The sequence below is a fragment of the Nothobranchius furzeri genome, chromosome 9 (genome assembly GCF_043380555.1).
Source record: "Nothobranchius furzeri strain GRZ-AD chromosome 9, NfurGRZ-RIMD1, whole genome shotgun sequence".
NCBI lineage: Eukaryota > Metazoa > Chordata > Actinopteri > Cyprinodontiformes > Nothobranchiidae > Nothobranchius > Nothobranchius furzeri.
Genome location: NC_091749.1, coordinates 32,094,747 through 32,154,342, shown reverse-complemented (window position 1 = coordinate 32,154,342; position 59,596 = coordinate 32,094,747). Strand labels below are relative to the sequence as shown.

Below are 59,596 nucleotides of genomic sequence, written 5' to 3'. Positions count from 1 at the left end.
TGGAGAAGGCCCTTATGGGCTCTCTCTGCAAAGATCCTGCAACTCTCTAGCATATCTTGGTCAGCTGCAAGACCAGCTTAACACAACAGAGTTACATCTGGTGACACAACGTCTGGTAGCTGAGGACAAGAGGGTATCAATCCCCCAATGGTGTTGCGGCAACCCAAGAACCTACTCGCACATCTCCTGAGTTTGGCTCAGTAAAAGGTGCCACAGGCTGGGAGACGCAGGTAGATGTATAGGACAAATTCAACAACCAAAGCAGAAGACGGAGGCTGGATTGTGAAGTTGCGCTCAGCCGAGGTAGGGTGCAGGGGTCATGTAGCTAGCTCATCAGTGAAGTTACTTTGGGAAATTGGAGTCGAGGAAAATCTCACAGGAAAACAATAAAAGACCAGGGGTCTCATTTATCAAACATTGAGTAGAATCCTTACTAAAACCGTACTTATGCTCAGCAAAAAAAATGTACTTACGCCAAGTAGGTTTGTGATCTATCAAACATGGAGTACGCACAGATGCACGCAATCTCCGCTTCATGAATTAGAGACTAACGAGAAAGGTTCTCAGCTGATTTTTAGTCACATCCCGCCCTCACCACGCCCACTTACTGCCATAAATAGTCGATACAAAGTGCCTTGTGGACCTCATGCATATACATAAGCTGGCTTGGTGCAGCAGTTTGATCACGACCGCAGATCAAGGAAGCGCTATTTCACAAGCAGAAGTTGAGGTACTTGTGGGTGAGGTGGAGAAATGAAAGGAAGTGCTTTTGCAAAACAAATAAGAGAAAATCCACGGAGTGGCACAGCGTTGCTGAAGCCGTCAATGCTGAGTTCTTCAGAGAAATCTGTGGCGGATATGAAAATGATCTCATCAGGACTTGATCCCCAGAGGCGAAAGGCACGTGTGCTAACCAGTCAGCCAAATGGAGATCTCCCTTGTCCAAGTAGCCAGGGCACATGATCAATGTGGTCACAGTGACAGGACACACACTGTCACAGACGCATGACATTCTGTCTCAATCTGTCCCCTGCTGATATTCTGCGTTCCGTATTCTGCGCTTCAGGCTGTGTTTGTGTGTGAGTGTGCGTGCATGTGTGTGTGTGTGTGTGTGTGTGTGTGTGTGTGTGTGTGTGTGTGCGTGCGTGCGTGCGTGTTTGTGTGTGAGTGTGGGGGTCTTGTTCTGTGTGAAAACAAAGCAGTACAAGTGATAATGCTGCAGGATTTCATAATTTTGTCCTTCTCAGCAGCAGCACTGCAGGTGCTCTCCATGTCGACCATGTGTGTAAGCCAGGTCCTTAGTCATCTTAAAGTTGCGCACATTTTTCCGCAAAGTTTTCTTTCAGAAATCCCAAAGTTTGTGTGGAAAGTTACTAATGCAGTTTTCCGACCTCGTTTTGTGCGTAAGCAAGCTTGATACATGAGGCCCCTGGCTGAGACTTTAGACAGGAGCAGCCACTGGCTGTGGCTGAACAGAAAAGAAAAGACGATATCTGGGTAGCCAAAACGCCAAGCTAATCACAGAACACCTCCAATGGCTTCGCTCCTACCTTCATGACAGGCCCTTTAGTGTTCAGATGGGTGAGGTGATGTCACCCTGTGTGAGACTTCGTTGGGGTGTGCCACAGGGCTCTGTCCTTGGTCCTCTCCTATTTGCAGTGTATTTGCTTCCTCTTGGAGTCCTCCCTCGTTAGCGTAATGTGAAATTTCATTTTTTTGCTGATGACTGTCAGGTCTATCTCCCTCTTCGATGTGGGGAGGATAGATCTGTTTCTCCTTTACTGGACTGTTTGAAGGACATAAAATGTTGGTGGCTTCTAATTTTTTGCATCTAAATGAGAGCAAAACGGAAGTCATAATACTTAGTCCTGGCAGAAGAAATGGCTCAGGTGCTGATATTGACCTTGGCCCATTGACCCCCTATGAAAAGATAATAGTCAGTAATTTGGGGATAAAAACTGACTCCTCACTTAATCTTGACACTCACGTAAATACAGTGGTGAGGTCCTGTTTTTTTAACCTGAAACGGCTATCCAGGATCAGGCCTCTGCTGTCCAGAGCTCATCTGGAGTCTGTGTTGCATGCATTCGTCCTGTCCCGTCTGGGCTACTGTAATGCTCTGTATGCCGGTCTGGCCCAGTGCACGGTTGCACGGCTTCAATTTGTACAGAACTCAGTGGCTAGGTTCCTGACAGGTACTAGATGTCGAGATCACATTACCCCAGTGCTGGATGCTCTGCACTGGCTCCCGGTGCAATTCCGAGCTAAATTTAAAATCTTAACTCTCGTTTATAAAGCCCCTCCAGGGCAGTGCCCCCTCTTACATTACTGCACTTTTGCACAGGTATGCTCCATCTCGGTCTCTTCGCTTAGCCGAGCAGGGACGTCTGGTGGTCCCCCGATCGAAATATCAATTGAGGGGTTATCGTGCATTTTCTGTTTTGGCTCCATCTCTGTGGAATGAATTACCACTGAGCATTAGGCAGGCACCATCCCTTCAAGTCTTTAAGTCTCGTCTAAAGACTCATTTTTATTTGATTGCTTTTCAGCGCTAGGGTTCTTTGAATTGCCCTGGCATTATGGTTGTTAATACTTCTTCTTTTTAATCAGGATGCTTGATTTTATTTTGTCCACCATTTGTTTTTAATTGATTAGTCGTATTCCGTTATCTCTCTGTATTTTTAATATTGCTTGCTTGTTATTTTATGATTTTATGTTTTTATCTTGCTTTTATGCCCAGGTACTGGGAATGTTTTTTATGATGATGCTGTTCAGCAACTTGGGCTTCTGAAAACGTTGTGGAAGGTGCTCTACAAATAAAATTGATTGATTGATTGATTGATTGATTGATTGATTGATTGATTGATTGATTGATTGACATCCAGGACTGATCACCCTGTGGGGGGCCTGCTTCAGCAGAGGGTGGATTGTGTTAAATGGCCAAACACTCAATAGTGATGAGGTACAAAACTGATCATGTGTCTTTGTGGTGACATCATTGCTGGAACAAGGAAAGCCATCAAGCACTTCATCTAACCTGTGAGTGGGTTAGGGTTATAACAGCAGTGGCTGATAGCTGCCTCCACAGAACAGTTATGGTGCAAATAACTGAGATAGTTGCAACTACTATGGGATATTGTACAAACGCAATATGTATGTGATATGTCATTGAAACATGAAAATTATATTGGAACATGATAGTAAATTGAAAGAATGTGAAAATTGTCAAGTTATAATCACTCAAATTTATTTAGCATGGGTGGTAGCACTTTGTGTCCTTACAAATTAGTATTTCAAATGTTGTAAAAACATAAAAAATTGAATAAATGCAGTTCAGAAACACAATGCAGTTTGCCTCCTCAGGCTCGCAAAAGCCAGTATAGTTTAAATGGTTTTCACTCTGCAGTGGCACTAATAAACCTTCATACATAGAATAAACAGTTTTTTGGGGGGCAGTTTTAGTTAGAAATGTTTGTCAAGATGTGTCTTTTTTAACCTGCGGCATTTTTTGGCACTAATGTTAAACAAGTTCCTTGAGTTTATGCTCACAACAGTGTTCTATGCCACTGCACAGTAGTGTGATTCTCATCATGCCAATTACCAGTTAGGTAAAGATAAACATGGACCAACAAATGCAGATTTTTTAAAAATGAATTTATTTGAACCAAAGAAATAAAAGTATTTTTTGCTTAACTTGTCATCCATGCCGATAGACGATTACATGATCCATTCAATCAGCACATCTGCTTTTTTCCAACTCCCTTAAAGAGCCACAACATTGATCTAATTATGTACGCTGTGAGGATCTCCAGGCTGTTGATTTGGTCCAGATTTATTTTCCAGAGAGCGTCTCTTGACAAAGATGGAAAACACACATGAGTGAGTGAGAGATAGTGAGTGAGTGAGTGAGTGAGTGAGTGAGTGAGTGAGTGAGTGAGTGAGTGAGTGAGTGAGTGAGTGAGTGAGAGAGAGAGAGAGAGAGAGAGAGAGAGAGAGAGAGAGAGAGAGAGAGAGAGAGAGAGAGAGAGAGAGAGAGAGAGAGAGAGAGAGAGAGAGAGAGAGAGAGAGAGAGAGAGAGAGAGAGAGAGAGAGAGAGAGAGAGAGAGAGAGAGAGAGAATGGGAGCAAGTGATGCAGAGAGGAGGGCCAGTGGCAACTAAAAGTGGAAAGAGAGAAGAGGTAGTGTGATTGACAGTTGTCTGGCCCGGTGCCTGCTGAGGTTGTTCCCCCCGTCGACTGCTATTATCAACAGAAGGACTTCCCCATCGCCTTGGCATCAACTGTGTCACCCCTCTCCCCTGGAGGATGCTATCCCATTTGGGAGGAGATGAATAGGGGTCCCCTCGCCCTGTATGAGGTCTCAGTGGACAGAATTTTTACAGCAAGGGGCACCGAGAAGTAAACAGACTTCGTGTCAACACCAACATCTCTAAGAACACCTCTGTTCCCACTGCAGTTGGGTTTTGCTCTCGAGTGTTTGACTTCTAGTGAGTTTTACAAACAAAGCCGAGTTGTTCAAAACATAATTTCTGCAGATGCCTGTCAACAACAAGCGTAACTTATAAACTACGACATCTCAACATTAAATTTTGAATTCATGAGGAGGGCGAGGAGGTTTGCATTCATCTGCGCTGAATGATGTGTCACCGAGGTACAAATTTAACATGAGTTTTAAAAGGCTTAGCATTAGTCACACTCACTTATGTTAATTTAAAAACTAAGTGATTCTGACATGTGACTGATGGAACGACTTGTCCCCACTTTAGCATTTAAAGATGCATGTCTGGGAGTATTTTGGGTGCACAGTTCATTTCTAAAGGAATGCAGACAGCGTGCGGACACCTGCGCCGCGCGGTGATTGGCATGTTCAATGTGCTATGTGTAATGCAGGTAAATCCTTCACTTAGGCAGGTGTGGGAGACGTGATAGAGAGAAAACACCAGGAGACGCAGAAAGACAAGAAAGCGTGTGCAGGTGTCGCGGACGGGTTTTATTAAATTTTTGTTCTTTTGACAACATCCCTGCAGCTGTGGGTGTGGAGAGCCTCTTGACTTGCTCGCAAATTTGCATGTGTTGTTCTGTCTTTCTTTTTCGCCATTGGATCAGCTGTGAGTGAGCCACCAGGAGAGCAAATGTGAGCCTGCAGACAGCTACTATTTGAAGTCCACGTCTAATATTCTCACACATGTGATTTTCCTCCATTAAAGAGCCATCTGGGTAAATTGTGAGGCTTTTATCAGCAGCATTGTTGCCTAATGTGGTTAGTGAGTGTGATAAGTACAGAGGATGGTCTCCCTGGTGAGAAACTGTAGAGATGTTTTGTATGCCTTACGTATACCATGACACCTGAACCCATTCACACACTGAGCCTGCTGCAACCTTCCGTTGACCATCCTGCCATCGGGTGGAAAGCTCTCCTCCTACACAGACACACACACACACACACACACACACACACACACACACACACACACACACACACACACACACACACACACACACACACACACACACACACACACACACACACACACACACACACACACACACACACACAGGCACACAAAACTTATACTTTCTTACTCTCAATTTAACCCTGGTGTGTGATGGGGCCCATGGCAAGGTTCCTCGCGGGTGTTAATAGCCAATGGAGCAGATTTCATAATGAGTGATTAATCTAGTTGCTTGCTGTCGCAGCAGCACATTAGCCATTTATACAAATTCAGTCCACTCGCCCGAGCAGAAGATCCGGATGCATATTTAATGTTTATCTTTTACAGATCTCGATCTGTTAGTGAAGTCTTTGAAAAGGTGACAAAGTCCACGTGAAGCCAGACTCCTGTCTGACAGAATCAAACCAGTTCGTCCTGCATCCTCGTGCTCTCACCTCGTTAGATGCGGCTGGGGATAATGAGATGATTATTATGGTCTCCTGCAATTATTTAACAATTAAAAATACATCTTAGGTAAGGTGCGTCACATCATCATGCAAATGAGACATAAAAGTGTCAGAAGGAGGGAGAGGGAGCTGATGCATGCATTGTCGTGACGGAGAATGCAGCCTCCCTGGGAGAGCTGGAGAGGGGACGGTCGCTGAGAGTGTCTGCATTTAAGTACCTCAATCATGCACCTGTCCCTCCGCTTCTTCACGAAGACATCAGTGTTTACCAAAATAAGGGCTGACAGAAGACATCAGTGCTGGTTTGTGTGCAAACAGCTAGTGCGGACAGCCGCGTGGAGCCAGCCTCCTTACTGCTCACGGATGGATTCCTTCTAGTTCATGTGAGATAACATTTCTGACCATTCCAAGCAGCAGAACGTGCACTTGTTAGGATGTAACTTTGTGTCGGTTTTCCCGACAGTACAGGTGTACACGACATTGTGCATGCAGCCTAATATTTACGGCGGTGCCCCACCATTCCATAGTGTCAACCTAATTGTCGTTATTATCTCAGGCCACTGGAATGCAGTCAAAAAACACATTAAGTACCTCTGTAAGTTAAAATAACCTTGAATGCATTTGCAATGGATCCTCTATTTCTAACAGCCTAACAATTTCTGCGTCACCCAAACGACGTCTGAACGCAGGTTTCAGATAAGGCTGGTTCCAAATCAATTGTGATAGATGGCAGATAAGACAATCAGTGCGCGGTGTGACAAAGGGCACCGTTGGCTGTCAGATCAACATGCTGCAGAGGAGCTTGGCTGCACCCATGATCCTGCAGCTAAGAGAATTTGAGCGCAAGGAGGCTCCTTAACTACAGTATCAAAACTGACTTTTAGATTCTGCTCATTTACATTTTGACACCATTGCACGATCTGTACACTTGAGAGGCCTGCAAACATGGATTTTGACCTTTTTAAAATAGATGAAATGAAGAACTTGTGTCAAGTGGTGCAGGAAACTATAGAATTTACAAACCAGAAGAGAAATAAGGCTGCCAACTAGGAAACAGGCGTTTGTTAGAAGCAAAAGATGCAGTTGTTCATTAATGTTAATTAAGTGTTTGTCTGACTACTGGCTCAGACGCTTTAGTTGCTTTGTGGTTGTGAATGTGCATGTTACACCAGGAAGCGCTCTATCTTTTTTGATTTCCAGGAAACAATCATGCATTTGAGCAAAGCTCACCAGCACAATGATGATGCTTTTCCTTTACTTTTTGCAGGATCAGAACCGGAGCTTCTCTTCATGCAGATGCTCACCCACTCATCGCTTCATGTAGTCAAACAAAACATAAGAAAAGTTCTTCCGTGCAGTTCAGGATTCCTTTAACGCTGCGGTTTGTTGGCCCCTCCACCACTTTTGTCACCTAAGAGATGTTAATCTCATCCTTAACCCTTTGATGCACAATGGTCACTACAGTGGACAGGTTCTCAAAATTGTAATTTATTTATTTTTGCTAGTAAGCACAGCTGTTGAAGACTTTATTGCATTTGAGCCCTTCCATTTGGACTTCAGTAAGCCAAGCCACCATATTTCATGTTCAGAATGCACGCTGTCCACCAAGGTGGACATGTAATAAATTATTAGTAAATTATAAAATTTAACAAAAAATATTTGTTGAAATTTGTTTCATTCACACCTAAAGATGAATGAAAAAAATTGTTACAAAAATCATGGTTGAAGATTTCATAATTCATGCATTAAAGGGTTAAATTTAATATACCCTGTTTTTCCACAGTGGGATGAGTTTAATGGAAAAATCAGTAATTATCACCTTATGATAGTAGCAGAAACTTGTTTATTCCCACTTCTAGGGTACAGATGTTTAAATAAATCAATAAATAAAGTGTAGCATTTATGCAGGATGGGGTGCTCACAGAATGGGAATGAAGCGTGATTCATTTCATGTAGAACTGAGTATTTTTCTTGAGAGCAAATGGTAAAGGATCAGCTGCATGAAGTAGGCAATTTGTTACTGTGGCTGGGAGAGTTTTTGTGTAGAGATGTGAGAGGTGAGAGAGGTAGGTTGGTATGGCAATACTGCCACCTAGAGGTCTTAGAGAGGAAATAGCCAAGACCGCTGCTGGCTGGATATGTTTGATGGGAAAGGGCAGCTCAAGCAGATCTCACTTCTGGTTAATAAAACGTGTGACAAAAAACACTGAAGAAAATGACAAATGGCCTGTATATATATATATAATCACTTAGATGGATTTTAGGCTTCTATGATTGCTTGTGTGCAGTCACCAGATATGTTTCATTCTGTTTCTCATTTTTAAAAGAACTGACGATGGATCATTAGTGTTTCCATCAGGTGGGTCGTCCGGTCTTCCCCTGAATACCACAGCCACTGAATCCCATCTGTCCTGCAGAAGCAACCCCACACACACTGACCTGCTCTCATCTGCTTTCAAACAAACACACATTTTTTAAATAATAAAAATAAATAAATATGTGTGTGTGTGTTAGGGTTCAGTGTTCAGGTGGGACCTGTTTTGACCTGTTGCCACAGGGACCCTAATGTAAAAGATGAGGGGGGTGGTGGGGGGAGTGGCCATCTGGTGTGTATGTCCGTGCTTTTGTTTACGAGCCAACGTGGATTAAAAGGCCGTCAGAGTTTTATTTACACAGCTGTCACCGGAAACAACAAACAAGCATGGTCTAGGATGCGCTTGTCAGCAGCTGTAAAAAAACAATTTAAAGAAACTAAAACAATAAAATCCATTTGAGGACATAAAAAAAAATCCCCACCATACGTTTCATCTGCTATTAAACACACACACACACACACACACACACACACACACACACACACACACACACACACACACACACACACACACACACACACACACACACACACACACACACACACACACACACACACACACACGTTGACTTACAGCATAATGGCTACATAAAATCCTCTGACACTGACAGCGATGCGATCTTCCACTTTTCACAGCCGAAGGTCAGTCGTTTCTACAGTGGTAACAGTAAGAGCTAAACAAAGTCATACACACTAGCCTTAACAATAACATGCACTGACTCAGACAGGGAATGACCTTTCCTGTTTATGTGGAAGAGCTGGTGGTCTCAAAATCCACTTCCTCTCATACAAACATATACACCTGTATATATATATATATATATATATATATATATATATATATATATATATAGTCACACAATTACCTTGTGAGAGTATTTTGAAAATGAAGGAAAAAAATCAGGGTTTAAATTGGTTGGAGGCTCGAGGGCCTTGTTTGAGTGTGTGGCGCGTTTGTCTCCTGCTTTCGTCTCTCTCTAAGGTCGTTTAGGAAGTGCTTGTTTAAGGATGAGTGATTAACAGAGATGTCCAGGGGCTTCAAACTCATCTGAGGCTTCCTGGAAAGGCAGGAAAGACCTGCTGCTGTGACATGGCTGAACGGTGACGGCTCCGGGGGCTTAGTCGTACAGTACAGAGGGGATTCAGCTGCAGCCGTGAATCACCCTAGTGGAGGCTTTTACGTTTAAATTGCACATGCAAAGACTTCTCAAGTGGATATATTGCACAGTGTTGCACTCCCTGGACCTTTAATATCACAAGGAAACATGCTGTCATATTCAAATGACATAGCCATGTAGTAACACACACACACACACACACACACACACACACACACACACACACACACACACACACACACACACACACACACACACACACACACACACACACACACACACACACACGCAGAGACAGACAAGCATCCAATGCAACAAAGTCCTCCCTTGAACCTGACATCCAATTTAACAAACACCAGTTTAAAGTCCTGTTGACAAGAAGCAGGAAGCGAGAAGCGAAAGAGGATATGACATGAGGAGAAATCGGCTCCTTCTGTTCCTTGTCACTCCAGATTATTGAAGACTTACCCAACATGCACCTGGGGGAATCACTGTCTGTCCACACAAGTCTCTCTGTCTTATGTTTCTCTGCCTCTCTCTCGCTTTAGAACACACACACACACACACACACACACACACACACACACACACACACACACACACACACACACACACACACACACACACACACACACACACACACACACACACACACACACACACACACACACACACACACACACACACACACACACACACACACACTTTTCCTTTCTATTTTCTTCTAATTAGAATTTCTCTTTTAAATAAAATTTAAAAAATATTATTTAAATTTCTTCAAGTTATTCTTACATTTCAAGAATGGACGTGTGTGTTTGTGTGTGTGTGTGTGTGTTAGTGTGTGTGTGTGTCTGCATATGTGTACATGTGTGAGCAGATGTTTGCTCCAGGCAGACGTGCATGTCGACCCCTGATATCTCAAAGGAAATGTGGGACAAACTTGGAAGCACAAAAGAACTTTTGCACTGAAACATATTCAGCGCTGAATAAAAACAGAGATCAGCTCATCCCCCCCCCCACATCATTCCGTCCTCATTTTGGGCTCGACTATTCATTACATGGCAATTTATTATCATCTGCATTATTTCTACGTGTTCAAGGAGGAGGAAAAATACATCTGTTAATAGTGCGAATCCCTTGATAACGTCCTTGCAGAACAGGCCTCTGCTTCCCAGCTGATATTAATAGGTCTCAGAAACACAGCTGTAGTTATTACCGTTATTTATACATTTTACCTCACAAAGCCTGCATACCTCAGTGAACACTAAATATATTTTGTCAAACTCTTTAATAGTAATTTAATGAACCATGACCTTTCGGATGACAATTAATGCCAGATGTATTTCCACAATGTTCATTTATTACTGGCTAATTTTACCTTGCCTGTATTTTCCTCCTTTGCAGATATTCATGCAAGTCTTGTTCAAATGAGCTTTTCATCATTAGTTAGCTTCACAGGGACAAAGACTTCACCTTCCACATTCGGGAATTACCTTTTTTTAATCCAGCTATCATTTTTAATGAATATGTTTATAAAAAGCAGGGGCTGATATGTGAGCTGTTTTTCATTGTGGGTTATTCTGATGAGAGACAGATAGCTGCCTTCATTAAAAAGGTACAGTTTAAAGCTGAACTTTCAGATCTGTGTCACAAACCTTATAAATAATGATGTTTCTGTATTGGTGTCTAGCCAATGGTCCAACAGTCTCAAATCATTTTCTCAGAAGCAATAAATGTTTAAATGTATCATATTCGGTTGTTTTTGTATCATACTTGTATCGTGTAATATGTCATACTACTGTATGTTGCATTAGAATCCATGTTATACTTTGTATAGAAAAATATATTGTTTTATAACATGTTGTATTGTATCAGATTGCACCGTACTGCATTATTGTTTCTGACATCCAATTATATCATTCATTGGGGCAAAAAAGTATTTAGTCAGTCTCCAATTGTACAAGTTCTCCCACTAAAAATGATGAGAAAGGCCTGTAAGTTTCATCATAGGTCAACCTCAACTATGAGATACAAAATGAGAAAAAAAAATCCAGAAAATACCATTTTCAAATTTTTTAAAGTGACAATGTGTGGTTTTTACCATTAGTTTCTGGAAATATCCATCGAAATGTTGTTGAAAATGAATGAAATGATGCCCAGTTGTTGAATAATATTGGCGGCTTCATAACATGTAACCATAAGTCTAAAATACATGGGAGCGGGACTAGGTCCCTGGGCGACGCCATGTTTCTTTCTACAGCAGGGGTGGGGAACCCTGGTCTATCGAGGGCCGCTATCCAGCATATTTTAGTTTCAACCCTGCATCATCACACCTGATTTCAATCAGCAGGTGATTAACAGGCTTCTGCAGAGCCGGATGAGCTGCTGAACAGGTGAGTCAACCACTGAATCAGAAGTGTTGGAGCAAAGACATGCACAATACTGGCCCTCGATGACCAGGGTTCCCCACCTCTGTTCTACAGGGACCCATGAGGACAAAATGCATTTACTAACTTGTAACAAATGGTTACAAAAGTTTCACCATTCATAACTGCTGTTTTTTTACACATCCACCTCTTCACTCATTGCCAGAGATGAAAGGGAGTCTGATGTGCTTGTCATTTTGCTAAAAGGTGCACTCTCAGGGGTTTAAGGTCTTACTCAAACACAAAATACTGCTTGATTGCAATGATTATGTAAATACTGCCCCCTATCACCAGGGAAAATACACATCGTCACTTTAAAGAACTTATTTGCAAGTTATGGTGGGGAAAAAAAAGTGTTTAGTCAATATGGAAAGTCCATCTCATTACTTTGTTATATACCCTTTGTTGGCAATGACAGAGGTCAAACATTTTCTGTAAGTCTTCACAAGGTTTTCACACACTGTTGCTGGTGTTTGGCCATTTCTCCATGCAGATCTCTTCTAGAGCAGAGATGTTTTGGGGCTGTCGCTGGGCAGCATGGACTTTGAACTGGCTAGGCCACTCCAGGACCTTGAAATGCTTTCTTATGAAGCTACTCCTTCGTTACCTTGGCGGTGTGTTGGGGTCATTGTCATGCTGAGGTCATTGTTGTGTGGAAAGAGCCATTTTTCATCTTCAATGCCCTTACTGATGGAAGGAGGTTTTCACTCAAAATCTGACAATACATGGCCCTATTTATTCTTTCCTTTACATGGATCACTCATCCTAGTCCCTTTGCAGAAAAACAGTCCCAAATAATGATGTTTCCACTCCCATGCTTTACAGTAGGTATGGTGTTCTTTGGGTGAAACTCCGGATTCTTTCTCCTCCAAACACGACGATTAGAATTTTTACCAAAAAGTTCTATTTTGGTTTTATGACCATTTGTTATTCTCCCAATCCTCTTCTGGATCATCCAAGTGCTCTCTAGCTAACTTCAGGCACATGGACTGGCTTAAGAAGGGGATGCATCTGGCACTGCAGGATTTGAGTCCCTGGCGGCGTAGTTTGTTACCGATGGTAGCCTTTGTAACTTTGGTCCCAGCTCTCTGCAGGTCTTTCACTTGGTTCCCTGTGTAGTTCTGGGATTGTTGCTCACCGTTCTTGTGATCATTTTGACCCCACGGGTGAGATCTTGTGTGGAGACCCTGATCAAGGGAGATTATCACTGGTCTTGTATGTCTTCCACTTTCTTATAATTGTTCCCACAGCTGATTTCTTCACACATATATTACATATTCAGTCTTCCCAGCCTGATGCCGTTCTACAATTCTGTTTCTGGTGTCCTTTGTCGGCTCTTTGGTCTTGTGTGTGGGTCTCTTTGGTCCTTAGTGGAGCTTGGTGTGTGACTGTTTAAGGTTGTGGACATAAAAAATAAATTCCCATCTCATCCTCCGAGGGGTGGTCTCATCCTTCCAAGCTTGGGTCCTCTACCAGAGGTCTGGGAGCTTGAGGGCTCTGAGCAGTATCTTAGTTGTTCCTAGAACTGCAATTTTCTGGACTGAGATGTCCAATGTTTTTCCTGGGATCTGCTTTAGCCACTCCTCCAGACTGGGGGTTACTGCCCCGATGTCACGGTCTGCCCCTGCCTCCCTGACTGTCTCTCTCCTGCCCTTGAATTGTCCTTATTGTTTTCACCTGCCCCTTGTTTACCTGTCCATGTGTTCCTTGTTTGCCCTGTGTATTTATACCTCCATCCTTGTATCAGTCTTTGTCAGATCATTGTAGTTTTTGTCATCGTTGTCTTGTGCTGCTCGTTCCCGTTCCACCATTAAATCATTTTTTTACTTTATCCATGCCTGCCTTTTTTGCCTCCTGGTCAGCTCCACTACACATGGTCCGCCTCCAACTACATCCCAACGTGACAGAATGATCTGACAAAACTGGACCTGTGGTGAGCTCTGAAACATCTCCCTGGAGGATTATTTTTTTCTTTTTCTCTGTTTAGCAGATGGAGATTCTGACTCAAGGGTTTTTGGCGCATCCTACCTGTTTCCGGGGTGGCCGAACCCTTTCTCCTCTCCTGCTTTCTGCCCCATCCTGTTTTTCCGATGGAAGCCAAGGATCCTGGAGTTTTGATGGAGGTAAAAACCCCTACGCACACCAACATTCTCCGGGATGGTAGGGCTGGTCTTCCCGCTCCATGTCTGCTTCCCTTCACCCGAGCCTCCGCCAATGGACCCAGCGAATTGGGATGTGCACCTGCTCAGACCGTATGTTGAGTACCTGCCGCCGAGCTGGGTTTCCTCGCGTCACTCCTGCAGTACACTAACTTCCTAGTCCACGCCTGCGGGGCCTACGCCTGTAGGTCCTCCATGCTGCAGCCTCTTCTGAGTTCCGCTTGCTGCTGCAGCCTCTTCAGGGTCCCACGCCTGCTGCTGCAGGCTCTACTGGGTCCCACGCCTGATGCTGCAGGCTCTACTGGGTCCCACGCCTGATGCTGCTGTCTCCACTGGGTCCCACGCCTGCTGCTGCAGTTCCTACTGGGTCCCACACCTGCTGCTGCAGTTCCTACTGGGTCCCACCCCGGCTGCTGCAGTTTCCAGGCCCCGTTCCAGTTTCTGTTCGTGTCAAGTGTTCCAGTGTCCGAGTGTCCTGTCGAGTTCCAGTTGTCCCGCACCTGCTGTTGTCGAGGTCCAGCGTCCAGCTGTTGAGTTCCAGTGTCCCACGCCCGCTGCTGTCGAGTTCCAGAGACCGAGTTCCCGAGTCAAGTGTTCCTGGTCCCCCGAGTCAAGTGTTCCCTGGTCCCCCGAGTCAAGTGTTCCTGGTCCCCCGAGTCAAGTGTTCCCTGGTCCCCCGAGTCAAGTGTTCCCTGGTCCCCCGAGTCAAGTGTTCCCTTGTCCCCCGAGTCAAGTGTTCCCTGGTCCCCCGAGTCAAGTGTCCTCTCCAACAGCTCCCGCTTCACTGTCTGCCATTGTTTTTAAAAGTTTTTCTGCCGGCCGGCCCGCAAGGCATCTTGGGAAATGCTACCTATTGAAGGATACATCGGAACCATCCTTCATTCAGGCGAAAAGAAGGCTGGATTCGTCAACCGCATTTGAAGGAGTCTTCGAATTGGGACAGGCCTAGTCGCGGCGCTGTGACGTAACCGGCCCGACGAATCCGGCCGACGTAGGATGCAGACCCTGAATTGAGACACAGTCACAGTCTCCTAATTTCTATGACTTCCTGAACCCATCTTTTGTATATTTGTTCTTTGTTGATTATGATCCGTGTTTTGTCCCAGTCAATTAAAGGATTTTCCCTTGTGCAGTGGTCTGTTACGGCTGATTTCTTTATTGTACATTCTGACTCTTGTTTCACAGCTCATGAGTCTTTGGTTTGTTTCTTTCTCACACTCATTACTATGGTCTATTGTTCGTGTCTTGAGTTGGCATCTGGTTTCTCTAATGTATGTATGATTTCAAATATGACTCCACACTTATGTCCTGCTGATATCTTGTCTTTTGGGTGTACTAGTCTTTTTCTAACTGTTGTGTATGGTTTTGTTTGTGTGTTTGTTGCGCTTTTTCATTATTGCCATTGTTTTTTCTGTTATGTCTTTTATGTATGGAAGAATCATCATTGGTTTTGGTTCTTGTCTTTCTGGATTTTTGGTTCTTTGTTTTGGTTGTTCTTTTCTTTCTGTTGTTGTTTGTTGTTTTCCTTTGTTCACCCCATTTATTGCAGGTCTTTAAAGCATTTTGTATACAGTGGTGTGAAAAACTATTTGCCCCCTTCCTAATTTCTTATTCTTTTGCATGTTTGTCACACAAAATGTTTGTGATCATCAAACACATTTAACCATTAATCAAAGATAACACAAGTAAACACAAAATGCAGTTTTGAAATTGTGGTTTTTATTATTTAGGGAGAGAACTAAATCCAAACCTACATTGCCCTGTGTGAAAAAGTAATTGCGCCCTGAACCTAATAACTGGTTGGGCCTCCCTTAGCAGCACTAACTGCAATCAAGCGTTTGCGATAACTTGCTACGAGTCTTTTACAGTGCTTTGGAGGAATTTTGGCCAACTAATCTTTGCAGAATTGTTTGTAATTCAGCTTTATTTGAGGGTTTTCTAGCATGAACCACCTTTTTAAGGTCATGCCATAGCATCTCAATAGGATTCAGGTCAAGACTTTGACTAGGCCACTCCAAAGTCTTCATTTTGTTGTTCTTCAGCCATTCAGGTGGATTTGCTGGTGTGTTTTGGGTCATTGTCCTGCTGCAGCATCCAAGATCGCTTCAGTTTTAGTTGACGAAAAGATGGCCAGACATTCTTCTTCAGGATGTTTTGGTAGACAGTAGAATTCATGGTTCCATTTATCACAGCAAGCCTTCCAGTTCCTGAAGCAGCAAAACAACCCCAGACCATCACACTACCACCACCATATTTTACTGTTGGTATGATGTTCTTGGTCTGAAATGCTGTGTTACTTCTACGCCAGATGTAACGGGACCTTTGCCTTCCAAAAAGTTCAACTTTTGTCTCATCAGTCCACAAAGTATTTTCCCAAAAGTCTTGACAATCATTGAGATGTTTCTTAGCAAAATTGAGACAAGCCCTAATGTTATTTTTGCTTAACAGTGGTTTGCGTCTTGGAAATCTGCCATGCAGGCCATTTTTGCCCAGTCTCTTTCTTTTGGTGGAGTCGTGAACACTGACCTTAATTGAGGCAAGTGAAGCCTGCAGTTCTTTAGAAGTTGTCCTGGGGTCTTTTGTGACCTCTCGGATGAGTTGTCTCTGCGCTCTTGGGGTAATTTTGGTCGGCCGCCCACTCCTGGGAAGGTTCACCACTGTTCCATGTTGTTGCCATTTGTGGATAATGGCTCTCACTGTGGTTCGCTGGAGTCCCAAAGCCTTAGAAATGGCTTTATAACCTTTACCAGACTGCAGTGGCGGCTGGTGAAAAATATTTTTGGTGGGGCTGTGCTATTTTTTATTTTTAAACAAACTTGTGCTTTCTGAGCTTTGTGCACAACTTCACTATTTCCTGAATTAAGCACAGCTCTTTTATTTCCTGTCTTACATCATTGGACAAACTGATTAATCCAGGTGTGTCTGACTATTTGCACGCTGCCTTGTGGACATGGACGTAATTTTTGGGGGGGGGGGGGGGGGGGGGGGGGGCAGGAGGGACATGTCCCCCCCACTTTTTCCAAAGTCAAGTTTTGACCCCTGCACTTTTTACCATCCAAAAACAACATTACGCTATATTAAATTGACACTGGTTGATTTCTAGGACCAAGCGGAAAACAACCGTTTGTTTTGAAGCCTGTTTTCCATTAGAGCATACTGTAAAGATATCCCCCCCCACTTCTAAAGTGAAAATTACGTCCATGCTTGTGGACCAAGGTTGAAAAATACTGCATTAAATTGCACATAAAATAACATGACCATAAATGGTAAATAGGCAATGCAAGAGGCAAGTAACACAAACATTTTGTTTAATTTCAACATTTGAGTGAACACGAAAAATTATGAGCAGGTCACTGTTACAGTAATGGTGGTAAACACTACTTAGACAAAATGCCAGAAATTTACACTGTTAAATATTTCTGGAGTGTTGTGCCAAGGTCAACTTTATACAAAGATCAAGTGGATGCATTTGTGTGTGTGTGATACCTCATTTGTACAGAAATTTTGCCCTTCTGTCCTTCTGAGTGGCAAAGCTCTCGATGACCTTTTTATTGAAGTCAGGAATGTTTGTGACAAGCTTTTTTTCCATAGAGAGCATGGCAAGAGCATTCAGCCCATCCTGTGTCATGGTGTTCCTCAGGAAAGTCTTAATCCTCTTTAAAGTAGATAAATAAAAAAACAACAGATAAGTACATAGGAAACACTTTCATAGGAAATAATGTCATCAGTGTCCTCTTACAAATGTCATATTTCCCAGTTTTTGGGACAATAAAACATTTCTGATTCTCAATCAGATGTTTTTACATTTGAGGTAAAAACATCTAATTGAGAATCAGAACTGTTTTATTGTCCCAAAAGCTGGGAAATTTGTTTGCTGCAGCAGAAGTGTAACAAGTAAAATGGAATCAGATTGATTTATGTACAAATTTACATGAAATACACATTTACGTGATTAAATATGTATAATAAGTATGTGTGTTGAAATTAGTTTTTACAGTTATTGCACATTAAACATGTTATTAAACAAATGTCCCGGTTTGTGGGACAACCAAGGATTTCTGATTCTGATTGTCTTGTTCACAGAAATGTAATGTACAGCTTACCTCTGCACCCAGCTGCTGTCCAAACGTCCTCCGTTTCTTCCGTTTCCCTCGTCGAGCTGCATGGCAATGTTAGCTCTGCCTAGCATGGCTAGCTTCACCGTGTTGTTGTCCATGTGTGCCCGGGATGACTCATGTTTCTTCACCTTCTCAGAAAAATGTTTCATGTCTGTAACTCCTGACTCAATCCATGCCTTATCTGTCCCAGCCGTTTTGAATAACAAACACGGAAAGCAAAATAATGCATTAGCGTGATTGCATCCAGCTAGCCAAGCCTTCCTGGTGCACCAATTTTGGGAGAAGCGTCGTGTGTACAGTTTACCTCTCTCCTTGTCCTGCTGGCTTATCTTTACGTCGGGCTGATCTGGTCCAAGCTCTTTGACATTAAGTTTTTCCATCATAGTTCTCCTCTCGAACGGATACTGGAGAAGAGACCGAACTGAATTCAGTGGCTGCTGAGATCCGGTATCCATGCTGGTTGTAGTCACCGGCGGCGTCCATGTTACATCTGCGTCACGACCAAAAACGACTCTGCCGAGTTCCACCGAACACCAACAAAACCTTTGGCGGTAGCTCTATCGCCCATCATGCTTCTGAAACAACGTCGATGCTGATTGGATACATTCCCATTCCTACCCTTTGATTTTCTTGTCAGCAATTGGATGGCTGGTCCCGTCCTATTTGGGCGATTCAAAAACAGCCTACAGCCTCCACCGCTCGGCAGAGACTGGCAGAGACCAATATAGATATATATATATATATGATTTATTTTTGTTACAAAACACACAATTAACTTAGAATATGTGATTATTGTTAATTTTATTTATTTATTTTTTAAATAAAAATTAAAAACACTGTGGAAAACTGGGAGGGCAGCGCCCTATCGCCCTCTACTGGCCAGCCGCCACTGCCAGACTGATAGATCTCAATGACTTTTGTTCGCATTTGTTCTTGAATTTCTTTGGATCTTGGCATGATGTCTAGCTTCTCTGTGTCAGGCAGCTCATATTTAAGTGATTTCTTGATTGAAACAGGTGTGGCAGTAATAAGGCTTGGGGGTGGCTACAATTGAACTCAGGTGTGAAACACCACAGTTGGGTTATTTTTTAACAAGGGGGGCAATTACTTTTTCACACAGGGCAATGTAGGTTTGTATTTTGTTCTCTCCCTAAATGATAAAAACCATCATTTCAAAACTGCATTTTCTGTTTACTTGTGTTATCTTTGACTAATGGTTAAATGTGTTTGACGATCAGAAACATTTTGTGTGACAAACATGCAAAAAAAATAAGAAATCAGGAAGGGGGCAAATAGTTTTTCACACTACTGTATGTTGGTCCTCTTGTTTATGGTCTTGCTCTTCTGTTATTATATTTGCTCGGTGGTATATTGTTCTGATCATTGTCATTTTATGTATGGTAGGGTGTTCTGATATTGGTCTGTGTGTGTTTATATTCAGTGTCCCGTCTTTTTGTCTACTTATTTTCATGTCCATGAAGGTTATGCTGCCTTCCATTCCTTCCTCATATGTAAATTTGATGTTGTTTGTGTCGTCGATATTGTTCATGTGTTCCGTTAGTGTCTCTGTCCTTTTGGTATGATTTATAGTTTGTTGTCTATGTAGTGTTTCCATAATTATATTTTGCAGTTTGGGGGGGCAGTGGCTATGCCTTTTTGTTTTAAGTCCTCCATGAAAAACTCAACGGGTGGCTGATAATGGTTTCCCATGGCGAAGCCTTCTAATTGTTTAAATATTGTTCCATCATATGTGAAGTGTGTCTAGTTTGCTACAGGTTCTGCCAGTTGTGTTACATTGTCTGCTGTGAGGTTTGTTCTATTGTGCAACATTTTGTCCTGTCTGATTTTGTTATACATGAACATACAAAAAATGGATTTAGGAAGCCATGGAAATAAGGAGACATGGACACACAACCATGAACAGAGACGATGGAGTCTTTTCATTGGATCACGCACATAGAACAGGGTCATCAGTGCACAGGCAGCAGAGGGCCCATCCTCCTCTGCTGCCTATGGATAAACAGAGAAGGAAGTGGTGCCACCAACAACAGGAAACCCTGAGGAAGGATACAGTGTTAGTTGAAACATCAGCAAAAACAAGGTAAAAACAACTATTTTACTGTGTTACCAAAAAGAACCAAGTAATGCATGTAACCCCTCTGACTAGGGTTAATGGAGTAGTAACATTCCAACAGATCCAGGTTCTCGCATCTCACCCATTTCCATCTTGTTCCAGTCGCCCACTTTTCATCAGGGAGCTCTGGTTCCCCAGTACCTGATGCAGACTTTGTTTGGCTTGGATTAATCTGGCATCTCATTCATTTTGGTTGCTCTCGTCATGGTAGGAGGTAGGCAAAAAGCACCAAGGGTCCTGCCTAAAGGTTCACACTGGATGTTGGTATTTTGTTGGTATTTGGTAATTTTTGCTCCAACCCAGATTTGAACCTGGGTCTCCTCACTTGTAAGTCAGGTGCTATCTATCTATCTATCTATCTATCTATCTATCTATCTATCTATCTATCTATCTATCTATCTATCTATCCATCTATCCATCCATCTATCTATCTATCTATCTATCTATCTATCTATCTATCTATATATCTATCCATCCATCTATCTATCTATCTATAGACAGACAGATAGATTTCATTAGATTAGAACAAATCGGATATTCTATATTGTATGATATATAATCACATTATGCCACATCTCATTGTGAGCTTATGGTATCTTGTAGTATCACATCAAACTATATTGGATTTCACTTGATTCTATTGTATCCTACAATACAGTATCATATTGATTGCATCACAAGCATCATACTGTAATGTGCAGTAGGGCACCGTGCCGTATTAAAACGCAATGCATCGTATTGCAACACGTTGCATCATATTCCTATAGTATATGGTCATATTTTATTTCATTGTATTGTATGTCATCATTTTGTATTTTACTGTCTTACAAGCTACCGTATGGTATGCTTTAAAATAGTGTAGTATGCTTTATAATGGTATGGTATAAAATGGTATGGTCTGGTCATATAATAAAGAAGTGGATGTTATATGACACTGATATTCATGACATTCATTAATCCAAGGGACTCTTTTGTTCTATCATACATCCCCCCCCCCCCCCCCACTGGGATCAGTGGGGCCATCACGCGCACACCTTTGATGTCTCTCAGAGTTAAGCTGGTTTTGAAGTCAGATTAGTGAATTGTAAACACCCTTTTAGACCTTCACTCTCCCTGTAGAACGAGGGAGAAGGAAAGCGAGAGTTGTGGGATTAGTTCACACGTAGCAGCTAAAAGACTGGCTGATCTTAACGCAAAGTGCAAAAAACCAAACTGATGTGTTGAACCTGTTTAGTATCCTTATCTTACCTCTTGTCTTTTAATTTTGCTGCATTTGTGGGTGCTGTGAAAAGGCTGGATCGAAGAAGACAGTAGCACACACACACACACACACACACACACACACACACACACACACACACACACACACACATACACACACACACACACACACACACACACACACACACACACACACACACACACACACACACACACACACACACACACACACACACACACGCGCGCGTATGGAGAGAGGGCAGTGTTTTTTAGACTAGAAGCCCGTCTGTCTCTTTCACATTCCATTAGTTCCTGGAGCTACATCAGAGGGCAGAGAGCGCACACAGACATTCCTGCAAGACGCAGATGTCAGGATCAAAAGTCAGACTGACTCCTGTACGCAGCAGGGGGAGAAAAACCGAGATGAAGAAGAGAGAGAGAAACAGGGAGCAAGGGAGGAGGAAGAGTTCAGGCCGGAGAACAAGTGCGGCTGCGTCTCTTATTTAAAATGATGTTGAAACCCTGAAAACATTATTCATTTTTTAACAAATCCATCAATTTTTTCCCCCCAAAACAAAAGGCCTCATCCAGAGCTGTGTGTTTCCAGCCACACCTGTAATACTTTGTGTATTTACCGTTCTCAGAGCTATTGTTGCTTTTGTTACTTACCACTCTCTCTCTCTTTCTCTCGCTGCCAGGCGGATGGGAAACCATGCACCATGCTGCCTACATCTTGTGCCTTGTTTCAGTTATTAAAAGGCTCGGGACCAGATGGTGTGTGTGCATGCTTGTGCGTGTGTTTTTAAATATGTGTGTGTGTGTGTGTGTGTGTGTGTGTGTGTGTGTGTGTGTGTGTGTGTGTGTGTCTCTCCAGGTCTTCACTTTGGCTCCAGGCTCTTCCAGAACTGGCACAAACCCAACTGGGTCATCCATGCAAAGACTCGCTCTGTCTATAATCCTCCTCCTCCTCCTCACCAAGAGCGCATCTGTGTGAGCCTTAACATGGAGTGTTTGTTATTTTGCATGCTTCTAGTAAAGATACAGTATGTATAGAAGAAAGTTGAAAAGGAGAGAGGAAGATGATGCTACGTCAACAAACCTGCGAGTCTGTCCCTTTTTTCTTTTGTTTTTCTTCAGATTTCAGGTTTGTTTTCCCTTTAAAGCTACAATCTGGACCTTTTTTACCCAACAGCACCACCTAGAGGCTGACAAATGAGTAGCACCGTAAGTCGTTCTAACCACTTCCAGATTAACGGCCAAAAGGAACACCTCTTGGCCGTGAACGTGCACCTCTAGCTGGCCAACAGAGCTAAAATACATTTGCAATTGTTTTGCTGTTTATTCATACATTTTAAAAAAGAACTAGGCAGTTTTGGCTTGCTTTTAGCACCCCCTAGTGTCCGTTTGTAGAATCAAAAGCAGAACTCCTCACTGTGCATTCTTCTTTTTCACACCTTAAGCTGAAATGTCTCCCCAGCAGTGATTCATCATTACACAAATCAGCTGTGTTCATGATCTAAAACATGCAGGAAATGTTCTGGAAGAAGACTGCAGTGCCAGGCATGTCAGGCAGCGGCCCGCCACTTTGAAGTTGCAAATGTGGTATTCTGGCCACAGGGGGCGATAGGGGCTGGGTGGCCTTTCATCAACCCTGTAAAGAGTCATTTTAGCACATACTGACTCAAGAAAATGATTTTAAAATATGAAAAAGTTGCAAAGTGTCTCTTTGATGACACTTTTCCATGAGACAGTTTGCAAACTCTGCATCTGTTTAGGTACATCCTCAAACGCTCACGCACGCTCTGTGAGTGACATCTGCACACAAGTGGTTGTCTAACACCACTGGCTGATGCTGAATGGTGGTCATTGAGCTCTACAGGACGGTGGATGGGCTCAGCAAAACCTAAATTACATATTGCCTACAATAAATCACACTACAGAGTGAGACTGTCACTTTTACGAATTACCCCCCAAAAAATCATACATAATTCATGAAAGAGGAAATCTCAGGATTGCAGCTTTAAGACCACGCCCTACTGCATTTTGGCTGTTACACAGGACTGCCCCATGCAACACTGAGTGGGATCTAGAGAGGTGGCACATTGTATGGCCCAAGATTCCGGTCAGCCAAACCGCACACCGTTTTGTTCTGGCAGGACACGCTAACGTAACAAGCGTACTCACCAAAAAGCATCCCTAAATGCCAGCAGATTCCCCAAACAACAATGATAAAGAGAAAAAAAAAGCAGCATCCTTAACACTTCATTTATTAGACTCCAAACTGAAGTGGCCCACATGTTCCTGGGTGTAGCCTCCTCTGTTGCTAATGTTGCTAAGGCTTTTCTCGCATTGTTGTCGCTAGTTGTTTTACGTCTTTCCCTGGATGAATTTTTATTGGTCAAATGCAGACGGCAGTTGCAAGTGATATGACACGACTTGAAGACAGTTGGAGGCTTAATTTGGTTGTGAGCGTGCTCAAAAGGATAAACATGAACAGAGCTGCAAATCACCCTCCCATTCACCGTTTTTTTGCCACGACTGTTCCCGAGATTTGTTTAGGATGGTCAAAAAAACGTAGTGTGGCCCGGGCTTAAGGGATCCCAGCTAAGATCCTAGCTTTTATTTTAGTTTTTCCAAAATTTCCCCCAAAAATTTAGTTGAAAATACAGGGAGTCAACAGGCAGCAAAAATGTGCATGAACAGTGAAGAAATTGGTAGACGATGGGTGGCAAAAGACTTTCACTGTAGACTGAGAGGAGGATAGGGAAAGAGAAGGAGTTAAGAAGAGCCATGGGCCTGCTGAGGCAGTCAAAGCAGCCGGGGAGTCGGGACACAACAGACTGTCAGGAAGCATCGAGAACAACCAGAAGTCGCCAGATCTCACGGCGCCGTGTTTGTGATTTTACAGATGTGTCTTCAAACAGACAACCACCCATCTTTAATATGAGCTTAGAGATCCTACTCAGATGTTTACATGTCACTGTTGCGTTAAGCTTACTTGAGACGAGACATCGCAGATTCAGCTCAGAGCTTTGCTGCAACTCTTCGGTCCATCACAGCGCATGTGCTTCACCATAGAGACAAGGGCTGGGATTTGACATGAGGGCGATTGTCTGGGTTGCTTCAAGCACCGCTTTCACTCTGTTTAACCTCTAAAAATAAGCAAAAAAATAGATTTTTTAGAATTTAACACAGATTTGCATCTCGTTTTGCTTATGTTTAAACTGTGAGCTAATCCAGCCTAGAAGGAAAATCCCCAGAATTTGACTCAGTTTTTTTTAAACCTCCCACCTGTCTCTCAGCTGATATTGTCCTTTCACCACCTGCCTCTCACACAAGGGCCACTGATTACATTAGTCCTCAGAGGGCTGCCCGGATCAATACAGAGTCACTGTTCAATCCAGAGCAATCACAGCTTCTGGCTAATGAGAAGGAGAAAAGTACGAACAGAGATGAGATGTAGCAAGACAAGAAAACTGATTCCCTTCGCTCCTTTTTCATCAACTATTCTTATAGATTTGTCCATTGGGGTCAAGGTTGTCACATTCGCTGTAAGATTGTGTCCATCTCCTTCTTTCCTTTCATTTATCTCCTATCCCCCCCCCCCCCCCCCCCCCCAATTTTTTTGGTTCCCTCTTTTTCTCTTTTGCACATTGCCGTTTAATGATGGTAATTTTCCACCCGGGTCCGAGAGTGAGCTGATGTGGAGAGGCTCTTGGCCCCCCTGCTGTTCCTGATGAGGCATGATGGGAAATTACCCAGAGCTCTCTGTTGTCAGATAGTAACACACTGTTTGGTTGTAATAAGCAGTCAATCCCCTGCTTGTGTGTTCATGGACACACACACACACACACACACACGCACGCACGCACGCACGCACGCACACACACACACACACACACACACACACACACACACACGCACGCACGCACGCACGCACGCACGCACGCACGCACGCACGCACGCACGCACACACACACACACACACACACACAAACACCTGATTGTGTGCATTAATTGCACTGTGTGAGATCACCGCAGTGACCACAGCTGTGTGGGCTACGCCTTGCTTTCCGGGTCACTTGGGTCATCAGCTCCCCCATAACTGCTCCAGCACTGTCACTGTCAGACACGACAGCCCATAATGAGCTCTCCCCTCATTGTTCCGACGCCACTGAAACACTCTCCTCCATCCATGCATCACTTCCACTTTATCCAGTCTTTTTTTTTTTAAAGATTACCAGGACCGTGTGTGTGTGTGTGTGTGTGTGTGTGTGTGTGTGTGTGTGTGTTTTAGAGGTTTACTGCCCCTGCCACTGTGGTGTGTCACCAGCAAGCAGAGCATTAGTGGAACCCTATAAAGAGACTCATGCTGAGTTACTGTTTGAATCAGCTGGGGGCCGATGTGGAGGCACAGGTTCTGTTTGATCAACATCAGGCGAGGTTGGGAGGATGTCCACTGTCGGCTTAACCACTGATGACCATCTCCGGTAAACAATGACAGCAGGTATTTATCACAAAACCCAAATAAAGAGCATCAAGTCAGGGGCTGGATTGGCGTGGTTAAAAAATAACAGCCTACTTGTGGAAGGGTTGTTTTGTGCTGCACCCACATTTACACACTTGCTCTCCACGCTAAAACATCTTAAGCCTAATGGGATAGGAATCCTTTTTCAGAAAAAAACTCATCTTTTGAAAAATGTGCATTAGCGCTTTCAATGACCTTGGAATTTTTTTATTTTATTTCTGTTTGCAGCTGAGAAATAAAGTTAAAACAGGAAAACGTGTCTGAAGACGCACCATTTTTCTCTGGCCTTTGATTGAAGCGGTTGGTTTTACTTTGACTTGTTTAATCTTGTTGCCACTGTATTCTTTCCTTCTCTTTTTACATGTTTTTGTGAATAATCACCTGCAAATAGTTCCTGACCCGTTAAATGGTCTCTCAGTCTTTTGAATTAATTAAATAAATAGACTTTTTTTAAAGTTTCATATTTGAGGGTGTGCCGGATGCAGCCTAAATGCTCTATTTGTGAACCTCAGACGTTTTTGCAGAGCACTAATGAAGGTGAAGCTAATTTGCACCAGATTAACACACTAGAAAGACCCAGTTAAACAAAACATGCAGACTGATACAAATCTTCTTAAACTGGATAAACTTTTTATCGTCTCTTTTTGATCAAAAATTCTCAAACCTTCACTAACGTTGACTAAAAACCAGATTTGTGAGCACCACTCAAAGAAAGAATGACCTCAGTCTTGGTTTTGTTAGACTAACGTGTATTTTTCAGATTCAAAACTGCAATCATTCCCGCTAAATCAGGGATTTCTGTTGCTTTTATTTTAAAAAGGCCTCTAATGACGCCTTGTTAAGAATCTTTTCATTTCTGGATCTTCTGAGATGTACAGAACCTTTTCTGCAATCTTGTTTTTCTCTTTTAAAAAACTGTATGTTTACTTTATTGTTGAGTCTGTTTACAACCAACTATGAATATGCATCACATTCAGCAGTATGGACTGAAATGCAAGCCAGATCAAAACACGGTGGATCTCCTCATCTTACCTATAATCTAAACAAATCATATTGAGGGCCTGGTAATTAGACTTCACTGTGCTGTGCTGGCCGTGGTGCCCAGCGATGCTGTGGAGATGCTCTTCCAAGTAAGGCTTCGGCTAATGGATAACACACAGAGTTACCACCATCAGAGAGCCGCAGGCTGAACGTGGCTGAAATGGCAAAGCCCAGCTAAGCGGGTGTGACTGAAAACGGTATCAGACGAGGCAAAATTTGTCATTCGCTCCCTTCCTCTATATGTCTCTCTCTCTCGCTCACACACACACACACACACACACACACACACACACACACACGCACACACACGCATGCACGCACGCACACACACACACACACACACACACACACCCCACGGGCCAGGAGCTGAAAGTAAATATAACCAGAGTCCCTCCTTAATTAGCTCTTTGCCTCAGGGTGAAAACAGAGAAAGTGTGTCAGTCTCTCTCTGGTTGGACACTAAGCTGCCAGTCCTTCTGACCACAGCACGCAAGAAAAAGGGCAGTTTTGCTTATTTATGTAAATACATGACCCCAATTTAATTAAACACAGTGATTTAAAAAGTCGTTGTTCCCTGCATTACTAATTATGTTTTGTATTTTTAAAAAGCGAACCCAATTCCAAAACTCCACAAAAAACAAAGCCTACCTTTTGCTCTGATCTAATTAAAACAGGCATTAAAATGCTCCTAAATCAAGCCATAAATATCATATCTGAATTCACCCAGCTGAAACTGATAAAGGCTGATTATATCAAACAATTAAAAAATAAAGTTTGTATTTGCCTTTGTGCCTCTGCTCTGCCTCAGCCTCCTATTTTAACCCTCATTAGGATTTAAAAATAATCCAATTCCATGAGTTAGTGACCCTCACACAGATATTAATAAGAGCTGCAAGCAGGAAAACAATCCTTTAGCATCGCACGCATCTTATTCATTTAGTAAAATTGTGTTCAGATATGTGAAACATTTACTATAACTGGAAAATCAACAACACTATTCAACATGCATGTTCTTATTGAGATGATGAATGTAGTCGTAGTAAAATCTTGCTTTTGCAGGAGTTTCCTCAGAGGAACCAGGAAACTAAGATGTAGTAGTGCACTACTGACCCCTGCTGGTGGGATTATTCACTGAAGAAACAGAGCTCATTTGTTGTTTTAAATTTTACTTTTCAAGACTGTATCCTCATTTTTCCTGATTAGTGTAAATGACTTTGTAATCCCTTAAATTTCCTATTAAAAATAATAAGTAGATAAGCAAAGCAAGTTGCAAATACGTTATATATATATATATATATATATATATATATATATATATATATATATATATATATATATATATATATATATATATATAAATATATATATATATATATATATATATATATATAGTGGCACTGACCCTCAGCATTTACAGGTAAAACTAATACGTGAGATAGACTCATTACATGCAAAGCCAGATATTTCTTTGTTATAATTGTGAAGATTTTGGCGTACAGCTGATGAAAACCCCAAATTCTAATTCTCAGAATCAGAACATTGTGAGAAGGTTCAATATAGGATACAAGTGTCACACTCTGCTAGTTAATCCAAATAACCTGCAACAGGTCCCTGAACCTTTAGATGGTCTCTCGGTCTAAGCTGAATCACTAAAACAGATGCACTTTTGCACCATGTTCAAGTTTTTCCACTCGAATCTGTAAATACAACACATTTCCTCATGTGTCACACCTGACTTAACTGGGGGCATTTAAGAGTGAAGGATTTACACCTCATTGCTCATTTGATGGCAGTGGTCAAATGAAGGAGGAGAGTGTGGATTAGTACGACCTCCATGGGAGAGAAGCTTCAGGAGGTCTCGGTCAGGTTTAACCTAGAGAGGGCTTGTTATGACTATTTATGCTTAATCAATAAAGCCAGTGGGATGAAATTCGACGTTTGAGATTTATGGAAAGTAGGACTTGTTTATACTCCATACATCAGGAGATGTCCTCCTCCGCAGAGCTGGGGTTGCTGGATAGATTCTAATTAGAGAAGGTCAGTAACTGTATCAGATCAGACACGGGACACGCGTAGCAGTGGCCCTTGAGCCATAACCGGTTATGAGTGGACTATCAGTCGCCACCGTAAAGAAGAAAAAAAGAAAACCCCAATTAAGAACATTAATTATGCTTCCTTGGCACTAGCTCTATCACTGTCTTTTTAGCCTGAAGAGCATTTAAGTGCAGCCACGGCTGCACGCTCTCCCCTTGTGCGACATAATCCCATCTAGACGAGGAAGTTTGTCATGTTTGGCAGAACCGGACTCTCTGGGATGAGCTGGGAAAATCCAGATGGACAGAGCAGTAGAGCTGAGCTCATCCACAGGCTAAGGATGTGTAGTCACACAGAAAATGCGGTATGATCTCATGGACTTATTCAACAAGGTTTCTCCTAATGCACTGTGAAGAACCTGTGAGGGAGGCAAATGCAACATGTTTCACAGTGACGTGCCTCTCAGCACTTCGGTGGCACAGAAAATGCTAAACTGATAATTTACCCATTAAAAATGTGAAATCCTGAAAGAAACAGGGGTTTTGTTGTTTTTATGCCATTAAAATGAAGGGAAACACATACAAGATTAAATTTATTTCATGCCAATTATGTGTTTCTGTAAAATCTGTTTTATTGTGAGAATTCTCTCTTATGTGTAGTTTTTTATTTATTTAGCAAAATTGCTAAAGGTAAAGAATGGACAGCAAATCTAAAACAATAAGTGTAAAGTGGTTTAATGTAAAATAAAATGAACTGCTATTTCATGTAAAAAGGATTTGTCATCCAGGTCATTTACACAACTCAGATCAACTTATTTTCCTTAAATAAAAAAAAAAAGATAATTTGCCAGTTCGATTGTAACTCCCCTTATCTTTGCTACAACTGATCAAGTGAATGCCCGGTCGCTTAGCTGGAACTTTTCTGAGTTCAGTACCCCCGAATAACACTGCATCCCTTTTCTTTATGCAATAACGGGTAAATGCAGAATTTCCATCTCAGTTATTGATGATCAAACAGATTAAAATGCTTGTTTAAAAAAATCCAGTGTTTTACGTTTTCTTGCATATATTACAGCATGGTGGCACAGCTGGAAGAGCGGTTGCCTCACAGCAAGGAGATTGCAGGTTCAACACCCAGTTGCAGCCTTTCTGCGTGATGTTTGCGTGTTCTCGCTAAGCATGGGTGGGTCTTGTTTGGTTTACTAGCAACTCTTATCGTCATCAAGTGAGTGATTGTCTGTCTCAGACCCTGTGATGGACTGGTGAGCTGTCCAAGGTGTCTCCCGCCTTTCACTTGGTGATCCTGTGAGGCAGTAAGACATGATTATTGGATACATTTTGACATATTTTGCTTGAAGTGAAACTAAAATCTGAGGAAAAAAGTAGACCCATCTATGATGCACTAGCTCTACTTTTAGACATGCTCAGGTAAAACTTGGACCTCACCGTTGGTTTTGATCCAAGCCCTCTAAACTTGAAACAGGAACTGAAAAAGTTTATCTAATCTTCCTGCCCACCATTGTCCCAACCTGCAACTTCCAATCAGACACAACTCACTCGATGATTCAGCTGTAAAATACCCAGAGATTACCAGACCTCTGTTTTCATGGCCAACAGAACATTAGCATGCTTATTGCTCCCGCCGATTATCCTCACTATGTACGCTACATTAGCGAACTGTACGATTGGCCAACCCCCTGCCTGTGCAATCAACAGAGAGTGTGAATGAATGATCAGCCATTAGCAGGTCGGGTGTGAACTGTGAAAATGGGCTCTCACACCAGTGACTGCAGGAGGCCCTGATTTGCTTTAGCCTAGCCTAGCAAGCCTGCTAGCAAAGGGCCTGTCTGGCAGTGCATCAGCTAGCATCAGCCTGCCCAATGTAATGCAGTGGAATACAGACTAGTGTAGCGTGCTGAAGCCCAGTCTAGTGGAGGGCTGTGTGCAAGATCATAGTAAGACTCCTTGCTAGCATATGCTTGTGTTTAATGCAGCGACCTGCTTCTGCATGGTGGGTTACACATACCCTGCAGTGAATGTAGTGTGTGCGTGTGTGTGTGTGTGTGTGTGTGTGATATCAGTAATCAGTGTACCTCACACAGCCAGACTATAACTAGGCCCGGTGCAGTGAGAGGGCTTGGAGACCAGCTCTGCTAGTCCAGTACTTCAGCTACTCTTTGTGTGATTATGGTCGCGGATACTAACACTGGAGGCCCCACTTTCAGATGCCAACAAGTCAGCAGAGACCTCAAAGGTCCAGGTAATAGGAAGATGTGTCAGTGTGTGTTTGCAGTTCATGGTGCGTCTTATTTTCTACTTTAATACGGCGCTGTTACATCTATGTGCATGCCTGTGCATGAATTGATGTATGACCTTTGAGCATTACACATGAGAGAAGGATGGGAAAATTCACTTATCAGAGTTGCAGGAATGCTGTAGAAAGGGTGCATCTGAGGTGTGTGTGTGTCTCAGTGAAGGTGTGTGTGTGTGTGTGTGTGTGTGTGTGTAGAGCAGTGTTAGTCTGGTCTCTGTGGATCGGATGCTATTAGAGTTGCCAGCATGAAGACAGCAGCATGTCGAAGGTCAAAAGAGGATTTCAGATGGACAGAGAAAATGTCTAGGAGTATGGCCAAGCTATCCTTAGCTGCAGTTTATCATAGTGTGTGTGTGTGTGTAAAAATGCAAGAAGAATTTTCTTTTGATGATATTAAAAAGTCACATTCTGCTGCAGAACAGTTGGTGGTTAATTATAATTTCTTTACTTTGGCTTTTTTTTTTACCGTTTTTCTTGAAACCAACGAGTGTTAGAAAATAAGTTTCAAAGCAAGTTAAATTATTTATTTAGAGTGCAAGTTTGTGGCTTAGTCATTCAAGTTGGGGATAATGTGTATTTTTGAAAAATCAAGGGAAAAATACGCCACATTAGCCACAGCAAAGAACCCTAGCTGCTATTTATTGTGCACGTTTTTTTTCTTTATCAAATTTGACAATGTTGAATCCTGAGAGGCGAGAAAGTGTGATTCTGTTTCAGTTCTTATGCCTATTTGGTTTTTCCATCTTCACACCCCGGTCTAATTTCACAGTGTAAAAATCCAAGCTTCCATGCATGATGGTTCACTGATGCCCCTCGAATCAGCGGACCACGGTGGATCCGGGGATGCAGACCGAGCCCACGGCAAACCAACATTAGCTCAGCTCACCGACGCCTGCGTGTGCACACTTAATTCAGTTGTTATTGTCACTTACGCGTGTCCCAGCGGAGGCCAGATTTGCACTTTGCACACTGGAAAGCTGATGTGAACTTTCTCTGGGCTGCTTTATGAACTTATGAAGAAGATCAGACTTTTTTGAAATTCGATTTTATGGTTTATTATACCAGAATAATCCTATTTTTGACACAGCAGAATCATTTTAATAGTTTGACAGAAAAGTAGAAATTTTCTATTAGCAAATTATGCTAATTTCCTGCAGTTTTATGTATATGGAACAGATGCAATACAGCGAAGATGTGCAGAAAACGTGCATTTCACAGTCGACCAGCTCCGTCTCCAACATCTCTTAAATGATGACGGTTTTGTTCCTTGCCACTGAGCAGCCTGAGAACCATCAACCCATCAAACATCCAGGCTTCCCTTATTTCCTCATTTTTCCAAATCACTGGCAGATGACTGATTCCTTTGAAACATGAATCTGGGCATATTTTGGAACAACAATGTTAAAAGTTACGCCACACATGTGACTTCCTCCAGCCTCCGGTCCCAAGAGGCTCATTTCTAAGACATGATGGCCAGTGGCTGCATGATAACGAGGCATCTAATGAGTGAGCTTGAAACCAAATAATAGCTGAGCTTTAACATTAAACTCTCACACGAGGGGGTTTGGTTACTTTCGCTTTTTGATTTAACGCCCTCGACCGTGTGGCGCAGCAGACGTTTGCCCTGCTCTTCCTGCACTCTTGAAGTCACAATAATGAGCAACAGGATGACAATAAGACCCAAACTAGATGTGTGTGACGTTAAGTGTAAACAGTCCTAACTGGAGTCACCTGATTCAGGCCAATTACTGCTCCAGTGTTTGGAGCCGGGCTAGCATCTTCAGCACCCACACTCTTTGCCTAATTCGCTTGACCTGGAGATGAACACATGTTCAGGAAGATAAAAAGATGACAAGTCAGAGGCCTGAGTGGCGATCCGTTGCAGCGTAAAGACCACAAAAGCTTCAAAGTGTTAGTGTAACAGCAGAGGAACAGCAGTTATGTAGTAATGGTCTGGGCAGGGCGGTAGAACAGAGAGGAGGAGAACGAGGGGGTTAGCGGAGGCCCGGCTTGTGTCCCATGCTTACTTGGGTGCAAGCCCCCACAATGCCGCTCAGAAAATGGTCCCATCCCGGAAGTAAGAAAAATTGCAGTTCCACCCTCATCCGCTGGGGGCTGGTGCCAGAAGCGAGCAAATCCTCATTGACTCCCATGTTAAAAATGCCGATTTCACAGCAGAAATAAACATGTTTACAGCCTGGTGCCAAAACATGTTTTTTGTCTAAATTATCTAGTTTATACTCATGACAACTCTGAGGGGGGTGAATTTTTTTCTCACTCTTCTGTTTAAGTGTATTGAAAGCCTAAAATTCTGTATAATTAATGAGCATCCGACACACGTGACCGCCGCCTCAGACCCACGTGACCACAGAGCTAGCTCCGTGGAAAGGCCTCAGTACAGCCTCGGTCTGGCTTGGAAACTGCTCCGGCATTTTGAGTCTCTGTGTTTGTGTATTCTTCTTTGGATATTATTGGTGCAATTGTTGGACAAAATGACTTGCAGTGGTATTAATTGCACTAATAGAGCGTCCAAGGAGTCTCCACTTCATTTTTTTCGGTAAGTTAAAATCTATATTCGTATTTTATGTCACTGCCACCTTTAAACTAGCTGAGTTTACCGAAGTAGCTAGCTAACTATCAGTTTAACATGTAGCATGTACTGTTTAACCATGAAATTTAAATGTAAAATACGGTAAAATAATTAATAGGGCATATTTAGATGGGTAATAGGGTAAAACCCAGTGCATTTAAGATAAAAATGGGTTGAAATATGACGGAGCGCTAAGAGGGAGACTTCTGTGTCCATTCTTCCATCCGGTAATCCCCAGCGGTCAGGCCGGGCAGCCTGACCGATCCGGCGCCTACTTGCTGCGCCTAGCTGCTGCGCGGTCTGACCGCTCGTGGAGTTTTTCATGTCTGACTTTAACCGCATCTAATACTGTATTACGGCGTGAGCGCAACAGCGACAACTTAATATCGATGTGTAAGCAGCCTGAGTGGTAGGGTGTTTTCATCTGAACCCTCCAGCAGGCTATGCTGCACTATTGACGTGTTAGCGCGCGGCGCTAACAACTTAGCAACGTGACATGTCTCTGAGAAAGCGTAAAACACGGACGCTTCTTCTGAAGCGGAAAATAACACCTCTTCTTAAGCAGAGCAGGATGTCGCCTCGGCTCGTTCACGGCCGAGCCGGACTGAGCTCGATAACATTGACCAAGCACAGCCACTGGGCCGTTGTAGCTGCCACCAGGCCTGCTGAAGGAACTCCAGCGGGTTTCATCAGACTCGTAAAGTTTCTTGTTTTTGCTGGGGATTTCTGTATTTTACCGCTCCCTCCTGCAGTCTTCCCCTATTAAAATTTAAAATGTGTAACTTTATGTATTGTGATGAATGACTAATATTCATGTTAAACTGAAACGTTAGGCATTTAGGGGGAAAAAACAAAATAATAAACATTATACAGATGTCAAATAAATCAAACTGTAATTAAACTATATATTTTCAAAGTCATATAGACAGCATGATGGTTTGTGTGATCCGTGCGGTTTCACTTACACCCCTTTAATGATCAGGCTGTTTTTTTATTATTTTTATCAGCTGATAGCAGTTAAAATTATGGTAAAAAATAATTTTATCTGTTTTTGATAACTTAATGCCCAGGAAGAGCATCTTCCTGGGCATTAAATATAACCCAAATGTTTTATTATGAGCAGATCTGATGAAGGTTTAGACAAGCAGTCTGCAAAGTAAAACTTGTTTAGAGTCCAAACTCTTACTAAAGCTTTTGAAAAGAAAAAATGGTTGAATTTTGAGAAATATCCACAACAGGGGAGCGAGACCTCTGAAAAATGTATATTTTCTCTGAATTCATAGAATAATGTGAAGATTCTGGGAAAAGTTGGGATTCTGAGATTAAAACGTAAATCTTTCTAATCATAATTCTGGCAGTTTTTGTGTCCTTCTGCTGTGGAAAGTCGTGCAACATGAAGATACTGAGAAGATGCTTACAACCTGTATTTTTATTCCATCCATAAATAAAATCATGAGCTATTTTTTTAATCCAAATTTGATCCAAAGGGCCATCGTTGGTTCCAGACCCGTTCTAGAACATTCCTCTAATCTTAAAGTCATCATCAGTTTCTTCCTTTTAACAAATATTTATTTGTTCAAATATTTAATATTTATAACTGGAATATTTGTTCCTCCCTCTCCCACTGCAGTTAGTCCTGTCCTGCAACCCTGTTTTTGCAGCTTAGTGAAGCCAACCATCACTAACCTGGGGGTGGTTTTGGACCCAGAGATGCGGATGGACTCCCACATTAGCCAGGTGGTTAGATCCTGCTTTTCCCGGCTTCGCCAGCTACCAAAGATGAAGTCCATCCTGAAAGACGTGTCATATTTTCTCCCCAAGCTGGACCTGACCGTCATGTATCGGTCCAAAATAGTGTGATGATATTGTGTTTTTGTACATAACAGACTTTTTAACAGACAAATTTGTCGCATTCTCCTACACCTCTTCACGGGCTCGCCACAGTAAATATTCTATTTGGCAAGAGATAAACTTTATTGTATTTATCCTAGTGAATCTATAATTAAACGGGTAAACTAGTAGTAGCACATCCAACATCAAAGAAAGTAAAATGTTATTATCAGGAGAGGGAGAATGTTTAAGTGGTTAGCAGCAGTGTGCTAGCCGATGGCCCCCTCCATGAGGCCACCACAACTCAGCAGAACATCATTGTAGCTTCTTCTGGGGAGAAAAACACTTAGAGAGAAAATAAAGTTAACAGCTGAAATAGCAGGAAATAATACAGTTAAAGAGCAGATTGTAGAAGAAAGAAACCCCTGGGTTAAACTGGTCTGTCTACTGCATAATGCTGAACTCTAACATGTGTCCTAAGGGAAGGACCTGATTGGTGTCCAGAACCTGCTGAAGAAGCACCAGGCTCTGCAGGCTGAGATCACAGGTCATGAACCTCGCATCAAGGCTGTCACCCAGAAAGGAGAGACCATGGTGGAAGAAGGTAGAGCAGGTCTGGTCCTGACATGTTTCTGAGGTGTCTGCAGGTTCTGGCTCACTTTTTTTGGGTCCAGGTCACTTCGCTGGTGAGGAAGTGAAGACTAAACTGTGGGAGCTTCATGGACGTTGGGACACGCTGAAGGCCAAGGCGTCCCAGAGGAGGCAGGACCTGGAGGACTCTCTGCAGGCCCAGCAGTACTTTGCGGATGCTAATGAGGCCGAGTCCTGGATGAGGGAGAAGGAGCCCATCGTTGGAAGTCCAGACTAAGGGAAAGACGAGGACTTGGCCGAGGTATGGAAGTCCCTTCCTGAGAAACTCCAATCGCTTTTCTTTGCTCTCTTTCCAGTCCTTCATAATTAGTGTTTCTGTATTTGGCATTTCCTTCGGTTGTCTACCAGACGTCGTTGCTCGTTTAAGCGTCTCATGGGTTAGGGGTAGAAGTGCTGGCCTCGCACAGGAAGTGATGACAAACGTGTTCCCGTCGCTCTTATTTCAAACGGTTTACAAGCTGTGATGTGTGTTCCCGCTGCAGAGCAGCCATGACACGTGGCAGCCGGCAGAAGGCTCACGCTTTTCCACTAAACACCCGCAGAGCTACGTCTGCGGTGAACTGAGCAGGGTTTGTTTTACGGTGGCGGATCCGATTGGACCATCGCTGCGAGAAAGCTCCACTTGTGTCAGACGAGCTGAAGGTTCTGATGTTCTGCTCCACAGGCTCTCCTGAAGAAGCACGAGGCCCTGATGTCGGACCTGTCGGCTTACGGCAGCAGCATCCAGGCCCTGAAGGAGCAGGCCCAGTCCTGCAGGGTGAGTTCAGAACCCTCGGCCCGTCAGAACATTCTTATCCACCACGTTCTAACACCAGACCTGTTAACCCGACAGCAACAAGGTGATCAGCAGGTGCTTTTGTCCTGCAGGACCTGAAGGCCAACGAGTCCCGCCTGAGGGACATCAACAAGGTGGCATCTGAACTGGAGTCAGAAGGTCTGATGGCTGAGGAGGCTCCTATGGTTCAGGCTCAGGTGAGCGTCACCTGTCTGCAGCAGCTGGTCCCTCTCACTTCCTGGTTTAACTCTGCTCGTCTCTGTTTGTAGCAACAAGAACATCTGGGTTCTGCTCCTGGAAAGGTGCGTGTTGTCCTCCGCCTCCACCAGAACCAGACGTGGTGTTTATGTTACCACTCATTTGTTTGTTTACAGGATGAAGCCGACTCTAACACGGCGTCACCCTGGAAGGTGAGTTCATTCAGCTGATCAGAGGTCACCTCTGATGGCAGCAGTCACGGCCGACCGTGCTGACATCACACAGGAATTCAGGTGACCCGGCAGGCACCAGGTTTTGGTGAAAGTGGGGACATGTCAGCTGGTTGCCATGGCTAGTTATCTTTATGCATCTGTATGACTGCTGACTGGTGTGTGTTTCCTGTGACCTTTGACCTCAGACCGTACGGTTGGGCGTTCAGACGACGGCTAACTTTAATTCCATCAAGGTAAGAGGAAGCTCTTCCCTTCCTGTCTGAGCGATCCGTCTCCAGGTTTCTTCGTCCGGCGTCCAGCCCGCTGGCGTCCACCTTCATCTCACCTTCATCTCATCTCACTTCATTTATAGTGCAATACTTTCACATTATCATTTTCCCACACTTCTGTATACCTGTATTTTGTTGTTTTTCAATAAAGAATGACAAATTATTTAAGTTTGGTTTTTGTTGCACACAAATATATATCTGTAAAAAATATCTACAAAGCTAATGTTTACATAACAAGTATGATTGGGTTTTGCAATACGGCACTCAAGTTTATTTTAGTAAGATTTTCAAACCAAGTAAAGTTAGTAAAGAACACATTTCTATTGTCTGCTAAGAAACTGTTGGGATTTAAAATGGGCCTGTTGTACAAATAACTTGTAAATGATTATTCCTCACTTTTGTCTTAACCAAAGAAATTCCAGTAATTGAGCAAAAACATTTATTTTTAACACTACAGTTTATAAAACAGGGCGCAAAGTGTCGGCACATGTATGTATGTCGATGGTCCGCCCCAACCAAACCAAGAGACACAGACGTCAGGGAGGCCAAGGTTGTCTCTGCAGCTCTCTGGGCACCACGCCTCACTCAGCTGTCTCCAATGATCCAAATGGCTATGGAGGAAAAAATAACAGGTTTGGCCTAGCTGTTTAAAGTACAAAACCATTCATGAAGTGGTCAAGACAAGTACTTGGAACTTACACGCTGCGTTGTGTAGCTGACGTTGGAGACACACAGGCTGCCATGGTGACCTTTTAATAGATCTAAGAAAAAAATGTAATAAAAGAATGAAACTTAAAAACTCCCAGACCTCATGTCATATTTACTAATCAGCTATGGCTGATTTATTGTTTGGATCACAGTGAGTTACACTAATTCTAATATATTTTTATTTCTATTATACATACATACTTTTTAACTGTTATTTTCACATGACTGTTATCAGGCTCTCTTGTTCTGGTTCTGATGATAACTCTGTGTCTTCCAGTAAGTTATCTTGTGCTTACTTCATCTGTATAATGTCTCTTTACTTTTGGTAAATTGTACTGAGTCCAGAATAAAGGCTAGTTGGCTGTACAAGATACAAACAAGTATTACGTTTTGGAAATATATGAAACACCGCCAGCATCTGTTAGAGCCTGTGGCGGGGTGCTGAGGGCCGGCTCCAGCCCAGGAATGAGCTCTACACGCCGGCCGGGAGGGTTTGAAACACCGCCATCCTCTCCTCTGCTGGCTGTAAATTCTGTTATGGTTACCGGTGCTTGTGTTGCAATGTGAAACGCTTGGTCTCAGATTTTGTAAGAAAGATAATAAAATGTCCCCCCAAAATACGACTTAAATAAATTTTCTCTTCTTCATGATACATTTAATGGCTGGTGCGACTCAGGAGTGATAGCGCCAAAAAAAACTACTGAAAACTTGCTCAAAGCAAAATGTTTTCATTACGGAAATAAATTATAAACTTACCGATTTAAAACTTTTTTAATACAGGTACTTCTCACGAACAGGCGCAGAAAACCTCCACCTAAACTCCGTGTAAGGTTCAGGTCGATGGGTGTTCCAGTTAGCTCCGGTTGGGTTGAAGCTAGGTGGCTACATCCGTTAGCTCGGCTCCCACCTCCGCTTTAGCTTTGGGTTAGCCAGGGTTAGCTTCAGGTTAGCTCGTAGCTAGTTCGCCTGGGTGTCGTCACTCGAGCCCAGCCTTACAGCCACACCCTCAGCGCCTCCTCTCTTCCCTTTTATGGAATTGTCTGGGCTGGACGGAACCTGTGACACGGTCAAAATGGCGGTGGTGGACACCTCCCATTATGGACAGATAACGTGAAATTGAAGCCTATGGAATCGAATTGTCCAGTATATGTACAGTCTATGCTTGGGTGTAATGACCCATCAATGGTGACATCTTGTTTCATCAATTTCTGCTTCCCTTCACTTGTCTGTCTGGGCCAGGTCTCTCCCGTTCTACTGCCCCTCTCCACTTTCTGCCTCCTGAAATCCATCCTCCTCTCATGTTTTTCATTTGTGTCTCCTTACAGCTGCCTCTTGGCCTCAGCTAGATGTGAAGGGTGGCGCCGAACCATGTGCCAGAGGTGAGTTCGGTCCGAGTGGGGGGAGTTTCTGTGCAACACCTAATTATTACCAGCTAATGTAACGAATGCTTCATGTGGATAATTCAACTGTTTCTGGAAAGTTTAGCACATTTTCAAAATAAAATTTTTAGTTTTTACAGTATCATCAGATTGAAATCTCAGTTCCTTGGCTGATTAATTATTGATGAGGTTTTGATCATTCAATCAATGCATCATTGTGCAAAAGGTTTCAAGCATTCAAGTTACAGTGCACCTGTGAAATTAGACAAATAGACCAAAACTCATTAAGTTCACATGAAAATACCAGACAAAATAATCAGCTGGGACGGCAATTGTCACAGTTGAATTTGTAGTAATCAATTATCCTACCAATCTGAATAATCCAAATTACCAAACAAACTAAGAACTGTTTCTGCTTTAAAAATCGCTCACAAATATGTTCTTTTTCAACTCATCTGGGTTAGAAAAGTAAAGTTAAATGCTTTTATTAACAGGGATTTCAGATTCTGAATAAGGAACGATGGTGAATCAAATCAGCATAAACTGCACTGTAATTGTCTCTGTCAGATATCTGCGTGCATGTGTGTGTGTGTGTGTGTGTGTGTGTGTGTGTGTGTGTGTGTGTGTGTGTGTGTGTGTGTGTGTGTGCATGCATGCTCGATTGTGTGTGTGTGTGTGTGTGTGTGTGTGTGTGTGTGTGTGTGTGTGTGTGTGTGTGTGTGTGTGTGTGTGTGTGTGTGCAGAAGCAGGGGGTCCAGCTGACGAAGCCTCTCACTGGGATGCTGGCAGGCCAAACTCGCCGGAGGCCCGGCTCTCAGCTCCACCGCTGACAGGCTTCATACTTATTGCTCAATGACATTCGATGTTTTCCTTCAGTTTGCTGTAAGATTGATTTCCCAAATATGTTTGAAATATCTCCAGAGCCCTAAAGCAGGGTGAGTGACACAGCGGCACAGAGAGGGAGACAGTGAGGTGGAGGGGAGAGACGTTGTGTTCAAGGCAAGAAAAAATAGTAAACCTTAAATTCAGAAACTTTTTTTTATTTACTTAAAGATAATGTTTATGCCATTTGTCGTAGCTTTGATTATTTCTTTTGATTATTGAAGTCAAAATCAATACGAGAGTCTGCAGTTGAACAGTTTCATAAAAAGCTTTGTTTTTTAAGATAATATGTCCACAAGGCACTTAGAGGCGTGCAGAATGAAGGAACTCCATTTCCTTTAAAAGCTATATTTTAATGATACTGGGTTTATGTTTACATCTACTAGCCATGCGGTTTGCCAAACAGTCCGCTCCGCACAGCGAGGCTGGCGCTGTGGAAAATGGCGGACTCTGCAAGTCAAGCAGCTCCTTCTGAGCCCAGAAGATGTTCTAATGATAAATAATGTAACACAAACATTTTACTAGAAATAAGTCCTTACCCTGTACGATTTATCACTGGACATGGGGCTGGCTGCCTGGTCACTTCACGAATCGACAGCAAACCTGGCATCCCGACAGTTGGAAATCTTGTTCTATTGTAGCAAATACAACCTCCACACACTAGATGTCACTTTGGTGTTCACGTTCCATATTCAACCATTAGGTTTGTTTGGGTGGAGTGGGGTGGGGTGGGGGGTTCTTGCACTGAAGAAAAGTTCTATTAAATTAACTTCATCCAACCATTCATTCAGGTTTTTTGAGGACATTTCAGCAAAAAAAAAAGGACAATGGATGGGAGACATCTCGGACAGTTTGCTAGTCTATAGTACGGTAAACCAAGAGACAACAGACCCAATTACAACCACTGCTATTTTAGGCATAAAGTAATTAATTCTGGCTAAATGTATAAAAAAAAGGAAACTGTGAAGTCTAACCAGTAGAGTGAGAGCTGTGTAAATCAACCATAATGAATACCAGAAAAAAAGATGTGAGGTGTAGTTTTGTTTTTTTAATCAATAAAATGCTTCATTGTTTTAAATGGAGTGGGTGGGACTTAGGAACCAGCCACCAGGGGGCGCTAGTTTTGGCGCTGCTTCACCGCCTAGTTGTGTTGCATTTAGAGACAAATACCCATTTGATATTTAAACTATGGGAGGAAATCAGAGCACAAGAATATATGAGAATATCAGGTGTAAAATAAAAGCAGGTGGTGTAAATCTAATATTCAAGTACAGTTGGCAAATTCCATGAGTAAATATATTCACAATGAAATTCTACTTTGATGTTTTTTCTTAATCTCATTCCAACAGTAGTTTGGATTTTGTAGAAGATTCCTGAAGTCTTGTCTCACACCTCTCCCCATAGAGACACCAGTGTTGTTAGTCTGGCTATGAGTTGCATGTGTTTTGACTGAAATGAAGCTTAATAGTTTCACAAACTTGGAAAGAATGAGAAGTTTCTGATTTGAAAACATTTGACATTGTTTAGATTTACATTATTTTGAAAGTAGAGTCTTGTGTTACAAAAGCTATTTAGTACTGAGTGGTAGTAATTCCCAGTCCTGATCCTCAAGGACCACTATCCTACACATTTAAAGGTGTTTCTGCTTCAAAACATCTGATTTCAATTAAAGCTGATAAGGCGTAGCAACAGAACACACTAGGTTTTGAATGTAAACACGGTCCTGGAATACTCAGCCCTCCCCTTGGATATCTTCCTTGAGATGTTTCTACCAGAACCGGAGACCCACGATGCCGGAGGAAACGAGATAGCGCTAAACACCAGTCACCGTTTTCTAAAGTCATTTTTATAAGACACACCATGCCGGCAAATCAACGTAATATTACTGCAACGGTGTGTCTTATAAACACACCATGCCCGCATGACGATGCATGAATTTTGTGGCAATCGTTCCGCCTCGCTTGCTAGTAACATAGCGGTAATTTTCTGTCTTATAAACAGCGATTGCGCCTAGGCACAACAGAGGGATTTGCCACGATCACATGAGGAGTTACTGCCGAGCTTCAGCCGGCATGTGTTGAAAATGAAAGTAAACATTGGCCCTAAATTTTGCTTTTGTAAACAAAGTCAGCTGAGATAATAATCTGGAGTGCTGCAGCGCACCTGGAGCTTTTCTCCATTAGAGCTGGAGGTCTAATGGGGACAGACATCTTTAGGAGCGGCTCGTTAAAAAAACCTAGAGTGCGGCTTCGATCGCAATAAAAAGCAAGTTATGTCCAAGATAAACAGAAGTCAGTGGCAGCACAGCGCTCACCCCCTTAATGCCACCATCGTGTAATGTTTTGTGAAAAGGATCCGACTGCGCCACATGACCGCCATGGTCTGATCACCTATAAACAACCTAAAGGTTCCTTGATGACGCTTCAGCGTTGCGACAAATTGACGGCATCGTTTTGTAAAAACAGCTCATGTCCAAATGTCTTTTGTTATGCTTGACTTCAAATGGGATTCGGGTAGTTTGTCCTAAAGTTGAAGTGGTAGCAGCAGGCTGTTTGTCCTTCTCTTTTGTTATTGAGCCATGAACCTCTCACACCAGTGGTGCTCTGTTGCCAGGTACACGAGTGTGTCATGTGTGGAGGACCCAGGCAAGTGCTGCGGTTCAGCCGGAGGGTCCAGTAGTTTGTTTGTTTGTTTTTCTTTCAAACATTAACAATTAAAAAATAAAGTAAATAACATAATTTGTAACAATCAACATTGTTTGAAATGGAGGTAGGTTGAAGTATGCACTATTAAGGCCCTTTACATACTTAATGTTTGCTTTGATAGTTGCTTTTGTGTTAGTGGTAGAGGTTTTTAGACAAATGCAATATTATGACTTTATTTCATTTTCAGCTAATTCTTCTTCTAAATTTCCCATTGTAGATTTAATGATGCGACCGACAGCCTTCCCCTGAACTTTACGCTGAAATGGTAATTTCAACTATTGAATCAGAAGTGATGAAGCAAAGACTCATCTAAGGATTTGTGGACAATGTAGGTCCCAATGCTCAGTTCTAATTTGCTTATTATAATGTGACTTCAGTGTCAACAGGCCCTAACGTGACCTGACTGCACCGCAAATAGTTTATGGAAGCTGCACGTGTGTAAAAATTCAGAAGATGTGCAGCAAGCTGACAAGATTATGAAGTGAAGAAGTAAAGCTCGTATTGCTCATTGCTTACTTACTGTCTGGTGCAGAGTTGAGATGACTTTCACACATCAGTGATGCAAAAGTTGCATGAAATTTGGCTCAATTTTTCAGAGTCAGGTCTTGTTCCATTTACACAAAAAAGAAAAAGCTTGCCACAGTGTGGAGGTAGCTTAAAACACACAGGATGGTGACCCTCAGGGACCACGGTTAACCAACCTCTGGGTTAACGAGTGGTAAATGGCTCCGTCAAGATGCAGGAATTAAACAATTATTGTTTAATATTCTGCTTATTGCAAAAGATGGGAAAGAACCCAACATTTCATGTAAATTTTTTCGAGTTTTTAGAAAACTGGGAAAAAAATGTCTCTAAAACAAAGATATTTGTTGCTTTAGGACCAAGTCTGATCACAGGACTGAATATGGAAACTTCAGTTTCCAAAATGTAAGTTCAGTCCAGCAAATGATTTAAAATAAAACTTTCTTGCTCTTCTAAAGAGTTCTTGCTCTTCACTAAGAATATTCTGAATAAAACAACTTCAAGGGAAAAACAGAGATTAATTTATGTTAAGGAAAGGGTCTCAACAATCCCTCTGGTGTGATAGGTGATGGAATGTTCCCCTTTGTGGAAATGCATCCTCTGTGCACGTTACACACTGCCACATCTCATCACCGAGCATTTGGTCACATTTACTGCTTTGTTTTCCTCTGAATAAGGAGGGAGGGGGCTGCATCCGGATCTACAGTTTTAAACTCTTTAATGCAATTTAACAATGCCACGTATTCTTTTCACGTTTCATTGGGGTCCTTTACGTGTGAAATTGCAGAGGCCGGGCTAGCCTGACACACGACACGGCACAGCAGAGACACGGTCACAGAGAAGGGCCAGATGTGGGAGAGAGAGCGAAATTAATTGCCACACATTGTTCAGTGGGTGTATGCTCACCTTCAGTGAATTAACCGCTCTCGGGGCGTGACTGTCTGAGTAACGGGAATCGGGTGTGAAGCCTCTCACTCACAGCTGAAGCCATCTCCAGGCTTCACATTCAATTAGCTAATCTGACCCCAAATGCACATGCTTAACTTGTCGTTTGTCAGTGCGTAAAGATGGAAAACATTCTTCTTTTTTTCTGAACAACAGACGTAAATCTAACACAAAGTTCTATTGAACTTGTGGTTTTAAATGTAAAGTCTGTTCTCTTGTTTTTGCAGAACTAAAACCCTTTATTTAGAGCTGTAGATGCCAAATGGATGATCTGGACCAGCTGCGTCTAAAATGACATGTTGATGTAACGAGTTTTAGCACTTATGAGGTTAAATCTGTTTGCTATGACATGTCAAATCTAATAAAGAGACTGCCTGTTTGGCCCCATTGCAATGGGTCGTAATGATGTCTGATCAGACTTTATTTTCTTTTTAGATAATGAGGTGGAGAACACAGATAATGCTCATCAATGACCATTTTTTACTTACTAGGTCACTTCGAGTTTCAGATGCAAGCTAAATGTGAAAATATCTACTACCCCTATTTCCTGTGTTAGTTGCCAATACAAAATAGAAGGGGAAACACGAAGAAATGCTTGGATTAGAAAAACCATTCAGTTGTACGTCACATAAAAAAATTATTGGCATTAATTATTGTTAATGGAATCACCCATCTTAGCTCATGACAAGGAAGGCTGTTTAACGTCCAGGGGGAGGTAGCACAACTCAGCTAGTAGAAGCTGTCTACACAGCAGAGCTTCTTCAGGCTTGTGTTATTTTTGGAGAAAAAACAGAAATGTCGCAGAGTAAATGGATTCAGTGGTAGAGTTGTGCTGCTGTTAGCCAATCAGAGGCAAGATGTCTGAATATCAGGAAATAAAACTCCAAATCCTGCCGTCTTCAGCTCACCACTCCTCTGGCTCACTTCAAGTTCCTGGAACAGGAGCACCAGAGCTTTTTTTCCTCTCCACAGAGATCATCTCACAAGGCACTCATTTGTACTAGAGATCACTGCAAATGTGTTGGAAAAAAAAACAAGTGAACTTGGTCTTTAAGTAATTTCCCAGCTTCAAAGGGATGAACAACTCTCAGAGCAGATTTAACTGAATTCTACTCATTCACCAGCTCAGTGGCCTAGTGGTAGAGGGTCTGCCCTGAGACCGGGAGATCAGGGTTTGATTCCTGGTCAGGTCATACCAAAGGCTTTGACAAAAATGGGACCCAATGCCTCCCTGCTAGGGGAGGGGTTTTGGAGTTAAAGCACCAAATGGCTCCCGAGCACGGCTGTGTCTGCAGCTCACCGCTCCCCAGGGGATGAGTCAAATGTTTATGTTTATGTTTATGTTTATGTATTTAGCAGACGCTTTTGTCCAAAGCGACTTACAAGTGATAATCGGCATTTTGCCCTTGAGGCTAACAACAATAGTAACAACAACAAATTGACATCAGTCATGGAGAGGAGGGAACAAGGAGTGGACAGTAGAGAGGAGGGACGGGTGCAGGGAAGGTGCTAGTTAAGAAGATGCTCTCTGAAGAGCAGGGTCTTCAGGAGTTTCTTGAAAATAGAAAAGGAAGTCCCTGTTCTGGTAGAGCTTGGAAGGTCATTCCACATTTGTGGAACGATGCATGAGAAGAGTCTGGATTGTCCTGAGTGTGGTGTAGGCACTGCTAGCCGACAATCCTGTGATGAACGGAGCGGCCGGGCCGAGACGTAAGCCTTTGCAAGAGGATTCAGGTAGATGGGAGCCGTACCATCTCAGACTTTGTATGCTAGTGTTAGCAATTTGAATTTGATGCGTGCTGCTAGCGGTAGCCAGTGTAGCTCAATGAACAGAGGGGTGACGTGTGCTCTTTTTGGCTGATTGAAGACCAGACGCGCCGCTGCGTTCTGGACCATTTGAAGAGGTTTCACAGTACAGCCTGGAAGACCAGTTAGAAGAGCATTGCAGTAGTCGAGGCGGGAGATGACAGTAGATTGCACCAGGAGCTGGGTGGCATGTTGTGTTAGGTATGGTCTGATCAAATGCGCAGAACAAATTTTGCACACACATCAGTGTGTGTGACAACTGATGGGACTTTAACTTTAATTTAGACATTTGACAGTTGGTAGCTTGTCGCAGGTGAAAACCCTTTGACGTTAGGGAGCAATATCACTACTGCAATAATACAATAATAATGTTTATCAAAAAATAAAGGTAAAATTTAATTAATTATCCAAGTGGTAGAAACTGTGCAAACGACAAAAAGCAGCAGGAATGCAAAAGCTTTTACTGGTTTTGTTGGGAGCAGTGGTGGTTGGAGTGTAACTGCTGCTGGGAGGAAGGAACAACAATAACGTTCCTTTGTACACCTTTGATGCAGCAGCCTGCCACTGAAGGAGACTGAATGCACGTCAGATCATACTAGATCCTTTTTTTGATAACATCTCCTTTCTGAGTGTGCAGATCTAACATTTACAGGAAACTAAACAAACACACACACACACACACACACACACACACACACACACACACACACACACACACACACACACACACACACACACACACACACACACACACCATTCTTGTATGCAGAATTGGTATGATCTGAAGAAATTAAGTCAACTTTGCGTGTGTTCCCAAGGGAGAGATGGTCTCTAACCAGTCCACACCACGAGTAAAACCAACAACAAATTCACAATTCAGTCCCAGTTACTGTTTACCAAGTGATTAACCAGTACGTGGTCCAGTTTAACTGATGTCACCCTACTGTAAATCACAAGAACACAAACCAAGTAGTTATCTTTTAGTTAAGATTATCTCATGTGAAACTAACCAATAACTAATCAAACAACACAGCTTGAAACACAATCTCAATCTCTTCATCTGACTGAAAACAACAAACAGCCTAAAAGTAACCCTAGTAACCAAAGAGAGAGAGAGTGTAAAAGGAAACAGTAAATCAACTATAAAACAGCAAGCACCAGACAGGCAGTAAGTTTTCCATCAAACCAGAGCATTTCAGGCAACAAACATTTTGGGCCAAGCCCTGCCAGGTCAGTGATGTCATCAATGCTCCTCAGCAGCAGCAGAAATGTCCACACAAGATATTATTGAAAAAGTTTCTCTTACCGGCTGCCTCCCTGGGATTTTAGATGTGTGTTTTTCACTAACTGGATAAAATTTAGTTCAGTTACTTCCTTTGGGGATGCACGCACACATTGCTGTCCTTCACTTTTTTTAGTCCTAGTGTCACTAGGTGTTTGCATGATGGTTCCTACCTGGTGGTTCCTATACTGCTTCACCCAAGCTTGACATGACAATGAAACTTAGATTACAGCACTTCCTTTTAGCGGTTACCATTGAATTCATATCACACCATCGGGAGGATGAAAGGACATTTTTTTAGGTTTATCGTCCAATTCCCACCTCTCAGACACATGCAGATAGCATTTTAGTCAAAAGTGGAGATTCTTAAAGTTTCACATGCAGATTCATAGAAAAAGAGCTGCATTAATACAAAAATACAAAGCACAACACAAAAAGTGCTCAGTAGTTTGGTTAAACCTAAAGTTCAGGAAGTTCAGAGTTTCAGTCACCACAACACAAACAGTGCACACAAAATGAGAGAGAGAGAGAGAGAGAGAGAGAGAGAGAGAGAGAGAGAGAGAATTTGCATATGCATAAGATAATCGTTCCTCAAGATAACAATTCTCTAGGTTCCTTTTTGTTATTTAGTTTCTAAGCTCAGCTCTCATGTTCTGAAACCATTTTTACCCTACAGTGAAGCTTTCGCGGTGTCCATATATATCTAAGGATTGCGTCCTTCTAGGTATGCATTAAGTCACAGCAAAGTGACAACTCTAAATACTCTAAATACATCCACATGTCCCCTGAATTTCAAGGACAGGTCTGGTGAAAAGGATTCATCCAGGATTCATCGCGAGACGAACGGGAGATTTTTGTTTGGGGGAGAATATTACAGCATATATATATATATATATATATATATATATATATATATATATATATATATATATATATATGTGTGTGTGTGTGTGTGTGTGTGTGTGTGTGTGTGTGTGTGTGTGTGTGTTTACAGTAATTATACAAAAATATGTATTAAACTACAACCTAGAGGCTCTTTTATGCAATGTCAAGAATGCAGTACTGTCAAGTACACATGTGGCAATAATGGCCAATCACACGTTAGAAAGTATCAGCAGAGCCAATAGATGAGCTTATGGACGGTTCTAATGGGAAACAGGCTTCAACACAAGTAGTTGTTTTCCGCTTGGTCCTAGTGCTCTACCAGTGTCTATTTAATATAGCTTGTTATTGTTTTTGGACAGTAAAAATTGCAGGGGATGTAAATTGGGGGCATATCCCCCCTGTTTCCCCCAAAGCTATGTCCATGTGCCCACCATCCGATTGTTGAGGGGGCACTAAACTGGATTGATTCTTTACCAGATTTTTTCTTCCCTGAGATGCAAACACCACCAGCTTTCAGCAAGATGATTAATATCCCGCTTGTTGCCAAACACGGGTGGGTTTTCCTTCAAATGAATGCATAATATCTCATTTAAATGTGGTCAGACTGCTCCAGGACCCAGAGATGCTCTTTGGTCAGCAGCTCAGAAGGTGGCCCACATGTCCGTTTTTGAGGGTGCTCATAGACAAACTAAAAATCTAAATTGCACTTGCAATGCGAAATGCTTTACTGAATAAGAGCCTCGGTCTCTAGATTATCTGTGTAACTGTGGCATTAACAATCACACTGTAACACCGTTCCTAATTTCCTGTTATTAAGCAAGCAGAGAACAACTGTAACACTTGTCTTCACTCAGTACTGCTTGGTCACATGCTGTGAATGCTTGTCCTTAGACTGAATGCATGAAAGATGTAAAATTACAACTTGAAAGCTTCAGCTTTTTCCTTCATTTGATCATTTTTTAAATATTTTAACGCAGCGCCACGGCGCCATGACTGCGTAGCATCTGTGTTGTTATTGTGTTCCACACCATTACCTCCAGACCTACAGTATCAGGAACGATAATACATCATAATGTTCCTCTGAGGTTTACAATCACCATCCCAGCATTTCAAACTGACTTTAACTCACACTGTCAGCATCATCTGTATCAGAACAACTAGCAATGGCATGCCCACCCTGACGGTGACCCTGGCACAGACTCGGGCATGAAGGTAGGATGGAGCACCTCCACCCTCCACCTGCCCCCTCTGTCTCTTCATCTACTTGGGCAGAATGAGGAGGGGGCTTGATGGGAGGGAGGGGAATTTGATGGAGAGGTGGTGGACGAGGGAGAGATTTGGGAGTTAGTGGTGGTGTGTGTGTCGAGGAGGGGGACTCTGACTCCCCTGAGGCTGCCTGCTGGAGCGAGGTGACCCAGCTTGTCGCTCGGTGACCTGTGAGAGGGACATTATGAAGTGTGAGTGGCTGTCACTCTAAGCGCTTGTGACAGCACGGCTCCTGGTGCAGCTGTGCCAGCCGGCCCCAGCCAAAGACCCGGGGCCCACGGAGAAGAGGGCAGGAGGGAGTCTGCTTGGGAGAAGACGGAGCTCAGGGTGGGCTATTCAGAGAGTCCACGGTGGGGTAGGAAAGGCATGAGTAGAAGAAACAAAGAAATTCTGCTGAGGCTCCCTTTGTCCTACTTATGTAGGAGGCCATTTTTTGTGAATCTGAACCAGAAGTGTCAACCATAGCTTCAGTGCAAAATATCACAAAGATGTTTAAAAAAATAAGCCAAGTCAAAATGAGTGAGTTAATAATAAATCTGTCATTTTTAGACAGTAATTCAGCTGCAAACCTTTTGGTCCCGTTAAGACAGAACTGGTTTAAAATAGAGTTTTTTAAGCTTTTCTTTTGATCAGCTTGCAGCAAAGCCTCAATGGAGTTCTGCTCAATTCAGTTTCCCTGGAAGGTTCCTTAAAAGCCTCTGCTGAGTTGGTCAGTGACCTTTGACACGCCTGTGCTCCTACTTGTCACCTTGTTAAACGTATTAGATTGTTACAGCTTAAAGAATCCAGATCAGCGTCCTTAAGCTACATTTCTTTTTTCATGTCACGACGTCTTTGTGAATGGAATAATAGGACACAGCAGTTATACTATACTATACTATAGACGAGTTTCCAGCCAAAATATGTTAACTCTGTCAAGTTTCAAAATGACGAGGACCCAAATTCAGGTGAGACTAACAGATCTAGGAGGAAGCCAGGTAAGCCAAAGGGTTAAAATGAAGGTAACTGTGCTTTCTTGGTTTCTTGAAGATGTTTTGCTTCTCATCCAAGGAGCTTTGTATATTCTGACTGGTCGATTTTATAAACTGTAGCTGTCTTTTGTTGCTTAACGAGCTGAAACTACCTGTGAATACCCCACCTCCCTGCCCAGAGGGATTGTTGATGTCGTTAGGTTCTATTGTGTTAGAATACAGAAAAACATAAATCTAATCTAGTAACTAATAATAGATGACATGTTAGAAAGGGGAAAATAGTGAAGGACCGGATCCTGAGGAGAGACTGTAATGGGATGGATGCAAGGATGAATGAAAACAAGATCCCAAGAAGACAGGAAACACAAGGGAAAGGGAAGAGACGAGGACACAGGACATGACAATCTCAAATGTTTTTTATAAGATTTTAGATTCTGAAAATCCAGTTGAAATGTCAAAATTAAGGATGCTTTTCATTTGGTGACAAAATACACTTTCACTTCCCAAAGCAGTCTTTAATTACCCTCACTAAATGTGTCTCGTCATGAAGAGCAAAGTAGAAAACACAGAGCCTGACTTTACCTCCAGGTCATCAGAAACACCTGATATCATCAGGTCAGAATGAGGTAATAAATGTGTTGTTATTTCAAGTCTTATTAGCTCGGCCACTTATTTAGTGTATGGGGACGGTTTTAAGGGGGAATATTTTGTGACTTTATTATTTTTTAACAAAATACAATAGCCTCACTGCAGAGAACAGTCCGGTACCAAATACATGTTTTTTCCATCCATCCATCCATCCATCCATCCATCCATCCATCCATCCATCCATCCATTTTCGTCCGCTTATCCGGAGTCGAGTCGCAGGCGAGTTGAGAGGCCCAGACTTCCCTCTCCCCAGCCACTTGGGCCAGCTCCTCTGGGGGAATCCCAGGGTGTTCCCTGGCCAGGTGAGAGACATAGTCTCTCCAACATCCTGGGTCTCCCTTTAGGCTTCCTCCCGGTTGGACGCGCCCGGAAAACCTCACCAGGAAGGCGTCCAGGAGGCATCCTGACCATATACCCAAGCCATCTCAACTGGCTCCTCTCAATGTGGAGGAGCAGTGAATCTACTCTGAGCCCCTCCCAGATTACTGAGCTTCTCACCCTATCTCCAAGGGAGAGGCCCAGCCATCCTGCAGAGAAAACTAATTTCGGCTGCAATCTTGTTCTTTCGGTCACTACCCAAAGCTCATGACCATAGGTGAGGGTAGGAAAGTAGATCGACTGGTACATCGAGAGCTTCGCCTTCTGACTCAGCTTTCGTTTATTTTTTTTACATTTTATAACAAAAACAAGAAAACAAAGCGAGTTTTTCAGTGAGACTTTGAGCAGACACACTGTGATTAATCTTTATAGATACAATTTTATAGCGAGGATCCCGACAAACCAGAAGTGGAGTAAGTGTCATCAGAAAAAGTCTAAATGAATTATGTGATTTCTATCATACTAACTAAACATTCTGTGAAACTGAAGTTGCCTGTCTGCGATGGACTGGCAACCTGTTCAGGGTGCACCCCGCCTGTTTGCACGGAGACTGCTGGAGATAGGCATCAGCACCCTGCTACCCTGCTTGGATAAGTGTTTGCAGAGAATGGATGGATGGATGGAACGTTATTAGAATTGTTCTTTATCATGCATAAATCTCCATCTTTTTTTAAAGAAGCCAGAATATGGAGAATGTATTATAAGAGGTTTACAGCGACCATATGCATGAGCTCAAATCGGTCAGCACTGGCATATGCCTTATTTAAGCTTAGAGCAAAGAAATCAGTGGATAAGGTTTTACCATGAGAAATGTATCTACTGTGTTTTGTAACTTCCAATATAGACATGCAAAGGTACAGATTAGGGTTGTCACGGTGTGAAAATTTATCCTCACGGTTATTGTGACCAAAATTATCACGGTTTTTTGTATTATCGCGGCATTTTTTAAAAACGTGTTACATTTTCAGACAACTAAATGTCATGGTCTGGGTCTGCGTCTTCCTTCATGTGTCTCCTGATGTTCCTCCATCCCTCTCTTGATTCCCTTTTGTGTCTCATAGCGCCCTCATGTGTCCTTTGTCTGCGTCTCTGTTATGTGTCTTATGTTGTAGCCCTTTTAAAAGCATTTCCTCCCAGGTCCTGTGTCATTCATTCCCCTGCTCAAGAGTTTGTGTGTGTGTGTGTGTGTGTGTGTGTGTGTGTGTGTGTGTGTGTGTGTGTGCGTGGCCTACCCCAGTTCAGTGTATGTGTGTGTGAGTGCATTTGAGTGTGATGGTGTGTGTGTGTGTCTGTGTGTGAGTCCTTCCCGCAGTCTTTTAGTTTGGTTTTGTGTTTATAGCTTTAGGTTTATCTGTCCTCCTTTGGTTCTGTTTCCCCATTTAGATAATTATTATCACCTGCCTTCCCTCCAGCCTTCACTCCACACACCTGCTTCCTGTTTTCTTAATTGTTCTCCATGTGTATTTAAGCCCTGTCTTGTCTTTGTTTGGTGTCGGTCCATTGTGGTTATTCTGTCTGTCTTCTCGTGCGTCTTGTGTTTTTGAATTTCCAGATCTTTATCTGGATTCTTGGATTTTTGGCTTCCAGCCTTTGGGATATATTTTTGTTGTTTGGGTCATCCTAAAATAATAAGATTTTTTATATATATACAACTCCTGCCTCGTGCCATCCTGGGTAACTGCATTTTGGGTCCTACAAACCTTGCAAAGTGACAGAATGGACTGACCACCCCAGGACCCAGCAGAACCTCCTGGTACACAAGCGCAGATGTACCATTATTATGGCGACCCGGACACCTGTTGGGATTTCGTTCGAGACTGCGCCCGTTTTCTGGACCTTAAATCCTCGGAGTTCGACAAGGTCTCGTTCATGGTGCTTTGTTTGGGAGGTAAAGCCATGCGGTGGGTTGCTGATCATTTCGACGTAGAAGATCTAAAAACTGTGTCATTTTGGGACTTTGCTTCATTGCTCCTCCACACTTTTTGCCGTGACCTTCTCAACCAGTTGCTCCTGCCACCTCCTCCTCCATATCTCCACCTTCAGTCCGTTTTTGCCCTGGTTCAAACCATCAGAACCGGCTTCATCTCCTTCTCCCCTGAACCGGTTGGCGCCATCTCAGCGTCTCTGATGGGCCCAACCACCACACCCTCACTTGGTCCTGACAGCGCCGCCACATCTTCTCCGGTGGGCTGTAACACATCCTCCTCTTCTGAAATCGGCACCATCTCTGCATCTCCGATGGGCCGAACCACCGAACCTTCACCAGGTCCAGTTGGCGTTGCCGGCGTCTGTTGGCATTTCTGCACCTCCTAAGAGCCGTGCCTGAGGTCGATGTCGCCGCCATCACAAGCAGTCTCCTGAGGCTAGAGTTGTGCCGCCTGTCAAAGAGGCCCCTGCTCTGCAGCCCGAGCCAGAACCCAGGAGACAGTCCGAGACCAGAGTTGTGCCACCTATCCTAGAGGCCCCTGCTCTGCAAACCAGGACTGAACTAAATAATTCATCAGACGCCAGAGCTGTACCGCCTACCCAAGAGGCCCCTGCTCTGCGACCCGCATCTGAACTCCATCTACCATCTCTGCATCCTGCTCCAGCGGTGGACCCGGAGGACGCGCCGCATCTTGTTCCCGTGGTGGTCCCGGAGGACGCATCGCATCCTGCCTCAGCGGTGGTCCAGAGGATGCATTGCATCCTTCTTCGGCAGTGGTCCCGGAGGACGCACAGCATCCTGCTTCAGCGGTGGTCCCAGAGGACACACAGCGTCCTGCTTCAGCGGTGGTCCCAGAGGGCGCATTGCATCCTGCCTCAGCGGTGGTCCCGGAGGACGCATCGCATCCTGCCTCAGCGGTGGTCCCGGAGGACGCATCACATCTTGTTCCAGTGGTGGCCCCGGAGCACGCATCGCATCTTGTTCCAGTGGTGGTCCCGGAGGACGCATCGCATCTTGTTCCAGTGGTGGTCCCAGAGGACGCATCGCATCTTGTTCCAGTGGTGATCCTGGAGGACGCATCGCATCCTGGTTCTGCGGTGATCCCGGAGGACGCATCGCATCCTGCTTCTGCGGTGGTCCCGGAGGACGCATCGCATCCTGCTTCTGCGGTGGTCCCGGAGGACGTATCACATCCTACTTCGACGGTGGTCCCGGAGGACGCATTGCATTCTACTTTGGTGGTGGTTCCGGAGGACGCACAGGCTCCGGTCCAGCCCGTCCACGAGGCTCTGGTCCAGCCCGTCCACGAGGCTCTGGTCCAGCCCATCCACGAGGCTCCGGTCCAGCCCCGTCCACAAGGCTTCGGTCCAGCCCGTCCACGTGGCTTCAGTCCAGCCCGTCCAAGAGGCTCCGGTCCGTCCCCGAGTCGGAGGTTCCCGTTCCCGAGTCGGAGGTTCCCGTTCCCGAGTCGGAGGTTCCCGTTCCCGAGTCAGAGGTTCTTGTTCCCGAATCGACGTCCCCGTCTCAAGCCTCGGAGTCGACGTCCCAGTCTCAAGCCTCGGAGTCGACGTCCCAGTCTCAAGCCTCGGAGTCGACGTCCCAGTCTCAAGCCTCGGAGTCGACGTCCCAGTCTCAAGTCTCGACGTTCCCATCTCCAGAGTCCCCACAAGTGCCTACTTCCCCAATGTTCCCATCTCCAGAGTCCCCACAAGTGTCTACGTCCCCCATGTTCCCGTCTCCAGAGTCCCCACAAGTGTCTACGTCCCCAGTGTTCCCGTCTCCAGAGTCCCCACAAGTGTCTACGTCCCCAGTGTTCCCATCTCCAGAGTCCCCACAAGTGTCTACGTCCCCAGTGTTTCTGTCTCCAGAGTCCCCACAAGTGTTCCTGTCTCAAGTGTTCCAGTCTCCAGAGTCCCCACAAGTGTGCCAGCCTCAAGTGTGCCAGCCTCAAGTGTTCCAGCCTCAAGTGTTCCAGCCTCAAGTGTTCCAGCCTCAAGTGTTCCAGTCACTGTCCCAGTCTCCTGAGTCTCATGTATCCCTTCCCCGTCCTCTGGCATTCCCTATCAATCAATCAATCAAATTTTATTTCTAAAGCGCTTTTCAAACAAAGTGTTATTCAAAGTGCTTTACAAAATGACCCCAGATTCCCATAACAGGTTAAAAACATTAACAAACATATGCAATCACACGCACACAAACACAGACTCACACACACACAGGAGTAAAAATTATATTAGGCTGAGTCCAGATGAGCCAAGTAAGGTAACGCAAGGAAACGCCATCAGAGGAGCCGTCTGCCCCGGCAGCATCAGGTCTTCCACACTAAGTCAGGGCGCTCAGTGGAGGGGGAGCATAGACCCCCACCTATAGAGCGCCCAGGAAGCTACAGTCGACCACCGCTCCCGGGGCAGAGGGCCCCCACAGAGGAAACACTGGATTAAAATGAGTAAAAATGTAATAAAAGAGCTAATATAAATGACAACAATTAGAAAATAAGTAATAAATAAAATCATAGACAGTAAAATAATAATTTAAATAATAAAACTGTGCTAAAATATAATCATATAGAACAAAGCAAGTAATAAAATATAATCATGTAAAACGAGAAATAAAACTGTAGTAAATATTTAGATAAAAGCTAACCTAAAAAGATGGGTCTTGAGTCTTGACTTAAAAACATGAACGTTCTCTGCGGCCCTGAGGTCCTCCGGCAGCTCGTTCCAGAGGCGAGGGCCATAACACTGGAAGGACGCCTCACCGTGAGTTTGTGTCCTGACTTTAGGGATGACCAGGAGACGCCTGCCAGAGGAGCGCAGAGTCCGCGAGGGTTCATATTGTAAAAGCAGTTCTGATAGATAAGAAGGCCCAAGACCGTTAAGACACTTAAAAACCATTAGAAGAACCTTAAAATTGATCCTGAAACATACGGGGAGCCAATGCAATGATTCTAAAACTGGTGTCATGTGCTCCTGCCTCCTGGTCTTCATCAGGACACGTGCTGCCGAATTTTGTAAAATTTGTAAGCCTGAGATGCTCTTTTTGGGAAGACCAGAAAGCAGGGCATTGCAGTAATCTATCCTACTGGTGATAAAAGCATGCATCAACGTCTCCGTATTGGCCCGGGAGAGAATGGGGCGGACTCTGGCGATGTTCTTTAGATGATAAAAACCTATTTTTGTTATATTTTTAATGTGTGGGATAAAAGTCAGCTCAGAGTCAAAAATCACACCCAGGTTCTTCACTTGTTCAGATGGATTAAAAGACAGAGATTGTAATTGCGGTAAAAGCTTCTCTCTCTGGGCCTCAGGACCAATGACTAAAACTTCAGTTTTGTCCTGGTTGAGCTGGAGAAAGTTCTCTGCCATCCAGGATTCGATGTCTAAAATACAGTTAAAAAGTGCATCCATTGACCGAGAGTCATCCGGAGACACGGAGATGTACAACTGTGTATCATCAGCATAACTGTGAAAGTTGACCCCGTGTCTCCTGATGACACTGCCAAGAGGGAGCATATAAAGATTAAAAAGCACTGGGCCTAAAATTGAACCCTGGGGCACACCACATGTAATCCCATGGACCCTAGAGGAACAGGTATCCAAACTCACCATGAAAGTCCTGTCTGTGAGGTAGGATGTGAACCATCTATGTACAGCACCAGAGAGGCCAATCTGTTGTAAACGAGTTAAAAGAATAGTGTGGTCTACTGTATCAAAGGCAGCACTTAGATCCAGTAGAACCAACACTGTCAACTTCTGTTTATCATAATTTACTCTAAAATCATTTAAAATCTTCAGAAGGGCTGTCTCGGTGCTGTGGTTCACCCTAAAACCAGACTGAAATTTCTCTAGGACATTATTAGTGTTTATAAAATCATTTAGTTGATTTAAAACCAACTTTTCTAAAATCTTGCTTAAAAATGGTAAGTTGGATACCGGTCGATAATTGATTAATTCATTAAAATCTAAATTGCTCTTCTTCAACAGGGGCCTCACCACCGCCCTTTTAAAGGCAGCAGGAAAGACCCCCGTCTGAAGGGAGCAATTCATCATGGTTAAAATCTCATCACAAAAAAATCCATAAAATTGTTTAAAAAACGAAGTTGGAATTGGGTCCAGAACACATGTGGTGGGTCTCACTGAGGAGAAAACTTTATCAAGAGTCTCAGCTTCTACCAGGACAAAACTGTTCAGCGTTTCCTCTGGTATAGACACACATTCAGATTTATCTAAAACCTTATTACTTTTGGAGGATAAAATATTCCGTCTGATGGTGTCTACCTTCCCTCTGAAGTGGGCTGCAAACTCCTCACAGAGTGCATTTGAGGGGGTTTTCTGAAGTGAATTGGATGTACGGTCTAGTCCTAGACCTCCCTGTTTCCGCCTCCTGGTCTCCCGTCGCTGGCCCCCAAGGCTTCCCTGGTCCTGCCTCCTGGTTACCCGTCGCCGGCTCCCTAGGCTTCCCTGGTCCCGCCTCCTGGTCCCCCGTCGCCGCCCCCCAAGGCTTCCCTGACCCCGCCTCCTGATCCCCCGTCACCGGCCCCCAAGGCTTCCCTGGTCCCGCCTCCGGGTTTCCCGTCGCCGGCCCCCTAGGCTTCCCTGGTCCCGCCTCCCGGTCCCCTGTCACCGGCCTCCTGGGGTCTCCTGTTCCCACCTCGCCCGCCCTTTTTGGTTTGTGTTTTGTTCTTTCCCTCCTCTATCTTCCTCTATTTTTCTCATGTCCTGTGTTGTCTTGTCTTGTGCTTGAGGTTGTTTGTTCGTGTTTGGGCGTCTGGTATCCGCCCCTGGGTGTGGGGGTGGGGGGGGTGGGGTACTGTCATGGTCTGCGTCTGCGTCTTCCTTCATGTGTCTCCTGATGTTCCTCCATCCCTCTCTTGATTCCCTTTTGCATCTCATAGTGCCCTCATGTGTCCTTTGTCTGCGTCTCAGTTATGTGTCTTATGTTGTAGCACCTTTAAAAGCGTTTCCTCCCAGGTCCTGTGTCATTCATTCCCCTGCTCAAGAGTTTGTGTGTGTGTGTGTGTGTGTGTGTGCATGTGCGTGTCCTACCCCAGTTTGGTGTTTGTGTGTGTGTGTGTGTGTGTGTGTGTGTGTGTGTGAGAGCCCTTCCCGCAGTCTTTTAGTTTGGTTTTGTGTTTTTAGCTTTAGGTTTATCTGTCCTCCTTTGTTTCTGTTTCCCCATTTAGATAATTATTATCACCTGCCTTCCCTCCAGCCTTCACCCCACACACCTGCTTCCTGAATTGTTCTCCCTGTGTATTTAAGCCCTGTCTTGTCTTTGTTTGGTGTCGGTCCATTGTGGTAATTCTGTCTAAGGCCTAGTCCACACGTAGCCGGGGTTTTTTAAAAACGAATATCCGCCCCTCCAAAAACTTGCATCCACACC

General features: G+C 43.5%; 1 protein-coding gene and 1 long non-coding RNA gene across 4 annotated transcripts; one reads left to right on the top strand and one right to left on the bottom strand.

Moving 5' to 3' along the window:
• The first annotated feature begins 36,153 nt into the window (after positions 1-36,153).
• On the top strand, positions 36,154-38,073 carry LOC139071756 (spectrin alpha chain, non-erythrocytic 1-like). 3 transcript variants are annotated; one of them, XM_070554773.1, is made up of 7 exons: positions 36,154-36,388; positions 36,459-36,676; positions 37,100-37,192; positions 37,303-37,407; positions 37,480-37,512; positions 37,585-37,620; positions 37,827-38,073. In XM_070554773.1, the coding sequence occupies exons 3-7, from the start codon at positions 37,127-37,129 to the stop codon at positions 37,902-37,904; spliced, it is 318 nt and encodes a 105-aa protein (XP_070410874.1). In that variant the 5' UTR covers positions 36,154-36,388; positions 36,459-36,676; positions 37,100-37,126; the 3' UTR covers positions 37,905-38,073. The 3 variants fall into 3 exon arrangements, with proteins under 3 accessions (XP_070410874.1, XP_070410872.1, XP_070410873.1); XM_070554771.1 differs by having other exon boundaries at positions 37,480-37,620; XM_070554772.1 differs by lacking the exons at positions 36,154-36,388; positions 36,459-36,676 and having other exon boundaries at positions 37,001-37,192; positions 37,480-37,620.
• A 262-nt stretch (positions 38,074-38,335) lies between these two features.
• LOC139071758 (uncharacterized) lies at positions 38,336-39,604 on the bottom strand. Its single transcript, XR_011521572.1, has 3 exons — positions 39,375-39,604; positions 38,610-38,671; positions 38,336-38,521 (listed from the first exon to the last, which is right to left on the bottom strand). It is a non-coding gene; the product is annotated as an uncharacterized lncRNA (long non-coding RNA).
• Positions 39,605-59,596: the final 19,992 nt, after the last annotated feature.

Coding starts and splice junctions, on each gene's coding strand:
- LOC139071756 (XM_070554771.1), top strand. CDS start 37,127: ATGTCGGACCTGTCGGCTTACGGCAGCAGCATCCAGGCCCTGAAGGAG. Junction 37,408..37,479: donor CTCCTATGGTTCAGGCTCAG/GTGAGCGTCACC, acceptor CTCTGTTTGTAG/CAACAAGAACATCTGGGTTC. Junction 37,621..37,826: donor ACACGGCGTCACCCTGGAAG/GTGAGTTCATTC, acceptor CTTTGACCTCAG/ACCGTACGGTTGGGCGTTCA.